The 71498-nt window shown below is 33.7% G+C and overlaps 6 protein-coding genes and 1 long non-coding RNA gene across 9 annotated transcripts; 4 read left to right on the top strand and 3 right to left on the bottom strand.

The window, feature by feature from the left end:
* The first annotated feature begins 2851 nt into the window (after positions 1 to 2851).
* LOC146931018 (ras-related protein Rab7) lies at positions 2852 to 6521 on the top strand. The gene is made up of 7 exons (XM_085702514.1): positions 2852 to 3026; positions 3695 to 3721; positions 4069 to 4168; positions 5150 to 5296; positions 5409 to 5489; positions 5625 to 5770; positions 6182 to 6521. The coding sequence occupies exons 1-7, from the start codon at positions 2974 to 2976 to the stop codon at positions 6246 to 6248; spliced, it is 621 nt and encodes a 206-aa protein (XP_085558640.1). The 5' UTR covers positions 2852 to 2973; the 3' UTR covers positions 6249 to 6521.
* A 3448-nt stretch (positions 6522 to 9969) lies between these two features.
* CHB3 (DNA-binding family protein) lies at positions 9970 to 18668 on the bottom strand. Its single transcript, XM_085702513.1, has 8 exons — positions 18181 to 18668; positions 16749 to 17284; positions 13380 to 14045; positions 13053 to 13219; positions 12203 to 12951; positions 11833 to 12029; positions 11302 to 11743; positions 9970 to 10479 (listed from the first exon to the last, which is right to left on the bottom strand). Exons 1-7 carry the CDS (start codon positions 18614 to 18616, stop codon positions 11369 to 11371), a joined length of 3126 nt encoding a protein of 1041 aa, XP_085558639.1. The 5' UTR covers positions 18617 to 18668; the 3' UTR covers positions 9970 to 10479; positions 11302 to 11368.
* Positions 18669 to 20779: 2111 nt separating this feature from the next.
* LOC146931016 (uncharacterized) lies at positions 20780 to 23378 on the bottom strand. 2 transcript variants are annotated; one of them, XM_085702508.1, is made up of 3 exons: positions 23282 to 23378; positions 21947 to 22156; positions 20780 to 21829 (listed from the first exon to the last, which is right to left on the bottom strand). In XM_085702508.1, the coding sequence occupies exons 1-3, from the start codon at positions 23324 to 23326 to the stop codon at positions 20942 to 20944; spliced, it is 1143 nt and encodes a 380-aa protein (XP_085558634.1). In that variant the 5' UTR covers positions 23327 to 23378; the 3' UTR covers positions 20780 to 20941. The 2 variants fall into 2 exon arrangements, with proteins under 2 accessions (XP_085558634.1, XP_085558633.1); XM_085702507.1 differs by having other exon boundaries at positions 20780 to 22156.
* A 15534-nt stretch (positions 23379 to 38912) lies between these two features.
* On the top strand, positions 38913 to 40246 carry LOC146931015 (BURP domain protein USPL1-like). 2 transcript variants are annotated; one of them, XM_085702509.1, is made up of 2 exons: positions 38913 to 39078; positions 39212 to 40246. In XM_085702509.1, the coding sequence occupies exons 1-2, from the start codon at positions 39007 to 39009 to the stop codon at positions 40043 to 40045; spliced, it is 906 nt and encodes a 301-aa protein (XP_085558635.1). In that variant the 5' UTR covers positions 38913 to 39006; the 3' UTR covers positions 40046 to 40246. The 2 variants fall into 2 exon arrangements, with proteins under 2 accessions (XP_085558635.1, XP_085558637.1); XM_085702511.1 differs by having other exon boundaries at positions 38941 to 39066.
* A 6382-nt stretch (positions 40247 to 46628) lies between these two features.
* On the bottom strand, positions 46629 to 47405 carry LOC146931014 (uncharacterized). Its single transcript, XM_085702512.1, has 2 exons — positions 47309 to 47405; positions 46629 to 47175 (listed from the first exon to the last, which is right to left on the bottom strand). Exons 1-2 carry the CDS (start codon positions 47351 to 47353, stop codon positions 46930 to 46932), a joined length of 291 nt encoding a protein of 96 aa, XP_085558638.1. The 5' UTR covers positions 47354 to 47405; the 3' UTR covers positions 46629 to 46929.
* A 12417-nt stretch (positions 47406 to 59822) lies between these two features.
* Positions 59823 to 64687, top strand: CLPP6 (CLP protease proteolytic subunit 6). The gene is made up of 9 exons (XM_085702506.1): positions 59823 to 59948; positions 60029 to 60087; positions 60479 to 60548; positions 61150 to 61351; positions 61446 to 61511; positions 61671 to 61811; positions 62459 to 62512; positions 63187 to 63279; positions 64333 to 64687. Exons 1-9 carry the CDS (start codon positions 59857 to 59859, stop codon positions 64378 to 64380), a joined length of 825 nt encoding a protein of 274 aa, XP_085558632.1. The 5' UTR covers positions 59823 to 59856; the 3' UTR covers positions 64381 to 64687.
* Positions 64688 to 65232: 545 nt separating this feature from the next.
* Positions 65233 to 69813, top strand: LOC146931012 (uncharacterized). Its single transcript, XR_015006582.1, has 3 exons — positions 65233 to 65532; positions 65638 to 65708; positions 69589 to 69813. It is a non-coding gene; the product is annotated as an uncharacterized LOC146931012 (long non-coding RNA).
* Positions 69814 to 71498: the final 1685 nt, after the last annotated feature.

Genomic DNA, 71498 nt, shown 5'->3' with positions numbered 1-71498 from the left:
GACCAACTTGTGTCTCAAGGCCTTTGATCGACGCGTCAGTGTTTTTCTGGTTAGCCATGGACACTTGCATGAATTGTTTCAAGACCTCCTCGGTGCTTTGGGAATTGTTAGGTTGTTGGGGGTTATTTGGTGGTGGGAATTGGTATTGATTATTGAAGGGTTGTTGGAATTGGGGGAAAGGTTGTTGGTAGAAATTTGATTGAGGATATTGGTAGTTATTGTTGTACGGTGTTCTCCAAGGTCTTTGTTGGTTTTGGTTGGCCGGATACCTTCCTTGGAAGTTGGAAGTACCCGGATTTTGTTGTGAGGTTCCGGCTTGTTGTGGTTGGTTAGGCCTTTGTTGGTTTCCCACATAGTTGACCTCTTCCTCTTCAAAAGAACCGGGTTCGGGACAATAGCCGGTTGGATGATCCCCCGTACAAAGTCCACAAGTATTGACTTGAGCGGTTCCTCCTTCTTGCTTGAGAGATTCAAGAATTTGTTTAGGCATAGCTCTCATCTCCTTTTGCATAGCTTCTATTTGTTGAGTGAGGAGCTTATTTTGAGCTAAGACCGCATCATTTGCTTCTAGTTCCAGAATACCGACTTTCCTTTGATTAGGATTCCGGTTGTGAGAGGATTTTCTTGTGTTGAGAGCCATTTGATTAATGATTTTGACAGCTTCAGCTGGGTTTTTCAAAGCAATAGAACCTCCAGCACTTGCATCTAGCATCGTCTTGGACATGTCTTGTAACCCTTGACGAAAAAGATATAGTTGCATTTGGCTATCAAAACCATGCTTTGGACAATTCCTTAGCAATGATTTATAGCGCTCCCAAGCTTCACAAAGAGTCTCACTTTGGCCTTGAGCAAAAGTTGTAATTGAAGTTTTAGCCTCAAGATGCCTATCCTCCGGAAAGAACCTTTCTTGAAATGCTTTCTCTAGCTCACCCCAATTTTCCATCAAAGAAGTTGGTTGATCAAGATACCACTCCTTAGCCTTCCCGATCAAAGAATGAGGAAACAATTGCACAAACACACCCTCTTCCTCATCTTACAATTTATCTGTATCTATGGGAAAGAACTTTCACCCACAATTTATCTTTATTATGAAGCATGCTCCACACTAACTTACCAAACAGAGCTAAATTAGTAAGTCTAGCTTCATGAATACCTAGGCCGCCAAAGCGTTTGGGGGTTGTAACCATATTCCAATTGACATGATTCCAAGTTCGGGAGTGCCCATCGCCCCCCCCCCCCAAAGGAAACTCCTTGCCATCTTATCTAACTTGTTGCATACATAAGTAGGAAGATAGTGTAGTTGCATGGTATAAACGGGAATTGCTGTTGTGACAGACTTCACTAGGCATGCTCGTCCTGCTTTATTCAAGATATTTCCTTTCCAAGTAGCTAGTCTTTTTGAAACTTTGTCAACAACTTCATTATAAATATTTTGAGAAACTCGACCCTGAACAAGAGGAAAACCAAGGTAATGTCCCAAATCCGCCACAAATTTAATAGTTGAAATATCTTGTATCTCATGCTTTCTTCCCCCTTGAACCATCCTAGAACACATAGCTTTGGACTTTAAGGTATTAATCCTTAATCCCGAAGCTGAACAAAACTCCTCCAAGGTATCCATAACCACTTTGACCTGTTCAGTACTGGCTTCATAAAATAACATAACATCATCAGCGAAAAGAATGAGATAATTGTGGGCCACCCTTAGATACCTGTATAGGTTTCCATATTCCACTCACGACTTTCTGTTGAATACTAAGAGATAGTTTCTCCATACAAAGAACAAACAAGTAAGGGGATAAAGGATCGCCTTGACGTAGACCTCTAGATGGAGTAAAATGATCAGTTTTGGCACCATTCCAAAGAACACTCAAATTGCTAGAACGGACACAGCTCATGATGAGAGATATAGTTGCCGGGGGGAAACCAAAATCATGGAGAGTGAGTTCCAAGAAGTCCCAATTAAGCCTATCTTATGCCTTTTCAAGATCAATTTTGAACGCAATAGAGCCTTTTTTTGCACGAGAATGATGTATGAAATGAACAACCTCCTGGGCCAGGATGGCATTATCAGTAGTACCTCGACCGGGGATGAAGCTGCTTTGAAGAGGGCTTATCAGGTCAACAAGTTTAAGTACATTATCAGCAGTACTTGACACTTTGATATGATTTTACATTATTTGTAATTATTTTCTATTTTAAAAATTTTCCTTACATATTTTTATTGTTTTTAGATCATATTTATGTATCCAAATTTTCCTTTTGTTAATTTTTATATTTTCATGACATTCTAGTTGAGAAAATTCAATACACTTCGTAAAACAAGCTTAAAAAATTCAAATCTAAATTCTGTCCCTGTGAGCATAGCTTTGGTAGGGACATGCATTGTTATATGCAGGTGCCGGGATTCGAGCCCCGGACACCCCACTTATTCTTATTCACTCTTAGCCACTAGACTACTTAACAAAAAATAATAATTCAAATCTAACGTTTTCAAACCTTGACCAAATCGAAAAAAATGTTAAGTTTTTTTTTTTGAAACAGTAAATATTATTAACCACTAGCCGGTGTAAGTAGCACTAAAAAATGTTAAACCAAATCGTTAACTTTTTTAAGGATAACTAAATCATTAAAAATGAAATGAAGTTATTAATTATTAAAAATTAAAATATTTGGTGTTTTTTTAAGAACAAAACTTTTTCCTTTAAAAAAAAAAAAAAGAACAATATTTTTGTTGTTTTTTTTTAAGTATCAAAATTTTTGTTGTTATTACCGACTACTGATGTATTTGGATTACAGCTGTCAGTAGGAATATTCCTTAAGATTTACGATAGAGAGAGAAAGCAGCTGCATAGAAAGTTAGAGAGAGAGAGAGAAACAGAGTTGAAGACGGTGTAAGCGAGAGAGAGTCGCAATTGAAGTCAAATCACAAAACACATACCAAAGCGGTTAACTCTTCCTCCGATCTGAACGATGCCTTCCCGTAGAAGAACGCTCTTGAAAGTCATCATTCTCGGTGACAGCGGGTTCGTCTCTCGAACTCTTCAATTCTAGGGTTTTCCGATAATCATAATTATCATATTCTACAGATCTTATACAATTTTGTTTCCTTCTGCTTATTTTTATTCTTTGATATCTTTGTTTGAACTCAATTATTGATTTGCAAGCTTAAAATTGGATCTTAGTTTGTCATTTTTCTTATTCTTGTTTGGATCACGAGAATTATACTATAAGTAACTTAATTTATAGGTGAATTTCTTATTCTTGTTTAGATCACAAGAATCATATCTAGACATGGCACTAACACTTGAACACCGTTGATAATTTGTGAAAATGACATAATTCAACGTAATTACATGCGTCATGTATGTAATTACAAGCGTCATGTACTGACACGCGTCTGTCAGACATGCGGGACATTGTATCCGACAGTGACACATGTTGGGCACTGGACACACGTCCGTTCAGAAGTGTCAGTGCTACAGAGTATCTCGAGTAGCTTAATGCATAGGTGAATTTTTCTTGTAATTGTTTGGATCACAAGAATCATATCTAAAGTAACTTAATTTATAGAATTGTTTGGATACTTTCAACCATGTTAATGTTAAGTTGATTTATGAGTTGAATTATTTGTTGTATCTACTAGTTTTTTTTTTCTTCTTCTTAACATGGTAGTGTTTTTGATGATTTGCAGGGTGGGGAAGACGTCCTTGATGAATCAGTATCCTTCGATTTTTGTATAGGAAGTCAGTATTACGTACAGTGTTGTTAATTAGCGAATATACCGGAGCTATAGCACTATTGCGTAGCGGGATTTAAACAAATCGCTATTGTTCCACAATACACTATTTAGTACAAAATATCGTGACATAGCGGCTATGGCGGTGCCATAACACTTTTGCATAGCGGAATTTGAACAAATCGCTATTTTCTGCGATCTGTAATTGACAACACCGATTCTATATTTGTTTTCAATTTTCACTGCAATTTTCTAAGGTTTTAGTATTGTATAGGTTTATGCTTTAAAAATATGCGGTCTTTGTGTTTCTCTTAACCTATATATTTTAGATATGTGAATAAGAAGTTTAGTAATCAGTACAAGGCAACCATTGGAGCTGACTTCTTAACCAAAGAAGTGCAATTTGAAGATAGGCTTTTCACCTTACAGGTTTGTGAATGGTGCTTCCTTGTGCTTAATTTGATTTTGAGATGCTTGAAAATGGCTTCATGACCAAGCCTTGTAAATGATAGGCCAGATTTACAAATTACCAAACCCTTTTTGTTTTGAATGTTTATCTTTCTGATATTACTAGATGGTTTATGGCGTAATTTGATCCATGTATCCAACCCCATTTAGTTGGAAAAGGCTTGGCTGTTGTTGCTGTTTTATTGCATAGATGTTTTAGATTGTGCATCATGTTACATACTGATTTTATTGAAGAATTCGTAGGTGAACCTCTTAACTGAAGGTTGAACATGTTTGTTGGTACTGTGTTATCAGCCTGTTGTGTACATTAAACACGCCTAGTAGTTCATTGGATTAAGTTTGTTACTTATTGCTCATTTTGATGCTAGAACCCCTGCATCCTAAAGTGTATTGCATTATTTGAAAACGGGCTTGTGTATGGGTTTTGGGAAGTGAATGACGATGTTTCCTGTCGTTTTTGAGAAATTGTTTACTATATTTTGACGATTGTCTTGGCACATGACTTTGAAATGTAACACACTATAACCAAACCGTTAGTTTGCACATATATGTAATGTGGCTTTTGTTAGTCTTAACATTGAGCATCTCTGATATATAGATTGAATCTAATGGGGAAGAGAACTAAATCTATCTAAATGATAACTATATTTCTTATGATTAATAGCCAAGTTTTTCCGTTGCACTCTGAAGAGCCTTTTTCGGTTTAGGATTGTTAGGCTGCTTAATTTTTTGGACAGTACACTTTGGTGGGGTATAAATTTTAGCATATTACCGTCACGCTCTTTCAGTATTAGACATCCATGTTTTGTTTCTTGTGGAAATCATATTTGTGCTTGTTCTACATCTCGTAATTATCTTCCTGTTTTTATTGATAATTTTAAGTTAAAATGGTAAAAGTTTTCTTTGCTTTTGTTTTAATTTTTAGCATTCTAAATCTTGCAGATTTGGGATACAGCTGGCCAGGAGAGATTCCAAAGCCTAGGAGTTGCTTTCTATCGTGGGGCTGATTGCTGTGTTCTTGTATATGATGTTAATTCAATGAAATCATTTGACAATCTTAACAACTGGAGGGAGGAATTTCTGATTCAAGTATGCTTATGCTTCTCTCTCTCTCTCTCTTCATAATTTTTCAATTTTATTTATCATCTCAAGCAATGTAGAAGAATTTCATAACTTCTGAACTTTGTGATCACTTCATCAGGCAAATCCTTCCGATCCAGAGAATTTTCCTTTTGTTGTTATAGGAAACAAGATCGACATTGATGGTGGGAACAGTAGAGTGGTATGTTTTTCCTCCCCTTTTCTATCTAACATGTTTCTTTTATTTCTTCAAAAGCTTGCATGCACCAGATACATTCATGAAAAACCTAAATATGTACTGCTAAACAGATTAACACACATAAGTTCTTGTGCACAGGTTTCAGAAAAGAAGGCTCGGGCATGGTGTGCAGCAAAAGGAAATATCCCATATTTTGAGACATCTGCCAAAGAAGGTATTAATGTCGAAGAAGCATTCCAAACCATAGCAAAGGATGCCCTGAAAAGTGGGGAAGAGGAAGAATTGTAAGTTCTTAAGCATGTGTATCTCTTACTTAATAGATGTGAACATACTTCATAAAAAATGCATTAAGTTAGGTATATCTGATTGTGAGCATATTTTGGTCCTACTAGTGTTTTAGTTCACTATATCCACGTCTCTTGGAAAAAATGCATATAGGATTGATGTTTAATGATGGAGACATACATGAACCATTTGCCATGTTATGATGAAAAGATTGATATGTTGGTTTGTCTTATATAATAGTGGCGTGCAAAGAAATTTCAGTGTGTATTTCAGTTGCAGTATTATTTGATAGTTACCCATAGATTATGAATCTTTCTGTTATTTGATAATGGGATAATTTAATTACTCCAATGTTATTGATGTTATGTTTTGGGATTTGTTCTCCATGTGGAAATTCGTGCTTGTTGAAGATACCTGCCAGACACAATTGATGTTGGAAACAGCAATCAGCCAAGGTCATCAGGATGTGAGTGCTGAACATATAGATAGATTCTTCTCAATACAAATAAAGTATATTATTTTAAAATCACTTTGGCATGTCTAGCCGTTGCTGTCTATGAGGTTTCATTGTACATTTGTGTTTGATCAAGAAACAAACTGTTTTAGTGCGATTTGTTGGTGCTTGTTTGGTTTGTGTTTATCGATAATTTTCTTAGTTCTCCTTGTATGCTATTCCAACATTGTGAAAAAAAACAGCAAAGGATCATTCTGAAGTTATTTCATTGCTTATTTTTCTTTCCCATACAAAAATTATTTTGTACACTTATTTTGTACACTGATTTTTTTTATCACTCAATAAACTTGAGAGCAAACCATGTTGGTTGTGGTAATGCTGAGTTTCAGTTATGAAAACCAGTGTTGTCAAATATCGGTCATGGGCCATGGTGGATACTGGATATTGGTGGCAGGTTTTTGGCTTTTCGCCATGGCCAATTTTGTGAAAGATGGTGGCGCTGTGGCCCATATTTGGATATGGCTGTTCCATACAAATGGCTTGTATGGCGGGTTTTTGGCTCTCCGTCATCCATAACACTGATAACTATTTAAAACAGTTCAAGATTTGCTAGTCAGTAATATTGTATTGTGTTATAGTTAATTTGATTTGGTTGAAGTAATGTTACAGGGAAGGTTGTGATTCTCGTGGGAAGAAAAGAAAATAAATAAAAGTCGTCAAGACTTCTACGAAGGTTAACTATAAATTGCCATGTAACGGAAAAATGGATTTTCAAGGATTAACCGAGAAATTTCATACTCAAATACGTAGAACTTAATGAATGAACGAACGAATGAGCTCAGGTGTTGAAGGGATGTAAAAAATGTTGAAGTTCCATAGGGAAGAGAAGTTTTGTGAAATACGAGTTGCCTTCATTAAATATAATTGGCCTTGCTATATAGCTAAGGCAATTACAAAGTCAATCATTGGAATGTTCTAGATCCCTTCTTATGAAATACTGCTAGCATATAACCCTTATACGAGTTGCCTTCATTAAATATAATTGGCCTTGCTATATAGCTAAGGCAATTACAAAGTCATTCATTGGAATGTTCTAGATCCCTTCTTATGAAATACTACTAGCATATAACCCTTAATTAAAGAGTGAATAATAGTACAAGGTGTTTTGCAAAGCTTTAGTTCGAGATCATATGACGCATTTTTGAAATCTATAATTTTTTATGCTATAGAGTGGAGGAAATCTTGGAAGCCCTCTGAAGCTGAAACAACCCAGTTCCTCCTTTTCGGTATTATGAGATTTTTTTCCAAAATCACGAGCATATACGCTTCACAAAAGATTTCCTTGTATTTGCCTTTAAGATCCCCTTTGTTGTCATGATTAAACCACTCCTCTTTTATTTCAAATATATCACAATGTTTAGCAATGAGATGTTCAAATCCTAATGGTACCTCGAAAACCATTGTCACTTCCATCACTATAATTTGAGTCCCCTTGTACTTCATTCCACAGTCTTAAGTAAAATGTTCACAACATTACCTCTTGCCATCTTATCTGCCACTTCTGATAAATGCATCTTCATCAACCCTATGCACCTTGAGTGATAACTAGCAGGACAACCATCACAAGTCACAACAAAGCAAGGTCCCACTTACTCCATAGAGGAGACATCAATATCCATATGTCAAAATAATCTCCATAATTTTCAGGGCATTTCACAGCTTTAGATTCTGAAATGATCTGCATAGTTTTCTCATCCGTGCAACCACCGATACTCCCATTTCTGGCTGGAAGAATATCCACACTTGGACCAAAACCCATAGTTTTGCACCACCCGAAAGTAGGAATATGTAGTCATTGTATAAAGCATAAAAAATTCAACTACTACTAAAAGACATAGTGACAAGAGAGTTTACTACAAAATGAGAGCGTCTTCCATGAACGGATAAAGAGTAGCTAGCATTTTTTTCTTGCAATTCGGAATACTCCTGTAGCATGCGTAGCTTCAAAGCTTTGATCTCCATATTTTCAATTTCCACGAGATTGTGTGTCACATCTATCATGAGCGCCGCGTTGAGGCTCGTGATAGCAATGGAACAGAGAAATTTATTTTCAGTGGTTAATCGAGAAATTATGCACTCAAATGTAGGAAACTCAATAAGTGAATGAGCTTTGGAGTTGAAGAGTAACTTTAAAAATGCTAGAGAGAATTTCATGGAAAATAAGATAAGTTTTGTAAAATACAGTATGGGTTGCCTTCCTTCAAGATAATTGACCTAACTATACAGCTAATATAGTTATAAAGTGATCAATATGAATATTTTAGAACTCTTTCCACTCACATATGACACATCACCAAAACAAATAGCATACCAGAGATAAAATGTTACCACATCATAAACAATTTGCATACCAGAGATAAAATGTTACCACATCATAAACAATTGTGACAAATTGTTTATGTTAAACCATGGCGTGGAAATTTGGCTACTGTTATATAACGATTTTTTTTTTAAACGGCAAAATATTATTAACCATCAAGCCCGTGCAAGAAGCATTAATAAGCTCGGGTGGAGAAAAAAATACACACAAGGGGAAATCGGTTGCCATACAAACAACGGCTCGAACAAAAACCCCTTAAAAAAACCACCCCTAAACAATGAAGAACAAACCACAAGAGTAATGATGCAGGCATATACATATGACAAACCACATGCATACCCCTGCGCAACACCAAAGTCTAAAACAACTGCTAAGAAACCAAAAGGAGGCACCCACGCAAAACAAAAACACTCCAAACAAGCAGCCCAGCAAGCATGAATAAACCAAAAGAAACCCACAAGCTGCAGCCAACACCCATAGCAAAGCTATGCCCACCCCCAACAGCCAAAGAAAAGCTTCCCGATCCGTCCAGCAAGAGAGCAGCAGCCGCAGAAGCTCCAACAGCAGCAACCAGGCTGCGCATCAGGCAGACAGCAGCACGCAGCACAAGCACAGCAAACCAACCAAAAACCGGAATAGGCAAGCAGAAAAACAGCAACCAAAATGCAGGAACACCTGCGCAAGAACCTGTCAAAGCACACAGACCACATTAGCAGCAGAAAACAGTCCATAGAACTACTTCCACAACTGACCCCTATATCTCATCAAGCAATTGTAGGGACTCCACTCCCACTCATAAAACAAACAAGCCGAGACGCTGAACCTTCCCAATGTTATTTGAATACTCATTTTGGGACAACTAATCATACAAGACAATGAGAATATTGACATGGAAACAAAAAATAGTTTGAAATGATTAAAAAAACGAAAATGGCTTTGCATAAAAAGTTGTTCGTTAAGTTGTCCCAAAATTATTGTCAATATATCATTTGTCATATAATGCGTCGGTGTAACCATCTCATCTTTCACCCCCGATAGCAATGGATAAATCAAAATTTCATTTATTTTATCCCGTCCACACCAGTCATATAATTGGTCTATTTCTACGCGTAACTTCTTCCTGAAAGTTTCGTAACAACTAGCACTACTTTTTCAAGATTAGGCTTTATCAAGTTTTCACAATTTTTGCTCGCAGTTAGTTTAGGTTGAGATCCTTAAGGTACCTGATTAAGTTAGGCAAATAGGTGTGAAGATCATGCTTCGTAATATCCGACTACGGTGACATCGTACTATGGAAAAAATAAATTTTAGTCCCAACATTATGCTATAAAAAAAAAAGTCTAAATCGACCAGGCCAGGCCATCTTTGAAAAGTAAATAGAAACTAGCTAAAGTATGTGCATTTCATAATATTTGGTCTGCTGGAGTTGATTTTGGTGTACACAAATCAGCAAAAATATATGCTTAAAGCAAAAAAATAATAGATTTAATCTCCATCCTTCATATAGCAATCAAGAACGAAATTGGATGCAGGGCCTCCTAAATATGAAATGACAGACATCAATAAACAGATCTATCTGTTAAAGATCGCTGAAAACTCCAGTAGCGATGGGGATTGGGGCTTGATGAGCATACTTTGGGGACTGCAGGTGTACATTTTGCACAACTATTTACTGGTTTCAAGATAAATAACCTCAAAAATTTAAGAAAACCAATCGCTCTACTACAATCTTAAATATATATCAATAGAATTCCATCCTCTCATCTCCGGCTGCTCGGGAAAAGATTAGCTTCCAGTGCACTAACTGGTCACGATTCCCATTACTTGTCAATTGAAGTTAGTCCTAACCAGCACTTGACCTTTGAAAGAATTGACTGGATCAAACAATAATAATAGGTTAATAATGCAAGTTAACCAGTACATATAACAAGCATTTAAACTGGTGCTAAAATAAAAAATATTTTTTCTGTAGACAGGTCTCTCGTTTTAAAGTTAATATTGAACAAGTTTCAAGCAGGTCCTCTGTCTTTATCACATTTCGTTATCGAAACACCAAATGTTTTGTAGGTAAGAAATTAAAAATAACCAAATAAAGCCTTAGGGGAGTAAATTTAAAATACTGATCAGTATTGTAAAGGGAAACCAAATAATCTTTCGAGATATAAAATAAAGATGGAAGAGGAGTCCATTTTATTGTAACCCATGAAATTCTCCTATTAGCCACGGATAAGTACTGTTTCTACACAAAAGAGAAGGTACTCTATTAGTGTCCATCCACTAATTTCAGTTCTCACACATCATACTTGATAAAAAAAAGTGATTTTTAATTTTTATGTAAGAATGGGGAGTTGAAGGCAATGTCGGGGCCCAAAAGGAAAAGGAGCAGAGCATTTATAAAAAGCCAAAACCAGTTGAAAATAAAGTCAAATCACAAATCACTGACTTCCATCATGCAAAATGGTCAGTCATGTATACTCAAGTTGAAATATGTAATGTTTTCATCCATGAACTTGCTAAACATTCTCAGCATGTATGCAGTATATTTAGTTTTCTTCCTTGGCATGTCCTTGTTATTTTGCTTATTTATTTTATTTTAGCCAGACTACTTTAATTCAAACAATATCTGATATCATATGAAATGTATTATCAGAATTTCTATCAATGAAAGCTACAAAAAAATGAAAATATGTACTCACATTGTCAAAACGATGGCAGGTGATCCATAAATAAGAAGGCATGAACTTTTTCCATATCTACTTTATATTATTCTGTCCCAACAGAAGAAAGGTTTTCCTGGCTGGATGGCCGAACTGAACTTCCTGATGCAGTTGCAGACATTAATGGGTTTGGAAGGGTAGTAGCTGCAGTGCTCCCAGGTCTAGAAATAAGTGGCCCTTGAGGATTCATGTTGAATTGCGGTCTTTGGAGTGAGTTTGCAAAATTCATAGGAATTCTATTGGTTGGTATGGATGGTGGTACACCTCTGGATGAGGAAGCTGGTACACCAAGGCGGGATGAAATTATCATAGCACGTTCATGGTAAAGCTTATGCCGCGACCGATCTAAAAGCTCCTTTACTCTCATCACCAAATGTTCCATATCATTGAAGAAAGCCAATTTTGTTTCCAACTTATGCAACTGCAAGTTGATGGAATTTACAAAGAAAGTCAAAGCAACGTAACATATAAATACAATGCAGTGAGAGCTTTACCAGGCCACAAGATTACCTGCTTTTCTATCAACGCTGAAGTAAGTTCTCGGATTTGATCTTCTTCTTGATTTGCTAGAACTTTTGCCTTCACTGCTGCTGCTGCTAATGTAGAAACAGCTGCACGTTTCACTTTCTCAAAGCTGCTATCCTGTTTAGTCTTTGAACCGTCATTTTTCACTTCCATACCATTTCCTGCACAATCTTCAACTGCCCCTGCAACAAAGGTTTTATTCATTTTTGTGGACTAGAATTGTATTATGACAGACTCCTCAATACCGAGTTAGACATTCTTCTAGTATATTCCTTAATGAATGTCATGAATAACATCACTCCTTTTTTGTGTATGTAAGTGTGTATGAGAGAGAGAGAGAGAGAGAGAGAGAGACCTGCAATTGCACCATTTTCAGCACCCACACTCGATTTAATTGGATGTGAAGATGGCATCATATCTACATCCTTTTGTGTCTCATTATCTTGGGAAGATGTTAGTGGCTGGGAGTCAATCTTTGATGGCAAGGAATTAGAAACTACATCAACATCCATTGCAGAGTCTGTAGTTTTTTGAGACTCAGAGACTGCATTTGTAGGTAGCTGTTTTTGAGGCTTGCTCGTATCTGAGGGCATAGAATCAGACACCATGTCATCAGACTTTGGTGTCTCTGCTGGCTTTGGTAGCTCCACTGGTAAATTGGATTTAATTGATTGTTGAATTTCATTCTTTTCAGATGGATGAGAATCAGACACACTTCCTTCTTTTTGTTCCTTTATAGGATGGCCAGGTTCTTCATTTGAAGTTCCCTCTTGAACCTCCTCAGAACTAGGTGGAATTTCAGCTTTGGTTATTGAACCACCTGAATTATGCAGAGTACCCTGAGCTTGATCATTGGGTGCCTTTGAAATGCTGGGATCATCACAGTTGTCAAGCTCACTCTCATGATTATTCATTGCTTCCCCCTTTGAAGAAATTGGTTTTTCTGAGATTCCACCATCTGTAGAAGCCTGATGTATCTTGCCTTCTGAAGCATCACTTGCAATCTTTGTTTTCTGGTGATCTTTTTCTAAATCTTTATCATCTAACATCGCTGCATCCTGTTGTACATTTTTGTCAGTCTGATCTCCCTCACTTTTAGAATCCCTACGATCCATTTAGACACAACATTGTAAGTCCAAATAAGTCAACAATTGGACTAGTTACAGGACAACCAGAAATGCAAACTCTTCATATAAATCACGTACCTCTCAGAAGTAGCAGTTTCCTTCTTATCATCTGGTGGATCTTCTAGAACAAAGCAACACCTTGAAGCAATCTCAGTGCTAGGAGCATTTCCAGACAAGGATTTTATGTAGTTATGAGCTGAAGCAACAGCCAGATCAGAACCTACCAACTGTGCAAGGAAAGCTGCCTGCAGAATAGCAACAAGAGATTACATCAGCAAGACTACAATATTTAATTCAAAATTATTGTTCTGAAGAAAGAAGTCTTCCAATATATAATTCGGATTACATAACTGTAGCCATACCCCAAAAAAATGCTACTGTTCTTAACCTAACCCTTTAACTTACCAATGCCATGACAGGATTACCCACTTCAGCAAATGAAGATGGGCCTTCAGGTTCAGGAGAATAACCAACAGCTGCAAATGCTTCCTTAAGAGCATTTAAAACACAGTCATCACCTACTTCCTCGCCCAATTTTACTTTATTATCATCTTCTAATTTAGGAGTTCCCTCACTAGTTTTCTCATCACTACCATCTTGTAACTTTGGAGTCTCCTCTTGATTATCTTTCACTTTGACATCTTCAATCTGAGAAGTTTCATCATGGCCTTTGATGCTATCACTAATGTCATTCTCAATAACTTCTGAAGCATCTTTAGCTTTATCTTCATCCATAGACAAATTGTTGTTTGTTGCAGCTGGATCTGCAGTTTCTTTGGAACCAGCATCAACATCATCATCACAGTCAACAAAGGCATCCTCAATTGGCATTTGAACAAAATGTAATATGCACTGAGCTTTTGATTTTGTTCCAACATGTTCTGCAATTTCAGTCCAATTTTCTTTATAGAGTTCTAATGCTTCAAGGAGCAGAAGTGTCTCCTGATCAGTCCACTTTCCACTACTAACCCCTGCAGCTTCAGCTGGTTCCATGAGTATAAAATCCAATGGAGACATGCCGGTGCCAAATTTTCTATTATTGAAGCAGTCCGTACATAGATCAAAATCTGCCTGTCAGATGCATAACAGAATTGAGAACATATACACCATGAAGTAGAGAAACAAATTGAATTGCCGTGAATTTCCAACATTCTTTATGGTTCACTAATATTTGAAAAGCATTCAAAAATTAACTTCAGCTATTTCAATTCTCTAGAAAAAATCCTTTTTGGTTTGCACAAAATATGTATTTTTTGAAAGGTCGTCTATTTTAATTCAGATATGATTCTAAACAGATATTGTACCATAAAGTCACAAATGCAATTAACACAAAATGTTCTTTTGGGGCATGGTAGTTAATAGCGGATAGCGGCGCGTAGCGGCCGACCCCAAAAATGCTATAGCGGGATAGCGCCTAGCGCTATGACCGCTATTTCATATAACTTTTTGGACAAATTATATAAATAATACTATAAACTTCTCTCAAAAAATTTTTTTTTTTTTGAGAGAAGATGCTTTTTAGGGTACAGATCTGATGCTTTTGAGAGAAGATTTAATGAAGAGAGGAAGTTTTTTGAGAGAGCAGATGCGTACAAATCTGAAAGGCGCCGTAAAGAATGAAAGAAGAGAGAAACTGAAGTTATTAATTAGGGTTTGACAAAAATGACAAAAATACCCTTGTTTTTTATTTAAAACCAAGGAGAATCTTGTATTTTCACGTAAAATGAAATAGCGGTGCAAGAGTGCAAAACCGCTATGCAGTGTTGCGGCCGCTATTGCGCCGCTATCTCATAACGCTACGCCTTGGCTTATTGCATAGCGGTCCTGGACCGCACCGCACCGCGCGGCCGCTATTGGCCGCTATAGCGCCGCTATTAACTACTATGTTTTGGGGGACATCATGAATAGAAGTTACCTAATAAGATTCCTAGAATCCAAACAAGCTAATAATTTACTTCCTTGATGGAGGGAATTCCACTAAAAACACAATAATCAATAGTCATAAAATTCAGCATAAGTGTATGTGAGACCTTGATTTTAGAAGAAAAAAATGGACCTGTTGAACAAGCAAATAAGGTGCATGGAGCAAGGGATTGTGTACAGTCTTGGTTTCAAAAGAATGAAAACATACCGACTGAATTATCAAGGTGCATTCCTTGAGTTCCTTTTTAGCTTATTTTCCTTGTCAATTTCATCGACAAGAATACATGAAAGAAAAGCAAAAAATAAAATAATAATGAATCATTGAATCATACAAAGATTCACGTCTGTTCCGCATGCTTTTCCGCCATTTGTGATTCATCACATGATAAGAATTGTTGGATTACCAAAGCGTATCAAATTGTGCAATTCTAATAACTATGGTTAACAACTTTTCTAAGAACAGTTTGGGAAGGCATATCATTTGAGTAGTATACAAGGGATGACATGGCATTTGAGTAGTCTAGAAAGTGTACATCTCAGTTTTACGGTCTGGATTTGAACAATGGGCCTATTTTTAACCTACGGGCCACCTTTTTTTTCCTATACGTTTTTCTGCTAGTGATAGTGTTAAAATCCATAATGGGCCAATCTATGAAGCCCCAATACCCGACATGATATGGATACGATATGATACTGATACCAGAAATTTTTCAAAATTCCCAATACGATATGGCCTCGATACGTTATTAAAAAAATAAATTTAAAAATAAACAGTATAAGTGCACAATGTATAAACATAACTTAAAATGATAATAAACAAACATTCACATAAATGAAAATGATCAAAACAAGTGACAACTAGATATTTTTTCCGCACAAGTTAGAATATAGCTAAACATGATCAGTACCATCCAAAGAGAACATCATTAGTACTATCAAAAAAGAACATCATTGTCTAATGTTGACTACTTAATAGTTAACAGTTAACATTAATTGAGATTGAAAACAAACAATTTTTTCCCAATTAGAGAGAAGAGAACAAGATATTAAGGGGAGAAGAACAGAAGAAACATAGCATTAGAGAGGAGAAACGGAGTAGAACACACCGGAGGTGTTGATAAAGGCAATCGACGCTGCAGGTGTTGAGATTGAGGCAATTGGTGGTAATGGTTAGAAGAGGGAATAGCTATCGCTCGGTGTCGGTGGTGACGAGAAACTCTATTTTTTTGGGGTTAGAAGAGACAATCTTTTTTTGATAGTGTTACCCATCTTTATGTATCTGTATTTATTATTCTTTTATTATTCTTTTTTAAAAGGAAATATGTAAGACAAAAGTGTCAGTGCCGGAGTATAAGTTAGCTGTATCAGACACGTATCGGTCATTTTTTTCAAAAAAGTAAATATTAATTGCCCGATACTTTTCCGATACGTGTATCGGTGTCAGACATGCTTCGGACACGATTTTTCACCATTTTTGGAGTATCGGGGCATCACAGGGGCCAATTAATTGGACAGATGTGAGTTGCCCACCTAAACAAATCGTAAAAAACAAAATTCAAATTTAACTGAATTAAAAATACTCTAACATGTTCTAATAAACAAAAAATCAAATTATTTAAATACATATATAATATAAATTCCATAAAATGAATCTTTTAATGCAACTTATTTAATGTATTTTATAGTATTAATTATTAAAAAATTAATTTTATAATAGCGGCTTTCCCGCTCGGCGCCGCTGCGGCACTGCCTGAGAACATAGAAGTTAAATAAGCATATTTAAGGTCATATCAAGTCTTTAACACATCACTAGTTATGCACTTCAATGACTTATTCAGTTCAGATAACAACCTGCTTCTGGCAGTGGTAACGTTTGCGAGAACAATCACCAGAACAAGAGTTGCAATGGTACTCAAGCATCTCAACTGCCGGGCCCTCTTGTTTCACCAACTCTTCAGCAATCGCTGGCTCTGGAAACAAGCCCGAGGTCATTGCAGGAGTTATTAGGCCAGTCTTCTGAACAACAGGCGGGCATGATTGAAGAGTTTCAAAGTGATATAGTTTTTCAAGCAAGGAATTCTTTTCTGCTTCCCCATCGTCGCCGGTGCTTGCCACAGCAGAATCCGTTGAAGGGAACGGGTGGAAGTTAATTAAACCCCAATAGTCAAGAAACTCCATTATCTCTTGCCTAGCATCCGAATCCCCAATATCAAGCTCTGATAAATCTTTCAACTCAATTTGTATGTTTGGATTTGAATGAAACTTCTTCATTATCCAATTCCGTATCTCCATGTATTTATCAGGAGTCCGATTTTCAGATATTCCATTAAAGAAAGAAGGCATCATACGTTTCTCAATTGAATGTATATCTGACCACGAAAACCAACCTGAAATTCAATTCCAAATATAAGATTGAATCATTCAAGAATGAAGCTTTTGACATCCGCTTCAAAACTTAATATATACTTATTACAGTTAAATATCAAAAAATAAAAAAATCAACCACTAACATATTGTTGGACAACATAAGCATGACACTTAAAACTATATGATAAAACATAACAATCATCTTCAGCATACTCTGCTCCTAGTAGTAAAGATGATAGTATTGTAATGTTTCTTCTTTTATGGACTTGAGGAAGTTTAAAAAACTAAACACAAATACAAGAACAATAATCGTGTGAGTAAAGCTCTATTACTAAGGTGGCAAAAACAAAGAAAGGGAATTCACAAGGAAACATAAAGCATGAAGTCACATTGTCATCAACTATGTTGCAAAGTAAAATTAGGTCAGCCAGGTCTAATACATTCTAGAATTCAGAACAACAGCGTACAATTCCTGGCATCGACCCTTCTCTTTTTCAAATACTACACAATTGTAAATTAATATACAACCTAAAGTTTTCAAGCAAGTAAATATACTTGGTGTAACCTGGTTTAAGCCTTTTCAGCGGTTACATCGCGTCCAACAGAAGCTAGGATTTCTGGCTTATCAAAACAAGGTGAATCCGACAATGGGGCGCGAAATTCGCGCGAAACCAAACAGACTATAAATTTTGAACAATTGTATAATTGGAAAGAAAAGCAAATTGCAAAAATGCAAAAACCACAGAATCCATCATATACAAAAATTCAGCTTAAACACTATAACCCAGAGCTAACAACAATCACATAAACTATTCATTCACATCAACAACAAAAAGAAAAACACTGAATTTAAGTCCAAAAACAAAACGCAATCAAATTAGGGTTCTGAAATAAGGAAGATCAGATCCTAACTAACCACAATGAGTAGGAACAACATGAGCATTCGCATCACGAGATCTAATAGCTTTGAATTCCGCTTCAATTTCAGCTTCCATACTCTCCCACTCACTCTCCTTCTTCTTAAGCTGCTCCGCCGCCACAACCAACGCCTGCGTCTGTGGAGCATGTTTCACCGCGGCGGGAGCAGAAGCAGAACCACCAGCGGTCGAAGAATTCGCGGCGGCGGAGGAATTGTTAGGGATTTGACGAGCCCTAGTTAAGGGACCGTTATGCGGAGGAGGATGATGAAGAGGTGACGCTTTCTCGCGAGTAATGCGTTTGGAAGAGGTTGAAGAGGAATTGGAGGCGTTGAGGGAACCGGATTTTCGTTTGTTTCCTCCGGCACGGCGGCGAGATGGTGTTGGTTCTGGCGCCGGAGTGTCGACCGTGGATGGAGGACGTTTTTCCTCCATCGTGAGAGATTTTAGAGAAACAAATGAAATGAAAATGAAATTGTTGAAATTTAAGTGCTTTTTGTTTTCCAACTCTACTTAACTCAACTCAACTATTGTGCCTTTGCTTACAAACATGTTCCTCACTTCCATAATCACTTTGGGTAAGGTATATAGAGACACATCTCGATTCAGTTGGTAATAAGTTGATTTGTTTATACACGGAAATAGATTCAACTCTTACCACTAACGTAAAAACTTTGGTAAATAATGTGTAAGTACTTTGTCGCTGCATTACGAGTTTTAAAGTCTGTCATGATCGTAATGGATCTTTGAGATCGACTCACTTTGCTTTTTATCATCGAGATAAAATCCGAGATCGACTCGCTTAACTTTTTATTATCGAGATAAAATCACTTCCGATAAGGTTGAAGTCGTACAGAATGCAACGAAGTAAAATGTAATAGGTTTTTCTTAGCTATGGCGTTTCAGATTATACTATACTATATAATTTTTATCATTCGGCTGATATCACATATATTGAAATAGAATAAAATAGTTGATTTTTAAAAATTGAATGTTATTTCATTTCATTCTACCATACACTCTTTTCACCGAACCGAAACGACATGTATCAAATATGTTGTCGTTCGCTCCATTTTACTTCGGTTTAAGAGTAAAGATCTGTTGTGATACTCATATAAAATGTTTGATCTAGGTTGCATGGGTGTTTGTAGTTTAGTTTTGATCGATTTTGAAACAAAAAGTGATCCAATTCAAAAATTTAAATAAGATGTAGTTCAGTTTGGATTGTTTCTACACAATAATCTCATTCAATTCAATATGATAAAATGTGATAATATTGAGAATTAAAGTTAGTATTAATAGAGTTATCCAAAAAAAAAGTTAGTATTAATAGCTAATTTTTGTGTGATTGTGGAACACAAAATGTCTTAATTGTCGAGTTATGGAGTATATTCTTTGTTTGTCAAATGGCTATAGAAATGCAGCTGACTCGTGTTTAACCTAGAATCTGGCTTAGTTCAAGTCGTCAATATGACTCTCAGCCTAGTAGCTTCACCACTGAAACAACATTATCAAAATGTATCATGCAAATGGAAAGACTACAAAAAGTACTACATTCTTGATCGTGAAATATTGATTGCATGTTAAACCCTGTTAATTGCGTGAAAGTGCCATACTCCAAATTCGGAAGACTAAGTGTTTTATCAAACTCTCTTGGTGAAAAAAAAATGTGAATAAAAGATATCACCAAATTGAATTGAGTCTACAAATCTAAGAAAAAGGGAGAGTTCTTACTCTCTCTAAATATCTCAATTCTGAAATCCATAATTTGAACCGATGTTCCTTCATCTTAACACTCCTATAAAATAAAATATTTAATTGATTTATCCAAAAGGTTTTACTTCAATTGATTTTGATTATTCATTAGGTAATAGGATTCCCACGAAGCATCCGTGGTTGAATGGTTAAAGCGCTCAACTCATAATTGGTGAAGTCGTAGGTTCAATTCCTACGGGATGCACGCCAATAGAGTCATACCTCCCATAAAGTCGATTTTTGTTCAAGAATGAATTAATCGAAACTGCAAAGCTCATTTTCAAAAATTCATTAAATTAATGAATTACTCCTTGTTCTGTTTTAGGATTTGACAACTAATTTCACTTCGCTTGCTGCTTATGCAACTAATTTTTCTTGTTTGTTGAATAAATTACCCACGATTCTTCAGAGATAACACATAAAAAACCTTGCATCCCTCACGATTCTTACATTGCTTAATAATTGTTTTGTTCTGTTTTACTTGTTTCCAAATTTTAAATCATAATTTCAATTGTTTAATGAATAAACAAGCCCAATCAGTCTAATAATTATTGTTTTAATTCTTTAGATTTGAGATTTCTGTCCTAAATTTTATTACTACTACCAAGTAGAATTGCCCTTACGTACGCTTTAGTCCAAACAAATACTCACACCATCTCCGTCAAGTTGAAATTTGGTTTTGAACAAATAAATACAAATAACAAAGAAAAGACCACACCTCTTTTTTATCCGTAGATAGAATAATAAATACCACGTGAAACTCACACAAATGAGAGATCACAGATTTAAACTCAAAACACCAAATACATCTAACCTAACAATTTTAGGATTTGACAATTGATATAGAACTTACCGATGGACCACACATTATTATTAAGATGATTCTAAATCACTGAATATTTTACATTTTTTATTCAAAGACCACAATACATCACACCAAAGTTATTATTGGACACACTTATAGCACATTATATCCTTTAAAGGCAATTACATTCTTAATTTTATTTAGTCATTATACTTGGTGGCACTTGGCCTAGGTTCAAACTCGTCGTTCACGGGTAGCTTCTTGCTTTTGTTATTATCACCATCATACTTTGTAACACTTGGTCTGGGTTCAAACCTGTCGTTCATCGGTAGTTTCATTTTTCTATAATCATCACCGTCATACCTTGTCGCACTTGGTCTGGGTTCAAACTCGTCATTAATCGGTAGTTTCATACTCTTATAGCCATCGTTGCCATAACTTGTAACACTTGGTATGGGTTCAAACTCACTATTCACCGATAGTTTTGTACTCTGATAACCATCACCATCATACTTTGTAGCACTTGGTCTGGGTTCAAACTCGTCATTAACCGGTAGTTTAATACTCTTATAGCCATCACTTCCATAACTTGTAACACTTGGTATGGGTTCAAACTCACCATTCACCGATAGTTTTGTACTCTTATAACCATCACTGCCATACTTTGTAACACTTGGTATGGGTTCAAAATCATTATTCACCGATAGTTTTGTACTCTGATAATCGTCACCGTCATACCTTGTAACACTTGGTCTGGGTTCAAACTCATCATTCCCCCGTAGTTTTATACTCTTATAACCATCATCGTCATACCTTGTAACACTTGGTCTGGGTTCAAACTCGTCATTCCTTGGTAGTTTAATAGTCATATAACCTTCACCATCGCCGTCATACTTTGTAGCACTTGGCCTAGGTTCAAACTCAGAGGACACCCATAACTTCTCGCTTTTGTAACCATCACCATCATACCTTGTGACACTTGGCCTTGGCTCAAAATCTTTTATATGTTTCTCAGTTACCTTTATATTAATCTTGTCATCACCATAAGCTGAAATTGTGGGTCTTGGTTGAAATTCTTCTGTGACCACCTTTTTTTCTATGATATTTAGTGTGTTTGTTGCGGGATGCTCAGTTACCTTTATATTAATCTTGTCATCACCATAAGCTGAAATTGTGGGTCTTGGTTGAAATTCTTCTGTGACCACCTTTTTTTCTATGATATTTAGTGTGTTTGTTGCGGAATGCTCATCGCACTTACCTTTGGCAAGTTGTTCTTGTGCCTTGGAGTTCTTCAAAGGTTCGATTTCAGATTTCAGTTGAAGAAGCCCTTGAATTCCTTCTGGCATCTCTTCATCTTTCATGATAGTTTTCCAATATTCCTTTAGATCATTTCTTGATTCTATAGTAGCAACAAACTTCTCCGGATTATAATGAGAAGACAAGAAAAAGGAAAATGGTGGTTAGTAGTACATCGTAATTTGTAAACTCTAAATTTATTGACAAAAAAGACTAATGTTTTTTCTAGGGTACATCAGTAATGTTTTTGTTTTGAGCAAAAGAACGTCAATAAAATTAGAGTTTTACTAACAAGTGTTCTAAAAACACTTTTTAAAGATTCTTAATTAACAAAATGTTTATTGAAAAAGTCATTTTCAATGCATTAAATTCATCACTTTCTATAATGACTTACTATTTAAGGTTGTTAAAGAGTGTTCTTAGAACACTCTTAGTACTCCCTCCGTCCCAAAATATAAGCAAAAATTGGTCAACAAAAGTTAATGTATTTGATACAAATTTTTAACCAAATACATTAACTTTTGCTGACCAATTTTTGCTTATATTTTGGGATGGAGGGAGTATTTCTCATAAAATTAACATGTAATTATACAAAAATTTTGTTTGACATTATTAATCAAAGAAGGATTTGACCAAGAAATGTAAATTTTACTTTTTTTTATATTTCATTTTAAATAACCAATAATACTACTAAAAAATATGAGAATAATTTTCATACATTGAATGTGTACACCTTTTTTACACTGTCATTCAATCAAATTACACTAAAATAACATTTTTTGAATTTAGTTTATAAAATATCTTTACAAATATCTATTTTGTATTATTTGATTGAAAACACATCAAAAAAAGTTTTACATTATCGATATATGTAAATTACACCATTCGTCTCAATTATAAGCAAAAATTCACTTCTCACAGACCAAATACATTAATTATTGAATGAATTTAAAAAGTAAACTCTACTTATAATTGAGACCAGAGGGAGTATAACCACAAGTAATTATAAATATTTTCATTGAAATAAAAAATGTACTCCCTCTAGTTATATTTATAAACAACTATTCCTTTTTCAGAATCATTAAATGACTGATGTATCAAGACAATATTATAGTTCAGATACATCAGTTATTCAATGAATCTAAAAAACAAAATTTGTTTAAAAATATGACCGGAGGGGAGTATAAATTTTAAATGCACAAGAAATAAAAACTGTAAAAACAACTGGTAAAAGGAAATCAAACCAAGAAAAGGAAGAGGAGAGTAAGCACAGCAAGAGCAGGTCTCATTTTCAATGTAAAAGCTCGTTCAGTTTCTTTTGTCTGTATGGATATATTGGATGAATGTTTCAAATTTCAATGCCTCTATATATAGTGCGTGTAATCAATAGTTTACTATTTTTTTTCCCTAAAAAAAAAAATAGTAAACCAAACAAATGTGTATGTCATATTTTTCTTCCTTAAAAGTATTTAAAATTTGATTTTAATCCTTAAAAATAAAAATGAAATGTTTCAATTCTCTTTAAAAAAATTGTTTCACTTTTTGTTCTTAATGATAAGTTTATGTTCATATGTATGTCAAGATTATGATACTTTTATATTTAAGACGTGTTTAAAGTATGTCTTTCTATTATGTCAAACTCATGTATATCCATATTATTATGTTTAAGAAAATGGTAAAATTATGTTCAATAGTGACAAAAGTCGAAACAACTTCAATACATCACCGTGTTTATTTTTATGAATTAAAATAAAAAATTCATTATATTTTTAGGATCGAAAAACTTATTTAATCCTATTTATAAAGGGCAATGCTACTTATCATGAAAAGTATACTTTACCCATCTCAAATTAAGTGTCACATTTGAGTAGTACATGATTCTTAAGAAAATGATTAGTTGAGATGATTTCAATGATAAAATTAGTATCATTTACTAAAACATATTTATTAACAGCAATCAATTGAATAGTTAAATGAAGTGAAATTTAATAAATAAAGGTACTATATAAGTGGGAAAATACAATAATAAATATTACACTGATATTTTAAAATGATCATTATTTTAAGTCAGATAAAAAAATGCAAAAATAACACTTATTCTGAAATGGAGGGAGTATCATGAAAGTATCACAACCATGTATCATCCGTGTAAAGCGTAACTATGGTTGACTGCAATTTCTTTTAATCCAAACTATATCAATGCTCACAACCAAACAAAAAGGAACGGTGTGGTGTTTTGTCTAAACAAAAAGGTCGTTAATGTTAAAACACACTTTACAAAATAGTAAGTAATCTGGTGCTAGAAATTCACCTTAATGGGAATAAGTGGGTTGTTTGGAGTTTGAACCCTAACTCTGCATATATTATGTTAAGCTAATGAAATAATTTTACATTTTATGTAAGTAATAAAACCTATCATATAAGTGTCTTGGTGTTAATCCTAAAAAAAGTTTCTTTGACGTTGTTTTAAATTACATTTTGTATAATAGTAAAATTATTGCGAATCTTTTTGTCTACGAATAAAATTTAGGGTAATGTTAACCGGTGCCCCCGGGGTACTGGTTAAGAAAGCAAATGTAGTAAGTATTGCATTTGAACATGTGTTGTCAACTCCTCAAAAACATAAAAAATGTTATTTTCATTTTAAAATTTTTATTTTTAGGTCCCTTAACCAGTGCCCCGGGGGCACCGGTTAACATGACCCATTAATTTAATATATTAGTTTTAAAATAATTTTATTTTTGATCACCTTGGTACGAAATTGGCCAGCTCCTGTGCGCACATTCTAAACATGCAATGCAAAGCAGACAAAACAATGAATCATTATTACCAATCAAACTTACACGATCAATGCACTTTCACTGTCACGGCACTCACAGGCCCTTTCTCTCCAAAAGAGCATCACGGGCAACAATTTAACATGTTGATGTTAGGACAAATAATTGAATGTGTTTATCGGTTGATTGAGTAGACTTGTCTAGTCTTTTAAGGTCGCTCTATAGACCCTTGGTTTTATTCAAAATCCTTTAAATTTATCAAAACGTAATTTCTGATGATACAAATCTATTAGAATGTATCTTTCGATCCACCTTTTCTTTGTCCAGAATCTATCGAAAGCTATTTTTCGATCAACTTTCTTTTAGGATTAAACAACTTGAAAGTTTATAAAACAATCTCCGTAATCTTTTATGGCATATATATTATCATTGATTAGTTCATAAAAAACACATGAGATTTTCTTTCATCATCAGTATAGATTTGCTTTTTGTTTTTTATTGTCAATTTGAAAACGAAAAAGCTTAAGCAGCCAAGGGGACATCAAATACTATGTCCAACGACTATAAAAAGAAATCATTTGAATTCAGCTGCTACTATGGCTTTTTCTTACACAACGATAATCGTGTGCTTAACCTAATACTACTTTTTGGTTATTTAATTAAAGTGCAGCAACTACTATAAAAAGAAATGAGTTTGACATAAAGTTTTTCTCAACGTGTTTGTCAGGTGAAATTAGAAAATTGATAGGGGAAGATTGAAAAGTTTAAGTAAAAGATTTATTGTGTTTGGTTCAACAACACATTGCTTTTGAATGAATTGATTTTGTAAAATTGATTTTCAAGTTGAAGTAAAATGATTTATAGTTGATTACCTTATGAATGAAAAAACTTCTTCAAGAATGAAACTAAATAGACCCTTAAACACAATCACGTTACTAAGAGATGGGTAACAATTTCTACTTATGATGCTGGGTGGTAATTAAGTTTTAATAATATTTATCGACGAAAACAAACACAAACACATTTATACAATAATTGACGGTGAAATTAAACCCTCGAATAAATCATTCTTTGAGTCGAATACTGAATTTTTTATCAAACAAAAAACATCAGTTGAAGATATTTCCTCAACCACTACCGATTCAGTTGTGCGCAATATCGGAATTATTGCCCCCAATTGCAAGTATATTATTGTACCGCATCCCCTAAAAAAAATAATTATTGGACCGCATCCTCTAAAAAAATATATTATTGTACCGCATGTATTTTCAAAATTATTGCTTGGTTATTTGTCCATTCTTTGATCGATTCAATTATTTTTTTGGTCCTGTCGTTTAGACTTTGTAATAGTATTTGGATCTTGTTAACGAGTGTTTCTGGATACTCTTTAAAGATTTTAAATTTTAAAATTATTCTTTTAAAAAGTCAATTATTACAAATTCTAATGTATTAAATACACTAATTTTTATAAAAACTCATAATTAAAGATCGTTAAAGAGTGTCTTGAAGCACTCATTGGTAGTGTCTTTCTTATGATGAATTATTCCGTTTTGCTTTTGTTCATAAGTTCTTTTATATGAAGCTACTCAAAATGGCTTCTTAATTTGTGTATTCTTTTGAAATTTTATTATTATAAAAAAGTAGCAAAATGATAGAATATTCAAAATAACTTTTTATGGGAAACTATTTAAAATAATTATTCATTTGAAACTTTGTTTAAAAAACTCGCTTTTAAAAAATTATGGTAAAATCATTTTTGTGTTTTCTTAACTTAATTCCCAGATAATAATTTTAGACTTTTTTCAAGTGAGTCTTAAATTTGAAACTTCAAAATTCATATGAAAAATGACAAAAAGGACAGGGGAAGAAGATAATAAATTAAACTCGTTGTTTGAAATTAAGTTAAGGGATTACATAAATAATTTTGCAAAAAATATAACAAAAATCTGAAACACTTTAAAAACTATTTTGAAAATGGGTTAAATATGTTTTTTTTTTGAAGGGGGTTAAATATGTTTTTAGCCGCTACCAAATCATGAGTTTTCGTGTTTAATCCTTATAAAATTTTAATGGTAATTTTAGCCTTCCAAAATATTGCAATTTGTAATAATTGTCATTATTTTGAAAACTTTTTACAAAAAATGGATACTTTTAGTCTTCCAAAATAGTCCCTATAAAATGTAAATATGATTAAAAGTGAATAAATTTTTTGTAGGAACTAAGACCATCCACAATGCAGCATCTCGTTTGGGTGCTTAAACGGGTCCCAACTATACGTGTCATTCATTTCATAATTAATACATAATAAGCACCTAATCTCTCCAACCCAGCATCGAAATAAATTATTAAATGGGTCTTAGTAATAACTATATATCATTAAATTTTAATAATAATTTATCTATTCATTCATAATTATATTAACTTTGAAATATTGAATTAATTTCATTATAAATTATAAAAAAGTGAACAATTTTTTAATTTTATTAATAATTTAAACAAAAATTATAACTTGAGAAAAGAACAAATTATAATAAATTACATGCTCTTGATTTCTTTTTTAACTTTAAGATGAATAAATTATTTGATGTAGTAAAAAATAGTCTTTTATTGAAAATTCAAAGTTGATCGATTAAATATAACACTTGTAAGTATTATTTAATTTATTTTTTTATTACTATTAAAATAATATAATAATTGATTAGAGAAAAAAATTACAATTAATTGTGTATGTGGGATCCACATGTAATAGGAGAGAGAGGGTGCCTATAAAAGCCCTCATCTCTATAGGCACCCAGCTAATTGACATTACAATGGAGATGCTTATTTAGCTTGGTGCTAAATAGGAGAAGAACGCTCCATTGTAGATGGTCTAAGCTTGAAAACTTGTAATTTTATATGGATTAAAAACTTATTTAACACATTAAAAAAAACCATAACGAACGCGCCCTTTTTTAAGACTAAAATCATTTAATCTCTCACAATTTGAGTGCGGGTCAATTTAATCTTGAAAACTTGTCATTTTATATGGATTAAAAACTTATTTAACACATTAAAAAAAACCATAACGAACGCGCCCTTTTTTAAGACTAAAATCATTTAATCTCTCACAATTTGAGTGCGGGTCAATTTAATTACCGACAAAAATTACTATTCAAATTAGTCATGTCAACTTTATAGGAAAGGAGAAACTAATCCCTTCGTAAAATTTGACCAAAGTTTGTCTATTTAGTTTTTTTTTTTTTTTTTTAGGGAATTGTCTATTTAGTTACTGACGTGCATAAATTAATAATTTTGGGTCAAATTAATCTCTTACAAGTTTTTTATGAATTTCAAATTTTCAACGAAAAAAATTCAACATTCACTAATTTGGACCAAATAAGTTTATTTAATTATTTCTACTATCATTCATTTTTAATTTTTTTTATTCAAAAAAAATTTATTTTTAATTTTTTATCCAAAATATGGCCGGTGTGAATCATATGTTTGGTGGCTTATCCTCCAATTTGTGCCTGCTTCAGCCTGTCCTAGGTGGCATTGATGTAGGTGGTGCGGCTATGTTATCAGATTGTAAAGTGTATCCAAAGGGTGGTTTTTATTTGGTTGAATTTGTAAGAAGTGGTTAGCAATGAGGTGTGTTAAATTTTGCTCAACCCTTTATTTGAAGGTTAGTTTGTCCACCTACTAGCACATGTGATGGTGTGCTAGTGTATGTCCTTTCGCAACATTTTATGGAAGGTAAATGATATTCTTGGACACTTATTGATGAAATGATAATTTTATCTACACGATAAAATACAAAAAATAACCCATACCAGTTCCTCACCTTTTTCAGTCCTAATAAATTTCTCATGTGGCGTTTTTTTGAAATGAAAATCTCTAATGTGTTATCATTCATTTTTTTGGTAACAAAAGAGATTGTGTTATTATCTCAAAGAGAAATTATATTTGTACAACCACTTTTTGACAACTTTTGTGACAACTTTCTCTCTCATACTCACATTATGTTTTTACTTTCTCTCTCTATTACTTAGGTTTTTGTGCCAATACCACTTTTTCTTTATAAAATTATGGTTGTCCCAAAAGTTGTCTATCAAATGGTTGTTCAAATTATGTCTTGTGCATCGACGACCACTCCCCTTCCTCGTCAGTCTTAGGCATTACAAATGTGTTGTTTTACAGTTAGAAAATAGTGTATATCCCGAGCCATGAGTTCGGCTTTAGACTAGGAGTATCGGGGTTTTAGGACCCTGAAGTCCTAATTATACAACTATCATAAAGGATAATTGTAATTAGATCATGATGTGATTTTGATATGAAAGTCATAATTCGAACAATGGTCCTATTTGAGTATGCCTCTAGAGCGCATCCATATTGTGTTGGAGTATTACTTTTCCCACCCTATGTCTTTCCTCGCACACTCTATTTTTTTCTTCCAATTTTACCTCTGGTCCGGATTACGTTTTCCGGAATAAATTGTTAGAATTTTGCAGATGTTTCCGGATTATACAATCCGGAATAGTGTTTTACCAGAACTTTTGCAGTTTTAAGCTTTATAATTCATAAAATAAAATGCGAATAAAATAAAAAAACAGAAATAAAAAGACACAAACATAAAAACAACTCATTTTATTAATATATGAACAATACATTACAATAATTTTCAAGCTTTTTAAGCTTATTACATCCTAAAACTATTTCTAATCTTATCTTATTACATAAGCTATACCAGTGGCTCCAGCTCCAGCCACTGGTGGAGAGGAAAGAGGGTTGGAGGAAAGAAGATGGTGGAAAATAAGAAATGCTGTTGGTGGGGAGATAGAGGGGGCACAGGGGCCTCTAGGGAACAAGAGACCATGATGGTCAACATGACACTCAGGCAAACCAACCTCACACCCAGACTGACCCCTTCTCTATTGACTGATCATATGACCCCTAATGGAATTCCAAAGAGGCCTCTTTCTATGAAAGGCCAACGATGGAAACACATCGTTGTAGAAGAGGAGAAAGAAGAAGGTATGACTTGCATTGAGAAAATGAAGCATATTTATAGGGGAGTGATGGTTAAAAAACGTGTGGGAGGCCATAATTACAGTCAAAAAACGTGTAAAAACACGTTTTTCAACTTGACCACCGCCCAAAACGTTTGAAAAATGTTTTCTTTGTGGTGCAGATCACCGGCCAAAAGCTTCTAGTGCAATCCGGAATATATAATTCGGAATACCCATATATTTCGGATTATATATTCCGAAAAGATACGATCATGGCGTGAACCAAAGGAGAACTTGGGACTATGTATGGTGATGCTTGGTTCGGATTTTAAAATCCGGATTGCTTCAGCATTGGATTCTTTTGTGTGTTCCACATTGCACCGACAATTTTCGTGGTCCACAATGCCCATATACCTCTATAAATATGGGTCCCTGTTTTCATTACAAGTAAACTACAACACCCAAATACCTCTGTAACGTGGAATTCCCTGGCTTTGATCCGAACACCAAGCTAGCGGCAGTCTACTACAACGGTGGAACACCACCCCATCTGTTTAGGATTCGCGACGATGTCACCCTCTCCGGGCTGAAGGATGAGCTGGATCAAATCAACCGTCAACTCAACCACAAAGACACGAGGAGGGTGATCGGTGTTGAATATCGATGTCCATTGTCCGACTCATCCGGATCTCTTCGCTTCAGCCGGATGAAACTCACAAACGATGGCGACGTGAGAACCATGTTCTTTGTCTTTGGTCAGCACAGCGCTAGAGGACCGATCGAGTTGGACCCTTCGTTGGTTAGATCTGCTGAACAAATTCTGAAAAGTTTGCACCGGCCCAGGAACTACGAAGAGATCAAGGCTCTGCTGGAGGGACCAGAGGAGGAAGAAGTTAGTTTAGATGATCCGTTATAATGTGTTATGTTTTAATTAATCGCGTGTTTTATGTTGTTTTAATTGCGTGTTAGTTATGTGTTGTTGAATTAAGTTGTTGCACCATGTTTTGAATAATATATATATATATATATATATATATATATATATATATATATATTATTTAAACTTTCATTATGTTTTAATTTACGGTAAAGATGTTCATTTAATCGATAAAATAACCAAAGATATGCTTTTCGGATTACGAAATCCGGAATAACATAGGGCGTAAGTGCATTCCGGAAAACGAAATCTGGAATGCCTCAGCATAGAATTCTTTTGTATGGACCACATTGTACCAAGAGTTTATGTGGTCCAGAACATCCAAGGACCTCTATAAATACATCCTCTCTGGTTTTCACCTTCAATACCATCAAAACACACAAACACACCAAAGAAAACCATGCAAATTTTTGTCATTAAGCTGAGGATCTTTCTCATGCTGTCGCAAATGGATGAGTTAGCTCTCTATTTGACGAGATGATGAAGATCTTCAGCATGCTGTCAAAAATATATAGATACTCCTTCATGCCTCCTTGATACATGCTTAAGTCAAAAATATCAAGAGGTTGCTATGAGTTAGATCTTGCTGCCTGCCAGATGAATATGTCATTTGGCAAGGCAGCATGATCTAACTCAAAGAAACCCTCTTGAAACACCTTGCCCTTCTTCATTATGTTGCAGATCTAACTCCAAAAGAATAGGTTCTTATGAACTCGATAATGTCGACCTGCCGATCGTAACATGTCAGTTGGCAGGCCAGCAGGATCGAGTTCAAAAGCTCCTCTTCGAATCACCTTCCCAAAAGATTCATCATTTATGTTATTATGGTTTTTTTAAGTGTTTATTTGTCTTATGTTGGTTCTATTTATGTTATGTATCTTTGACCTATTTTTTTCCAAGGCATTCGCAACGAAAACGATCCAAATAAAGTGTCTGGTGCAGTTCGGAATATATAATCCGGAAATACTTCATGCATTCCGGATTATAGAATCCGGAAACACACAGTAACAATTTGGCTAGTGTTCACCAAAGGTTTGGCCGGTTAGTGGAGTTTTAACACGTTTTTTGGACGGTTTAGAATGAAAAACACGTTTTCTTTGACTTCCAAATGACCTAGGACTTGTTTTAGGCTATAAAAAGGCTTGGATCTTCAACATTTTTCTTCATTCTTCTTCACCTCCTTTCTTACATTTTCTTCAAAAAATTTAAGTTTTTTAGGTAGCTTTTAGGAGTGTTTGTGGTGTCATGGTCATTGTTGACAGCTCATATGACCCCTGCAATTGCATTGCAGCTTATGCAGGAGTCGTATAACGGTCAACATAGACCCTTGACATCAAAGAAAGACACAAATATTCATAGCGTATGCGTCCGGATTTTATTTTTCGGAAACACTAACAATCTAGTTCGGAAAACATAATCCGGATCAGAGGTATTTTTGGAATTTTTGCAGGGCGCGTGAGAAGGCAGAAAGGTGGGAAAAGTAAATCTCATTGTGTTGTGTTTAGGAGCTAATGGTTTAGGATGACCCAATATGTTGATGGATTAGGCCTTGTCCAATTCTAGAACACTAGGTGAAGCAAAAAAGAGTGCAACAACAAACAGTCATCAATAAACAAAAGAATGAATCTTGCTCTTTACCCAAATGGTTTTGCTCATTCCCAAAGTAAAATACCAAACTGCCCCTACACAACTTAAGTTACGTAGCGTGAGTTAACATGCGCTACGTGACTTAAGTCACGTAGCGTAAGTTAACTCACGTCAAGTACTATGTTTCGTTCAAAACCCAGTAGGCAAGCACAAAAAACCATTTTTTCTTTCCCTCCACCTCCCAAAACCCAAAAAGTGCGAATTTTTGGGTCAAAATCTTCATTCCAAATCATTGCAAATCGTCAGGAAGCAAGTTTATATGCTCATCAAGCATCAAAGAACAGGTAATGTATCCCAAAAACTCATCCTATTTTACTGGTTTTTTTGGCTGTCACGTCATTTTGTCAGTAGGTGCTAGGTCTGTGCGTGAGTTAACTCACGCTAGTTGTGAGTGATGCGCAAGTTAACATGCGCAGGGGGATAACACTAGCGTGAGTTAACTCACGCTAGTGTGTTGCCCAGATTTTGAATTTTGTGACTTTTTTTCTTCCTTTGCTTGCCGCACAAGTTATTTATTTATTTTTTCTTTGTTTTTTTTTTATTGAGTAGGCATTGAGTGGCATGGTTGAAAATGTGGGGGAGGATGGCGTTGAGCCAAAACTGGGCAAAAACAAAGGTTCCGGTGGTGAAGCTTCCGGCGTAGGCAAACCAACCAATGAAGTGAAGTTCAAAGTGAAAATTCCTTTTCAAGTTGAAGCTCACATACTTCACAATCAAGCAAAACCGGTACCTACCGGTAACTTTGAAGAGAAGCCTAAACCGGTACCTACCGATATTATTCGTGTTATTGAAGAAAACACCGGTTCATTTTTTACAACAAACGAGAGATGGAAAGATCGAGAAGAATTGCTTGGTTGGGTTCGTCGACAAGCGGCTAGGGCGGGATTTACTATTTCTATTGATAAATCTAGTACAATAGCGCCATACATGACGATGCAATGTGAGAGGAGTGGTGAATACAAGCCACCTAAGACGAGGAAGAAACCGAAGCTTGAAGGCACGGGTTCAAGGAAGTGCAATTGTCCGTTTAGGTTGAAATGCTTATTTGAAAAAAAAACACAAGAATGGTGGATTGCAATGCTTTGTGGAGTTCACAACCATGAGTTGGCGCCAAAGTTATCCGGCCACCTTCTTGCGGGTCGACTAAAAGAGGATGAGAAGCAAAGAGTTATCGACATGACAAAGAGCTTGGCAAAGCCTAGGAATATTCTCACGGGTTTGAAGGAAAAAAACAAAAGAAAGTTTGACAGTCATCAAGCAAGTGTATAATGCACGAACTAGATGGCGCAAGGGGCAAAGAGAGGACAAGACCGAGTTGCAATACTTGATTACAAAGTTGGAGAAGCATCGGTATGTCTATTTCACAAGAGCAAATAGCGAGGAAACCACTCTTGAAGATTTATTCTTTGCTCATCCGGATTCAATTGATATGCTCAACACTTTTCCCACCGTTTTGGTCATGGACTCCACCTACAAAACCAATACATACCGAATGCCATTATTTGAGATTGTTGGTGTCACCTCTACCAAATTGACCTATTCGGTTGCATTTGCCTTTCTTTCCTTTGAAAGAGAGAATAACTTCATATGGACACTTGAGATGTTGGTTGGTCTTTTGACCTCAAAACACAACATGCCTAAGGTGATTGTCACGGATAGGGACCCCGCTTTGATGAAAGCCGTTGCCGAAGTTCTCCCTAAAACGGACCATGTACTTTGCTATTTTCATATTGAAAAGAATGTAAGATCTAGGTGCATCACGGATTGTAAAGTCAATGCCAACCCTTTGAAAGGAAAAGGAAAAGTTGTTGCCAAAGAAGCAAAGGAAGCAGATGATGACAAGCAATGTGAGCTTGTTAAGAAAATAGTGAGTGCTTGGAGAGATGTGGTTAACTTTCCTACGGATGATTCATTTGCAATTGCATGGTTGACATTCAAAGATGAGGTATGCAGACCGTTTCCATTGTATGTTAAATATGTTGAGGAAATCGTTTTTCCCCTTAAGAAGCATTTTGTGAGGGCATGGACGAATACATACTTGCATCTAGGGTATAGGAGCACCAACATTGTTGAATCGGCTCATGCACAATTGAAAAGATACTTGAGGAGTAGTGTGGGAGATTTGGCAACATGTTGGGATGAAATAGACAAAATGTTGAAAAACCAATTTGGTGAGATACATGGGAGTTTTGGGAGGAGCAAAACCGTCATGGTGCACAAATACAAAAAAAACAAGTTATTCTCCGAGTTGGAGGGGTATGTCTCTAAGGCCGCTTTGGGTTTCATCGATGAAGAATATGAACGCTTTAGGAGATTCGGCTTTGCTAAAGAAGATTGTGGTTGTGTGCAAATGGCAACGTTCGGGTTGCCTTGTGCTTGTATTCTTGCCGAGAAGAGAAAGCAAAAATTACCTATTCTTTTGGAAGAAATACACCCTCATTGGCGAAGGTTAAGTGTAATTGGAGAAGAGGTTGATGCCAATTTTTCCGTTACGGAGGAATGGGATGCCATTCAAGAATGTATCAAGAGGTCCCTTTACAAGATGAAACTCTTCATCAAATACAAGTTGCGTGAACTAGGATTTCCGGAGGAAACAATGTTGAAGCCACCTCCGAGAAAAGTGGCCACCAAGGGGGCACCTAAAAGGGTGAAGTCTACACCGAAAACGAGGTCCACCGGTCGAATCCCCTCTAGGTGGGAGACTATTGATGCTCAAAATCCCGATAGTCAATGCACACATGGCAAGAGTAAGTCTCATAAGACTAAAGGTTCTCGTCTTGGTGCTTGCTCCCGCTCACAAACTTCAACTTCTACTTCAAAAAAACAACCTTATTTGCAAATACCATACATGTCACAAGTTCCAAATATCATGAAACCATACGTTGAAGACATTGTGAATGTTAGAGGGGATGGTAATTGTGGTTTCCGGGTTGTAGCTAGGCACATGGGATTTCATGAGGATGATCATGTTTTGGTTCGTCATGCACTTATTAATGAGTTGAAAACTCACAAGAGTGACTACTTGCTAATATATGCTACCGAGAGCCGTTACAAACTTATCTTGGATGGTTTACACCCTCCAACAAGTAGAAGTGGTATTGCGCCTCCAGAGAAGTGGTTGACCACTCCGGATATGGGTCACATTATTGCTAGTTGCTACAATAGAGCGGTTGTTCTATTGACTTTGCCCGAATTGGGTGGTTCATGTGAGACATATTTTCCAATCCGGAGTGCTCCACCACTTAATCCACATTCCAACATAATGTGCTTTGCTTGATTCCGGACCACTTTCTTCATGTGAAGTTGAAAGAAAATTGTCCTCTACCACCTCCTCCTAAGGAGTGGATGACTCACAAGATTGGTGAAGCGGAACAATGGCTTTTTCAGTTTTTGGATAGAAACGCCGCCTTCGATGAGCTCATGTCTAAGGAGCCGAAGCCGCCAAAGAAACCAATAAATGAGCACAATCCTATTACTTTGGACACTCCGGAAAAGCCAAAGCAAGAGAACGAAGTCATGGATGAAGATGAAGATTATGCACTATCACTAGTCTAGTTAGATAGGTTATGACACTTTTGGGTCGGTGGGTGTTCGTCCTATTTTTTGGTGGTATTACACCCCGACATATTTTTTGGTGGCCTATTGTGTAATTTTGATATTTATGGCTAATATGTAACTAATATTATATAAATATATGAAAAGAATTATTTTGGATCGTTTACGTGTCATTAAGTGTGTTTAAATTATTACGGGTCATTACCGGCGAATTTATGAAATTTGGACCGTTTGGATCGTTTATATGAAATTAAACTACTTAAACTGGCGTAATTTGGTTAAGTTATGACTGTGGTATGATTACGGGTCTTTCTAGACTTTTCAAAAGTCTGTTCTGTAACTGCATGCATTTAATGCAGTTTCTGTTTCTGTTATGAACGTGAGTTAACTCACGCCAGTGCAAATGCCAACGTGAGTTAACTCACGCACCGCATTACACTAATACATGTTAACATGCGTAATTTTTTTTGCAAATAACACTAACGCATGTTAACCTACGTAACGTGAGTTAATATATGTTAATTTTTGCACTAGCGTGACTTAACATGCGTAGGGGCATTAAGGTCTTTTACTTTGGGCATGAGCAATATCATTTGGGTAAAAAGCAGAATTCCAAAAGAATTAACAAAAATGATAATTTTGAAGACTTGGTCTATTACGAGCAAAATGTTCCTCAATAAAAGAAGAAATAGTATTCCACTAAACAAAACCATGAGGATGAAAATCCAAGGACACAATCTTGTGAGTAGATATGTTCTCTTCCCTACAGGTATTAGTTAAATCAAAGTTCATCCTCTTAACAATCTATATACAATTCAACTACCTATTTCTTAGCTCTCAAGGAACGATGCCAAAATACTTGTAAACAAGATCAACCAATTGTGAATCAGATTCTAAACAAAGGGAAAACCAACACCTTTTAAAATCTATCTTTAATAGCTATTACATCACCATGAAATTTAGCATGAAAAGAATTAGTGATGTCCAAATTGAAAACAAAACAGCCCAAAGTTGTTTCATTACTGTCTTTACAAGCATCAGGCGTAGGTCACAAGTTAGTATTGCATTTAATCCAGGAAACAAAGGGGAGGCCTCCACGGCCGTTCCTACAAATCCAGAGGCTCGATTCTGTAAGTGAAAAGAGGCCCGTAATAAAATAAAAATGTATTTTTTTTAAAGAACAATGTTCTATTTAAAATTTTTAAAAGATAAATACAAGGTGTCGTATATATGCGGTACATCCAAAGGTGAAAATCACTACCGTATACATGAGGAACCTCAACCCATCCTAAAAAAAAACACCCACCTAACACTTAATAGTACTATTGCGTATAAATTTTTTTTTGAGGCTCATACCTTGGGGAGACCCAGCTCCATTGAGCTGTTTGCACACCCCAAGGTCTAGCCCGGGAGGCCTCCTAACCACCTCAGTGATTCTAGGAGCATGATTTAGATGAATATTGACCAAGTTAAATGGAATTGTTCTAGCTGGCTTCGGAACATTTTCCTAGTTTCAATTTTCACATTTTGATTCCTTTTGCGATTCTCTTTATTAACTATCACCAGAAGACTGGCTGTAATATTGAATCCCAAAAGCTAATGGATAACTACTACACCCACAACCATGATTCAAAAATCATGATTCTCGATGACTTGAAACAGAAAAAATATTAAAAATTGTACAAACGAGAACTACCATATATAAAAGTCACAAAGGTTCTATGCATCTTGAAGCATATAGTTACCATAAAAGAAGAGAATTACACATAAAGGGTTATAGACACACACTAAAAAAAATATTATCCACCTTAAAATTTGATCGATGTACGGTCCATCTAATTGTTATAGGTGAGCTTGTTTCAAAACTCATGAAGGTTAAGGTAGACTTCAAGGCTAAAAAACATTTATAAATGTATTTACCGATCATCTGCCAAAGAGGTCCTCGCATTGACAACAAAAATTAAATCTATAATATTACAGGTGAGTCAACTTTTTACCAACTAAATCAACATTCAATGATTTCATGTGCAGTCCATCTATGAATTAAGGGAAAGAAGCATTAAAACCGTGAAAAATAAAAAATTACAAAAAGACAAAGTAGTTGACAGTGATTCAACTGGTTGCAAATGTCAAAATCATATGTGTTGAAATGATAATAAGCAAATATCATGTGTATTGTATGCTAATTTAAAAATAATATTAGCATATATTAAAAATGAACATTTAAAGTTATAAAGGAGTTGGTAGAAGTTATAAAACTATTTCACTACCTGTATATGTATATTAAAATTTTTTTGTTGACAGGATGTATATTAAAACTTAAATAATTATATTGTATTTATGTTTACGGTCATGAAATATTTGAATTAGAGACAAAATAATTTATAATACAGTACTATTTATGTATCTTACTTTTTTAATAAGCAATTACTCTGTCTCTATTTAAGCCTTTTTTTTTTTAATTTTGTTCCAACATTTCGATTATTTTTCTAAAAAAATTAATATTTAGTTAAACATGTCTTATCCATCCAAGTTTGGTCTAGTTGTTAGCAAGGATTTGTTTGTTTGGAAAATTAGGACCCTAAAACCGTGGATTTAAAAGTAAGTGAACCAACCAATAATAGGATGGTTCAAGTGGTAAGGGATTCGGATCCTATAACTATGATGTCACAGGTTCGATTTCTGCTCTAAAATCCGGTTGAAAACTTTGTGCTCCTTCAGTTCCATTTTAATTGACCTATATTAAAAATATGGATTATTCATATAACATATTTTAACCATATTTTCCTACTAATATATAAATAGAAATTATAACACATAAGATGTTGTTGGATTCGTCTCAATGAATATATTCAAAATGTCAGATTTTCATAATAGATTATTAATGACATTTAAGATCAAAATTGTACATTGACATGCATGACAAGGTCAAATATCTCGCATAATATGGAACAGAGGGAGTACCAATATTATATGCTAAAAGAAAAAAGAAGAGCACCTGATATGATCATGTAGATTTAGGCATCTCTGTCTTTCTACACAAAGGTGCACAAAATCAATCAAACATGCTAAGCAGAAACATGAGTCCAAAGTTTATATCTGAGATCCTCTTTCTTCATCTACTAGTACTAATCACGGTATCTTATGTTATATGCATTTTTTTCTTTCCTTTTCTTGGAATTCTATTTCTATATTCAAATATGGATATAACAATATTTTTTTTTTAACATATCCTTACTCTAAATTGCAAAGCTCATTAAATTTTTGCAGATTTTTTATGGAAGCAGAGCAAGAGAATTAGCTGGAACAGAAAGCAAACTCTTGGATATTGCACTGAACAAAACTGCTACTAATGAACATCAAACAGAACACAAACATCATGCACATAATCACAATCACATGGACCCTTCTGTTATGGTGTTCTTCACCTTGAAAGACTTAAAAGTTGGGAAAAGAATGCAAATTAATTTCCCCAAAAGAGACCCTTCAACTTCCCCTAAATTTTGGCCAAGAGACAAAGCTGATTCACTTCCTTTTTCTTTGAACAAACTTCCATCTCTTCTCAAAATCTTCTCTTTATCTCAACACTCTCCACAAGCCAAAGCCATGGTAGATACCCTTACAGAATGTGAGAGCAAACCCATCAAAGGAGAAGTGAAATTGTGTGCCACTTCTTTAGAATCTATGCTTGATTTCACTCAAACCATTCTTGGTTTTTCAAATGATCTTCAAGTTTATGCAACTTCACATTTAACCAAATCAAGTGTCACTTTTCAGAACTATACTATATTAGACAAGATTATGAGGATTTCAGCTCCAAAGATGGTGGCATGTCACACTATGCCTTACCCTTATGCTGTTTTCTATTGCCATAGTCAAGAAAGTGAGAATAGGATATATAGAGTTTCACTTGTTGGTGATAATGGGGATTTGGTGGAAGCTATGGTTGTTTGTCATATGGATACTTCTCATTGGGGACATGGTCATGTTTCATTTCAGGTTCTTGGTGTTGTGCCAGGAAGTTCTAATGTGTGTCACTTTTTTCCAGCTGATAATTTCATTTGGGTTCCAAAATTGGAAGTTCAGGGTGTTTCAGACATGTGATTTTAATTTCAGTATTGTGCTAATTACATAGTACTATATGTTTGATGTTTGAGTTTCTCTGTGATTGTTCAAATAAGTACTCTTCTGGGTACATGTAATGATGCTAGTGTGTTTGCTTTTTATTTTCAATGTGTATTATATTTATTGAGAATAATGTATTGGTAAGAAATAAAAATAAGCAACAATAACATCCTTAACCAATACTCTTGGCAAAACCTTATATGTAATATACGGATTTAGATTCTCATATGTAAAAAAAGAACATGGAAGAATTATGTTAATGATCACACATTAAAATACATTGGAATCCACTTATAATTTTATAAACTTGTAGAACCCAATACATTTTAATGGTGAAATCACTAACATAACTTTTTCATATTTTTTTCACACATGATCCAAATCCATACACAGTACCACCAATTGCTCATCATAAAGGTGGGGAAAGTGATATAGACTTTATAGTTTATTCAGCACAATTATTTTTTTCACTCTCCTTGCCTAAAGCCTATGTAGAAACCTGATACTCAATCATATTAATGAAAGCAAGAAGAGAGAGAAAGTTGCAGAGAAAGACTTTTGAATATAAGATGATGAATATATTTGGAAGAGTAAAGCCCCTTCGAAAGTGGTTGTCTTTTCGAGGAAACTTCTTTTAGATAGAATCCCTACACAGAGAAATCTAGCAAGGCAGAATTGTCTTCCTTCACAAGCTCCAACGGTTTGTGTTTTGTGTGGTAGAGCGGATGAATCGTCAAAGCACATTTTCTTACATTGTAATGTTACGAACTATGTTTGGAGAAAGGTGATGAGGTGGCTTGATTTCTCCTTTATCACTCCTCCTAATTTGTTTGTGCATTGGGAGTGTTGGAGTATGAAAGGTAGGAATAAGAGGATTCGAAAAGGCTTATGGCTAATTGGCACGCAACAATTTGGGTCATTTGGCGTTATATAGGAATCATACGATTTTTCAAAATGAGGCAAAAGAGATTGATGATTTGGTGGCGGAAATTATGGTGCTCTCTTGGCGTTGGAGCTTGAGTAGGCTAAATATTTCAACGTGTTTGTATTATGAATGGAGTTGGAATCCGCAAGAATGTCTTACGAGGTAGGGATTTAGACAGAGGAGGTGCAATTTGCAGTGCTGGGGCTGTTCTTAGTATCCTGCTGTTCTGGGCTTTCTGGTTTGGTTGTTAGCCCAGTTTTTGTGTCATCAGGATGCTGGTTTTTGCTGTTTGGGCTGGTATGTTGCTGTTGTCTGCAGTTCAGTTTCTGCTTTTTGCACACGGCAGCTGCTGGATGAGTTTTTGGCTGGTGTTCTTTTGGGTAGTTTGTTGGTAGTAGTGCTGGTGTTGAGGCTTGTGTATGCATGGTATGGTTTTGTAGTTGTTGCAGCCTCAAGGTTTGGTTGGTTGTTGTAATTGCTTTCCCTCTTGTATACTTAAGCCTCGCAATTAGCTGCGGTGGCGTGTGGATTTTGCTTTGGGTTTTTAAGGTGTTTTGCCTTTTTTAGGCGCATTTCGTACTTTTACCTTTATTGTTCTTTCTTCGAGTTGTTGCGTTTCTTATACAAAATCGACGAGAATAAATTTAGTTGATTAAATAAAAAATAGTAATGAAATAATTACATGTAGGGACCTTATATAAGAGGTAACCTCGTTCAACACTGCATAAAGGCCGAATTCTCAATTCTAACGGCCAATTACTTCATCGGTTTAAAATGAATATTTTTTAAGGTTTTTATACATATATTAAGAAATGCAATAAGAATTAAATATGTTTTTTGTCTATACAATATTATAAGTTTAGCCCTTAAATAAAATTTATTTACTTTTAGTCTCTTTTTGCATTTATAGGGACTATTTTAAAGGACTAAAAGTATTTATTTTTTGTAATTTTTTTTTCCAAATAAAGATTATTCTTACACACTACGATATTATGGAAGACTAAATTACCTTTAAAATTTTGTAGGGACTAAACTTGAAAACTCGTGATTTTATAGGGACTAAAAACATATTTAACTCATGCAATAATGTTTTCTAAGGACATAATATTTTTACTAAAATAGCTTTGTTAACCATTGATGCATTTTCCATCATTATAAATTAAAGTAGAATATAATATTTTGGAAGTAGTGTGCATAGTAATAGTTAAGACTATTGAAAAAAAAAAATCAATGCTACATTGAAAAGTGAGAATTACATTCATTTTGAATCAATGTTTTTTTTTTTCTTTTTCTAAAGCGATATTCATTTTGAAATAGAGGGAGTAACTAGTAAGGTCTAAGTAAAATGATCCCTTCCATCAAGAACACCTTTTTAACCACAAAAAAAAAGTATTTACAAATTCATTTATAAATAGAGAGACTAACTAGTAAGGTCTAAGTAAAATGATCCCTTCCATCAAGAACACCTTTTTGACCAAAAAAAAAAAGTATTTACAACGGCCAAAAGCCTCCACAAAAGCACAAAAAGCCTCTGAAATGGAACATTAACAGCTACCCTTGCTTCCCCCACAAGAAATATCGTCGCAAACATTTGCAACGGATTTTAACCACCGTAACTGCTCATTTGCGTGAGTCTTAAGCCGCCGCAAATGCAATGCTTTAAAAAATTGCTAACATTTCTGTGGGCTAAAAGCCGCGCAAAATGTATATTTTATTTTAAAAAACTAGCGTGGCCCGAGAGCTGTCGTAAAATTGCATGGGCTTGTTGCCTTCGCAAAATGCATTTTTTTTTGTTCAAAAATATGTGTGTGGCTTATTTTTGCCGCAAATTAATCTGAGGGAAAATGGTCGTCGTAAATATTGTTGAAAAACTCAGATTTCACACCTAACATGTGCACCACAAATTTGTGGTTGCGTGAGCTTTAAATCTGCCGCTATTGTTTACTGATAATTCAAGATATTCTTGTAGTGTGAAACCGAATAATATGATCATCAAATGCAATGGTGATTTTGCATCCTTTAATTCTCAAAAGAAATTAATGAGTTTCATCTCTTGCTTTAGAGATCTTTCAAGCACTTTCATATTTACTCAAACATCGTGGACTTAAGCTCATCTCTCTAGAAGGAGAAGCTCATGATATTCTCATCTCCTTCCAGTTAGCACATAACTTGAGTTTCAATAAGTTTTGTTTGAATATGATTGTAAAATTGTGGTAGATACCTTCTTAAATCTTAAATCCTAGACATTTAGCCTTTGAACTAGGATCGGTTCTAAATAAGTGCTTTGATGTTTAGCATTCTCACCCAAACTACAAGATAGTCTTCGCTAGAAGGCAAGTTAATAGGATTGATCATAGTCTTTGCAAGAACATCCATCATAATTTTTATGAGACTCCTTATATTGCTTCTTTGATTGATAATGGATTGCAACGAGTCTCTTTATTCAAAAAAAGAAAAAGAGTAAAACATAGCATACTATCTATAATATTATATAAAATAAAGCAAAAACACATGATAACGATAAATTTCAAATGATTCCCGACTTAATAAAAATAGAATACAAAACCTCAAGAAGAACTCAAAATAAAAACTAAAACCAAAAGTTAAAACTTCTTTGGCGGTCGAAACCTTTGTAACGAATATTTCAGTTTTTTTTTAAATCGGATATCCTCCTTGCACAACTGCGGATACTAATTCCTCGAACATTGTGGAACCTAAATGGACGACAAACTCTTTCTAAGAGGGATATTTCTCATGTGGTAATACTAATAACCATAAATTTAAATAATTTAAGTACACGTGGATCATATAGATAATTTAACTATTTTAATAATAATGGTAAATTATCCTTTCATTTTCTACCTTTTTCTATTTGTCTATGTGCCTAAATAATCTAGATTGTGATTGTGAGCACACAAGCATCGTTCACTTAGTTCCCTTAGTAACAATTTGAATATTTGGTTTGAATATATATTTCAGTTAACCGTTAAGAGTCTAACATTGAATGAGGGATGACTTGAAAATATGTAAGTAATTGAAGGCAATCGTCAAGATGGTTTTGTGACGTTGTGTTAGCTCAACCACAAATTTTAAGATGCTATCAAAGTCAACAAGATCCATTGTATCACCGGTTATATGGTTTGCGCTATCGGACCACCAACCATTTATATCAACGCCCAAGTTCAATAGTATTTGAAGTGAATGAGTGTGCTAAGAGTTCCACATTGGATGAGAGATGACATCTATGGTTATGCTGTTTTTTGCTGCATCTATTTTTGGTTTTGTCGAGTTGTGTTACGTCCAACCCTAATTCTTAAGATTAACGTCTAGAAGAGCTAAAAATTAAGCATAAATACCATCCAAAGAATTGTTTTCTTAAATTATCTAGGGTTATAGCCAGTTTGAGAACTTCAGTAACGGGCCTGGGTTCATGCACCGAAGCCCAAACTGTCCTTTTCTTCGTTGTTAAGTAAAAGTGATAATTATGCTATGCTGCAAATTTCTTTTTTGACTAAATAAAAAACAATTATGCTATTCTGCAATTGTTAATATTAGGCTTTGTTTGGATGACAAAAGAAAGTGAAAAGAAAGAATGAGAAAGGAAAGATTGTTTAAGGAAAGAAAAAGAGTAGAAAATGAGAGGAATATTTGGGTTGTTTGATACAAGAGAAAATGGAATAGAAAGTTGGAGGAAAGAAAGACCTACATTTAATAATTGACATAAATACCCTTAAGCAAATATAATAGTAGTATTATTTTATTATATAAACAATAAACAATATTTTTTGAAGAATAAACAATAATCAATTGTTTACAGTTCGGCGTAAAATTAAAATGTGACAGATGAATCGCATAACAAAAAAGTTAAGAGGTGAAATATTTATAAAAAAAAACGTTAGGTAGTGAATTGAAGAAAAAAGAAACATAAAAGTGGGGCCATTTTGGACATTGTAACAAAACACTTGTGTGTTCTCAAGTTTTCCGTCCATAAGTGGTTGGAAAGGTTTCCAACATGGGTTCCACGCATATCTTTATTTATTAATTTTATTAGGTCTGCAGCAACTTAACTTAATAATTTTCCTCTAAAATGCTGCATTAGGTTAGCAGCAATTTAACCTAACAAATTCAATCTAAAATGCAGCGCACCGATTTAACCTAATAAGTTCCCTCTAAAATGCGGCAATCCCTAATATTTCTCCTCAGTGATGAACTTTTCATTCATATCCTGTTGTGTCATTGTTTGTATATATCTATTGTTTTTGTAGACTTTTTTTTTTGACAAGTTGTTGCACACTTAGCTTATTTAATACGTTTACAAAGATAATACCCTAATTTCCATGCAAACTCGGCTACCCTAATTTCCATGCAAACTCGGCTATATATAGCAAATCCTAAACCGTGTTTCTCTCAACAAAAAAACCCTAAACTGTGGTAAATTACACAGACAGCAGAAAAATCATATATTTTGATATTTTGATTTTTGCAAATGGAAAGACGTGACCTTACAACCTTCCTCTCATACCACTGCTTAACTGGTATTCTAATTTAACATGCATTTTATCGATATGCACATTTTTTTGAGAATTGGAATATCCTTTTTGCGTTTTTTGTTTTTAGTTTGAGATGTTTACACCAATTTTGGTGGTCTTCCTATTTAGTTTTGTCGCAATTTCTTGGTCTATTATCTAAGGATTCAGACTGTGTCATGTAATGTCATGTTTATTAAACTTAATCTGAATTTTGTTTCGTTCAAAACCTTATTATGCTGTTAGCCTTTATTTCCTATGCATACTTTTATCATTTCTTTCTTTGCAAGCAAAGTTCATATTTCTTTTACCGAATTATTGATAGGATGACCGAATTTTCTTTTATAATATTTTCAGATTTTATACATTTTATGAAGTGTTTTATTTTGTCTAAAAAAGTTTTACATACATTGTTACACCAATTTAGTTTGAGATGTTTAGTTTGAGATGTTTACACCAATTTTATTGTAATGTCATGCAATTGTTAAGTTATCACCTGTTATTTTCTTCACCGTTACCAATTATATATTGCATTTTATTATTCGTATGTCAATCCCTTAACAATAAACCCGTGCGACGCACGGGTCAACAATCTAGTACTTTCTATCCTTAACCATTTTGTAGAGTTCCAAACAACTTAAACTCTTTCTTTCCCTCACCTTTCTCTCCTTATCCCAATCTTTCCTTTGAAACAAACATAGCCTAAAGAATTATTACTTCTTGTTTCATGCAGCAAGCAGACAAATCGTACCGATTCAGTTGGGCCCTAAAAGATAAAATTGATATTTTTTTTTAAAATTACCTACTATTTGGTACAAAAATATTTGATTTGGAGTATTAGTTTTCTATCACTAAAAAAACAGACTCATTCTATAGGGAAATTAGCACTATGTAAATAAAAATATCATCTTCCTTCATCCACAAGGAATGTAAATTGTTTAAAGTTATGATTTTAATTTTTTTTACAGGAAAAGTTATGATTTTAATGGACACTGAACATTCATCCTTTCCTTTGAAACTCCGAGGAAAAGGAAATTAAATACATAAAATAAAGCTAAAAATGTTATTATCAAATTCATCAAATACCATCCAAGTTTCACTGTCTTTTGACTTTTATTGAATACCAAACACAATACATCTGGGGAGAAAATATTGTGCTAAGAATTTATTAAGAGCAATCCACACTAGATACATCAATCAAATCTATTGGTTAAAAATTATGCAAGACCCAAAAATAGATGCAGCAAAAAACAGCATAACCATAAAAATACATCTATAGATAAAAAGGTCAAAACCATCAACAAAAATACAACTTTAGAAACATCAATAACTCCCTACAAAATAAACCTTAAATACTAATCTTTTTTCCATATAACATATAAGATATTAAATACACATGTCCAACCATGTTTTTATGTTCCATGAAGCTCTTGTTCAGAGTTTTTCACAAAGACATGTTGTTTCTTCTTCTGCTTCTTGGATTCAGCATGTGTGTGATATAATATGACATTAGGCTTTACATCAAAGTCTCTAATAAAGTCATCTGAAACCTCTTGATTTTGAACAAGTTCTTTGATTGCTTCAGGCATAGGTTGGTCATTCATCATATTCTTCCAATAATCTCCCAAGTCTTTTCTTGCATAAGAGAGGTCAGCAACCTATTTTAGTACAAAGAAAATTGAAAGGTCATCAACAATATAGTATAAATTGATTGGTTTTTTTTTTTTTAAGACAAGTAAATTATGTGAATGATATAAAGAAATTTCATAGAGATGAATCATGAAAGCTTACCAGAAGAAGAGAAAAGAGTATGAGAGAAGCAAAGATGGACTTCATTTTTTCCTTGCTAAGATGTGGACTTTTAATTAGATTTGTTAGTTTGATGGCTAGGATCTTCAGCCTCTGACTATTTCTTTTTATAGGCCAAAAAGGGGCCCACTTTATACACGGTTGTACCAATTTCAACTGGTGCCAACAAAGTCATACATTGTTGTACCTCTGATAAAAAGATCATATGTTGTTAAATATTGATACAGAGAATGGTGCCGACCATTCACCAAAAAAAAAAATTTGATAAAAAAAAAAAATACATTGCTGCATCACAAATGTTAGGGATTATAAAAAGAATTAAATATGTTTTTTTTTCCAAGTAGCTCAATGAGTAGAAATTCATTTTAAAAAGCGAATAAGTATGGTGTTTGGCGTTGAACGTTGGCGCTTACATATATTATACAATGTTTCTATCAACAAAGTTAAGTTCACAGAGACAAATTAAATATGTTTGTAGTGTCTCTAAATATACAAACTTTAAGTTTTAATTTCTTTAAATTTTCTCCTTCAGAGAAAAAAAATCCATTTAAATTTTTCAATTATTTTTGGCACACATAAATTTTATGTTATCAATTTTAGTTTTTTTTTTTTTAGGTAAATGTTAACCAGTGCCCCCGGGGCACTGGTTAAGGACTTTAAACAGTAACTTTTAATGAAAGTTTGTGTAATAAATTACATTAGAAATTGAAAACTTTGACATTTTTAAAGAATAGTTACTTAATTTATAATGCTTAAAGAGTGCCCCGGGGGCACTCGTTAATAAGACCCTTATTTTTATAGTCATGCTTTGTGTTTCAAATTAATTTTCTTATGACATATATTTGATAAAACCTTAAAATATCGTTAATTTAATAATTTTACTATTTGATCTTTTTTTTTGAAGGAATTACTATTTGATCTTTATTAATGCATCTATAACTTCAAATTAAAGAATAAATTGTTAAATTTAAGATTAAATAGTTAAATAATTAAACTAATGAAATTTTATAATCTAATCGATTATATCAAAAAATTCGTTTGGAACACGAAACACAAACTTTTATAAAATAATCAGGGATTTAAAACAAAAACAAAAAATCTATATGGACCAAAAATCAAATGAAATTTTTAGAAGAACTAAAACTGAAAGTTGATATATTATAGGAACTAAAAACATATTTAATTTTTATAAAAGTTATGCAATTGTATACCTAAAAAAGATTAAAGAAGCATTAATATATATATATATATATATATATATATATATATGAATTATCCTCTCAAAAAAACATATGAATTCTAATCGCTCTATATATTTCAATATTTGTGTTGTAGGATTTGTTCAATTAAGCCTGAAGCACACTTAAAATGTGGACTGTTTGATATTTCATCGGATCGTAAGAAAATTGGTTAGAGTAAATAAAAATAGTAGTTACCACTCAACGTATCTATTTATACCGATTAAACATATGAGAGATCTTGTGCTGTCGATTAAGCATTGGTCGCAATTCCCTTGCCGATTCACAATTGAGAAGACAATTTTTTTATTTTTTTTGCAATAAGACACAAAAAGTGTTATTTACTATGTTCTGCCATGCAAAGCAAACAGTCTCACAACCATTATACATTAAATTCTGGCATGTGCAGTCATGATAAACTACCAAAAAAAATGAAGCCAAATTTGTGTTTCAAATATTTGGGTGGACTTCAGAACAGTAACTGATGTTGACCCATAAAAAATAATTGAAAGATTTGTAATTTAACACGTTTTATATGATTCAGTACGGTGAGAATGATATATGAACAGTAAATTTTGCAATGTAAGGTTCATATCATATGGCTTCATCATAGCAAAAGGATTACAATAGGACATGTGGTGTAGCCTGTAGGTATCTCATGCTTTGTTCATTATTAGGTAGAAGCACAATATATTTAAACTTAATTAAGTTATCTTTCTCTTGAAGACTAAGGTGTTTTTTCTAAAAAAGAAATATCTTTTCCTAATTATAAATTATATACACCAAGCCTTATTGTAATAGTATTATCACATTTTAATGTTTTAGGGCACTATCTTTTTTTTGACAAGATTTAGGACACTATCTTATGAGCCAACTTGTGAGAATCAGATCAGTATATTTCATATAGTATGGAGTCGGGTTGAGAATGACAATGTAAAAATTAGACTTAAAATTCACACTAAACGAGAGTGTAAATATAAGAGTTGTATTGGAGCCTCACATTGCCATTTTTTTATATATCCCTTTGTCATGCTAACATAATAGCACAATTACTTTGAATAATAATTGAATGACACTATGTCACCCCAAGCATCATGCATGTATATTCTACAACAAAAAAATGTATAGACGACTAATCATGACTACAACATAACAAATTAATTAAATAAGGGAAATGTTAACGAGTGCCCTGCCCTGGTTAAAGAGTTAAATATAGTAGTATCTTGCATTGAAAGTTGTGCTGTCATTGCATTAAAAGCTTAAAAAGTGTTCTTTTTGACTTAAAATTTCCATTTTTGGCTTCCTTAACAGTGCCCCGGGCACTGGTTAACATGACCCATTAAATAAATAACAAAGAAACTTATAGTTTAAAAGTTAAAATCAACCTTGCCCATTTTATATATTTGTTATTGAGGAGATTTATATGTATATTAAGCTAGTAAATAAATGTCATACATCATAAATAAAAAAGGTCATATTCAAATGTGTTAGAATTCAAGAGATCAAAATGTTTGAATTCAAAGATTTGATCAAGATAGCCCAAGGAAATGTTGAATTCAGTGGGAGTATATGTGGTAATGGGTTGATACATTTGGTGGCCATGAATAAAGTTCACAAAAAGATAAACCCGTTTGGATATTCGCCAACAAAATGTTCTTATGGCTTTTTCCCCCAAAGTCAACTTAAATGTGCATCACTAAAAAATTGATTATGATGAGTATAAAGAAATGGAAATAAGACTTTTGGTTGGGTTGCACTTTATTTTGTTTCCTATAGGTTCATGCATAGCATGTAATCCCATTTTTAGTAAAAGAGAGTGTTCTTGTTTTTTTGTGACCGGTGGAGATGCGTTGTGATCTATCTGGATATGCCAAATGTCAACTTAGCTTCTATAGTACATTAGAGTGCCTACTTGTCTTGTCTTCATAATCTATAATTTTTCATAAGGAGTTTCAATCAGCTTAAATTATTTATTGATTGTGTTATCTTTTAGAAGACAAAATGCCCTCTTTTTTTTAATTCTTTCTTAACTTTTGCTGCCAATAACAACATGATGCTATTTGATCACCATAATTAAATGGGACTTGACAATCCATATTTAAATTTATAAATAAAAGTAGTAACAACCAATGTTATTGACAATTCAGCTCTTTGCCCTTTCCCAAACTCTAACCAGCACAACTTTTCTTCCTTTTTATCTATTAAATAAGAGTGATTTAGGGTTAATTTTAATCCGAAATCACTTCTCTAAATTGTTTTTCTTTGTCTTTTAGCCAAATAAGTGATTTTCACATATTTTCAGTTTTCTTTTTTTATTTTTGTTTTTGTGATTTCGTCGTCCGACACGACTTTGTTTATTTTGATTTCCCGCATTTGTACGGTGTGTTTTTTTATTTTCGGTCTTGATGTGGTGTTTATTTGATTCAGGTTAAAAGATTAGTTTTGATTAAGTGCAGATTCAATAAATGACTTTTATGTCGTCAATGTTGCAGATTTGAAAACATGAGTATTTTGGTGACTTGAATATAGTCATATTTGTAGGCATATATGTACTATGTTGTTTTATGCTATTAACATAAATGATGTGAGTTTGTTCATATATTCATCCTTTTTGTTTTTAGTGACTTTGAATTTGTATTATATCGTTGTACTATATCAATTTGAATGAATAACTATCGTTTATATTTGTAAAAAAAAAAAAAAAACTTCAAAGACATGGTATAGTGGTTATGCGACATGTCTTGATCCTGAAAATTTCTGGCTCGAATTCTTGAAAATTTCCATAGTTTTTCTCTATCTTAGACTAAACCATCATCTACTCACCTTAAATTTTGATGATAAAATAAAATCTTCATCAGTTTATATTTTAGATGTGACTTTGGTTCATATTTGAATTCATTCGTTGATAGATTATGATACATAAATTGTATGTATCATAATTTATCAACGAATGAATTCAAACATGATACATAAATTGCTAAACAAAGAAAGAAAGATTGTTCACCAAAAAAAAAAAAAGAAAGAAAGATTATGATACATCAATTCTATCATAAACTCTATGAAATTGATGTTCATATATGATCTCAATTGCTAAAAAGGCATAGGATTGTGAAGAAAAAAAACTATTGGAGAACTATCACCAAACATCTAGAATTCAATGATCTGACAAAGAGATAAAATTTGATTATATAACTCGAGTTAGATCGTCTCCATTTATAACTTTATCCATTTATTTTATTTGAAGAGATAAAGACACATAAAAAGTAAAAAAAATAATTAATGATAGTAGAACCTATTTAGTGATATGATTTATCTACCACCTATTTTTCGTGTCTATCTGAATCTCTTTCCAAATTGTATCTTCCATTAATGGAGAGGATCTTTACCCATATAACTCACCCCATATACTACAACGATGATGTGTTTTCCGTAATTTCAATTTATAAAAAAGATTAAACGTTCCAAGTTAGCGGCACCAAAAGTTGCGTAAGAGTAATTTAAAAATGTCCAACTCAATAAAACATTATGTGAGGGTAGGGAGGAACCATTGACTAGGATTGTGTTTTAATGGATTTCTCACTTACACGTGCGCGCCTTCATAGGTTTTTATTTATTTAATTTTTGTCCGTAAACGAGATGATAAGTACCACTTAAATACAATTGTAAAATTTTGAGTTTAAACTATGATGAAAATGTTCAACTTAATAATAATATTTGCATTCCTTGAAAAAAATTTGATATATGTATTGTGAGTTGAGTGGGAGTTTACATTACATAGAAAATATAGGAGAGTGGCCTTAAAAAACAATTTTAATTTAAAACTATTTCATCTTTATATAGTTTTATACATTTTTATTCCTCTTAATCTTGTGTATGAGTAAGCACACCTTATTTGGGTAGGTATTAGAGCACATTTGATTATGGTCTAGTGGTGGTCTAGACCAAATATTGAGTTTTTAAAACTATTTCATCTTTATAGTTTTATACATTTTTATTCCTCTTAATCTTGTGTATGAGTAAGCACACCTTATTTGGGTAGGTATTAGAGCACATTTGATTATGGTCTAGTGGTGGTCTAGACCAAATATTGGGTTATTGTTGACGCTGCCAAATGAGCTGGTATATTTTTAAATAAAAGTAATAAATTGTAAACCTTGATCTTTTACCGATAGTAAAAGATACTTGTAGCTTTTATAAAGTCGGAGATATAAGCACCTAAGAACATGGAAGGGTCTCAGACATTATTTCTATTGGAGAGAAATTTTTTTAGAGTCTTATAAGATTCGGGGTCTTACTTAAGACCTCAATCTTAAGCAGGATCCACACTCTTTTAATATTAAAAAATTGAAATGTAATGACATAAAATTATTGGTAGTTGATTAGTGAGTAAATAGACAATTACCCCCATGAAATTGTAAGTTTCGTCAATTACCCTCTAAAATTAACAAAAATTCAATTACCCTTCTGAAATTGCACAACGTTAATCAATTTACCCCCTCCGTCAAATTCATCTGTTAGTCAACATAACGTTTTGCAAATACCCCCGAACTTAAAAATCTATATATTTTTTCTTATCCTTGGAAAATGTGGAAGAGGAGATGAAGAAATATCAATACTACTATAATCCATCCATGTATTTATATGCATACCCAGAAATCAATAAAAATAGTTCTGTTTTTTTTTTCTTCTTTATGAATAAATTCAAAGTTTAGTCAATGCTAGTTGTAAGTTCTCTCTTCAAGTCCTCTCTTTACATATTCTTCTTTGCATGACAAGCACTTATATATCCTTGTGCATGTTATCTCAAACTACAAAGTGGCTCATTCTTTGTTTTATATTAGGGTTAAATATATTTTTAATCCTTATAAAATAATTTTTTAAAATTTGGTCCCTACATACATTTCAATTTAAGTCCTTGTTTTGAAACCATTATTTACAAAATATGTGTGTTTTTTGTCCCTCAAACTAAATAGTCTCTTTAAAAGTAAAAAGACACTAAAATTGAATAAAATTTATTCATAAAGAAAAAAAATAGAACTATTTTTATTGATTTTTTGGACATATTTTATCCATTCTTTTTAATAATATATCTTATCAAAAAAGTAATTGATCATATCAAACTTTGAATTCATTTGTTGATGTTATTTAGTTTCAAATAAAATAATTTTTTGTTTTGAAATTAATTGTTCATAACTCAATTATTTTGAAATAAAAAACAAAATAGCAATTCCCACTTCAACAGAAAGTATACAAATCTTACAAAACTGAAAATTCTAAGGTCCATCTGTAGAGAATACTCTAAGTTAACTGTTAATTGTTTACCTCTAATATCTTTTGAGTCAAGGATAAGGAAAAAAATATATAAATTTTTAAGTTCTAGGGGCATTTTGCACATAAGTGCAAAACTTCAGGGGGTATTTGCAAAACATCATGTTGACTAACAGAAGAATTTGACGGAGGGGGTAGATTGATTAACGTTGTGCAATTTTAGGGGGGTAATTGAAGTTTTGTTAATTTCAGGGGGGTAATTGACGAAACTTATAATTTCAGGGGGGTAATTGCCTATTTACTCGTTGATTAGTGGATCATATTTAAGAATTTTGTGTGAGATTTGGGTTGGAGGGATCGAGTGCTTATTATGTATTACTATTAAGAAATTATAAATGAGTGATGTGTACACGTGTGACCCATTTAAGTACCAAAAAATGGATGCCTCCATTGTGGTTGTTCTAAGCTCTGTTAACAAACATGTCGTGTTATTATTTGCAATTGTCGTACTAAGTTATTATTCTAACAATTTCCGAGCTCTGTTAACAAACCTGTATATGTGCCAAAAACTTGTATATATGCCAAAAATAAATGGAATGTGATCGACATCAAACCTAAGATATACAATCTAAGTGAGGTGGTGACGGCGTGGAAAGGTGTTTTGGGTCGGTTGTTCATGCAAACACTCAAACAGTTAAGCAACAATGTGTTAAATATGCGAGGTGTTTTGGGTCGAAAGGTGTGCATGTGAAGAGGCTACAAGTTACCTTCTATAGTGAAGAACTAGGATTTTTAGTGCTAAAGCGCTAAAATCCTTACTCAGACAATTGTCATAAGTGGACAACTATGACCATATGATGACAATTTAGCATTGGATTCAGTTTGAACGGTCAAGATTAGCATTGGATTCGCTCAAACGTTAGCGAGGAAGGGTCACCCTGTTTGCCAAGGTAATAAGTCTTGGCCCAATCTAGAACAAAGCGTAAGTTGTAAAAAAAAAGGTTTTTTTTAACAAAAAATCAATTTTCATGGTGCAACGATGTTCTATTGTCGCCTCCTCCTCCACCCCCCTTAAGACGTCTTGCTCTTTTTGTCGACTACTTTATACTATACACCAACACAATGTTGTGCTTAGCACCTCTAATATAAAAGAAAAACATTTCATAGACAATATAACATGTGTGTACTTCTTGAGAGAGATATCGATAAGAGAGTGATGTGTTATATGTGATAAGTCGACGATGTGATAAAAGGAGAGAGAAGAGATAACGAAGTTTTAAATGGATATAAAAAAATTCGGAGTGTCCAGTCTGAACACTCCAAATTTTTATATCAAACATTTATCTTGATTTTGTGAAATATACTCGATTTCCTTTGATCGATCAATGTCCCAATTGGCACCATAGTTCAGTCTTTGAGGCAAGTTAAATACATATTATCCCTTTCCATATTAGTATTATCCTTTTATGTTATTTCAAAAAAAAAAATGATTTATTTTAAAAGTCGCAATATCTGCCATTGTCAAAATTTTGAACAATTTTCAAACATCCACCTATCCTATATTACATAGAACACTTGGTCACCCTAAATAATTGCAATCATGCATATTGTCCTTTTTCTTTATCTGTAGTTGACTTGATCTACAGATCGATGTGACTAAAATTAAATAGCATATATATGATGTGTGAAAGACCAAGTGGGAGAACCATGGTTTTCACTTTCATTGGTTTCTAACGGTTATCAGTCCCATTTAGGATTATCACTCAAGCACAGCCTTTAATCAAAGTGGTTTGTTTTGGAAAGCTTGTGGGTGGATATGCGGTCCAGAACACTATGACACACGTTGTAGATTGAACAGATTTGCCAACACGCTCAGTTTGCCACCACATGAGACGCACAAAGAGTCAAAGGAATTGTGTGGGAGGATATAGTCATATGACATATAGTATAGTGAGGGAGGTACCATTAATCCTCTAAATTCTATCAAAAGGCCGTAGCCTGTTCTTTTGTTTTCTCCTTTCCCTTTTTTTATCTCAAAACGATAGAATTCTATCAAATTCTAATGTCATACTCCATCCGATCACATTTATAAATAAAAATCAACTTTTTAAGTTCATTGAATAATCAATCTATTTAGTCACATTTATAGACCAAATACATTAATAACCTTAATGATGATGATGATGATGATGATGATTGTGTGCACTTATTTAAAGTTTGGTAAGAAAATGGGCCGACACAAAATAGCCCAAAAAGACATGTACACCTTATGGGCTTTATTTATTTATTTATTTGTCTATTTTTTCCTACCCGACCTTCTTCTAACGCAACCTATTTAATTCCGAAAATAGCTCTATTCGGTTTATACAATCTGAAATGTGATTTTTCTTTTCCATTTTAGACCTTTTCTCTGGAGTGGGAGTCTAGATATTGGAAAATTTCCCAGTTTCGGTTATATAATCCGAAGGCGGGAAACTTCTCGAATTATGAAATCTGAAACCTCCCTATATATAGGTTTTCCTAGAACCTTACAGAAACTCATCACCTTTTTCACCATACACTCTATACATCTCCAAACCACCCCAATTTTGGCAAAAATGTGATGTGGAGGCGCAATATGGTCGTCAAGGGACGCCATACACACTATTTTCATTTCAATGCAAATGCACCGTGACTATAAAACCTTCCTTATTCAATTTTTCTGTATGTTTTTCCTTTTATTCACGTCAAAAAATATGTACTTACGTCTTTCAGATTATATAATCCAAAATATTAACAACCTAGTTCAGATTATACAATCCAAACTATGCTAATACCGAAATTGTCAAGTTTTCCTCACTACGATTTTGTATTGTTTCAATTATGGATGCTCCCATTGATGCCCCCCACTTTTGGCACTTAACATTGCACCTGTCAGTGTTGCCATCTGTTTCACCTCAAGTTTGGATGATCCCGACAATGCCAAAGTCGAGGTCATCCATCTCTAGTTGAGAATCATTTTGGCAATGTGAAAGTGGAGGTTGCACCTCCAGTTGTTGCACCACCAGTTGAAAATCCTTCTGACAATGTTAAATATGAGGTTCCTCCACCTCTAGTTGATATTTTTTTTTTTTGATGATGCCAAAGTGGATGCTTCACCTCAAGTTGATATTCCTTCTTTCAATGCCAACATTGAGGTGCCTGATGCCATGTTGTCATATGATGTTTTTTATCATTTTATTTTATATTTTAGTTGAGTCTGTAGCATTTTTAGATAGTTTGGAGTTGAAGAAAGCAAGAAAACTAATGATTTTGGTTTTACAAAATCGTGGCAAGATTTCTGGCTCCAGAATGGATAGTTAATTTGCTACTGATTTGCAAATCGTGGCACGATCTGCAACATCATGACACCATTTCAAGAGCGACAAACCTGGAGATTTTAAATTAATGCAGCATCGTGACACAATCGTGACATGATTTTAGGCGCCCAAAACCCTGTCTATAAAAGTCAAACACGTTTTCAATGCAATGGCTTGAATTTCTAGTTCTAGAAGGCATTTTATGAAGCAAGGAACTCGGGATCTCATGGTGGCTTGCCATCTAACTAATAGTTGATTCTATTTCATGCAATGATTCCTTCTTTTAATCTTGTTATATATGATTTAGCCATGAGTAGCTAAGTTTCCATTGATTAGGTAATGAAATGAATCTATTGTAAGATATTTGAAACATGTGATTATATAAACTCTATTCAATACAATTATTATCCTAGTTTTTATCCAGACTTACTCTTGTGTAATACTTTTTACATCCTGATCAAATATGAAATGAATTTGAAAATCGAATAACTACTAGCTATAACTTTTGAATTGGACATAGTAATCCTGTTTAACTTAACAGGCCAATCTAGAGATATATGATTGTTATGTTATGATATAGGAATTAATGTTCTGATAAAACCTTCAATGATTACGGTCATCTAAGAGATTATGAGATTGTAACCTTAGAACAGGGTTCCGAGTCAGGAGATTGATCAGAACTATTTTGTTAATTCATCTTTAAACTAGGAGAATAATTATAGAGGATAGATTTAATTTACCGAATATGATGCAATAAATGATTCGAAGGACCTGCTTACTTTCACAAATTCGAATGGCTGAATAGCAAGCAGTGCAAAAGGATAAACATATTATACGGTCAACAAAGCGACCACTTTCACTTTTGGGAGCATGTTGACTCTTGCAATCCAGAAACAAAGGCTTCACACTCCAAGTCAACATGCTCAAGTAGGAAAAGTGCGCGTAAAAGTAATATGGCTCCTGATCTTAACCCACATTCGGATAAAGTCGACATCGCACACAAAGACAAAATCTTGTCGTTCATGCATGAATTTCTCGAAAAGGTGACATATATAGCTGGTGATGGTCATTATGGATTCTGAGCAATTGCAGGCCTACGTTATGTGTGGTGGTTCTACTGTCCATCAATAAAGGGCAATCATAAATCCTTTTTCCTTTACCGGGTGCACCTTCGCATAGAAACTGAATGGTGTATCTAGCACATGCGAATGACAACCATTTTACGATGTTATATTTGAATGATGGCTGCCCACTTCCTCCCACTTCCGTGCTATGGAGACGATATTGTCGAAATGACACAAAGTCATGGGATGATAGATATGTCCATAAGATGATTACTTATAATGAATTAAGTTAGGTGACAATTAATGAGATAATAAGAGATGATAATTTGTTCATTGTTGAAAACCTTGAGCCTCAAGAAAAGGTTGTTGATGATAAGAAGGTTAGAGATTGTGTCAAGATTGAAGATGAAAATATCTTGGACTTAATGATTGTAGCATGGACCATGGGGAAGACTAGTTGAAATGTATATCATAACGATTTTTGATATAATTATATAGAATAAATTACACTCCCCTCCCCTCAAAGATGCTTGAATTACACTCTCCTCCTCTCTTATGTTAAAATATACACTCCCCTCCCCTCTTATTCAAAACATATTAGAAATTTTTTCACTCCCCTCCCCTAAGAGAAGCTTGAATTACATTCCCCTCTTATGTTAAAATCTACACTTTACTCCCTCAATATTTTTTTTTATTTCTAATAATCTTTTAAAAAAAAATAATCTAACACTCTTGCAAAAAAAATAGTGCCGCGGGTCTATTTTAATATAATAAAAAATTGAATACAATTTTTTTGCTATTTTTTATTCACAATTTCATTAACATGTAGTTTTAAACTATATTATAAAATATGAAACAACCCAAAATAAAATTAAATAATGTGAAAAATTACTAAAGACAATAAAGCACGGTTATTTAAAAGTTAATTTTATACTCTAAATTATAAAATCAATAGCAAAATATTTAAATTTAATTATCATTGACATTCAAATTATAAAGAAATGAATAATTTTTCTTAAATGGTGGTTCAAAATTAATATATATCATAAAAATATTTATTTATGTTAAAATAGATTAAAGTGTATTGCATATTTAATTATTAAGGGATGAGATTGTAATTCAAGAATCTTAAGGAATAGGAGTATAAATTTTATTTTTCAAGGGAGGGGAGTGTATATTTTAACATAAGAGGGGAGGAGAGTGTAATTCAAATATCTTTGAGAAAGTGGGTGTAATTTACTCAATGATATAAGTTTGTGTTAGTATAAACTCATTGTCTTTGATATAATTTTATATAACGATGCTTTGTTAAATCTAGAGAGACAAATAATCATTTTTTTGCTATTTGTTGAGCTCGGAGAGTTTTCGGATAATATAATCAGAAAAAACGTTCAAAATATATTATAATTCAAACACTAGATTTTTTTTTTTTTTGGTAGAAACACTAGAATTTTTTAAATTTCGTAGAATGCGTGGAAAAAGAGTAAGATCTGAAAATAATATATATATATTTTTTTTAACAAGAGGTTTAGTAGAATTTGAGATTAGATAGATGGAATAAAAGGTAATGTTTGTGTAATAACGCCTTGTTTTGGAGCTTCACGCGAGTTTCAAACAAAACAATGGTATCTCAAGCGCTATCAGTTCCTGCAACTCCCACCTTCACCATCGCTTCTCACAGAAGAATCCCTTCTCAACTTACGTTTTCTCACAGGTTCATTTTCATTTCAATTACCCATTTCAACTTTCGCTTTCACTTTTATTTTTGTTCAAATCTTTATAATTGAATTGCAGAAACCCTTGCACGATATCTTCTTCCTTGCAAAGCCCCTATGGTAGTTCTTCTCAAATCGGTAATTTCCAATTTTATCCAATTTTCTTTGTCTACTATTTGTAATTTCATAGTTTAATTTTAACCCCAAATGAATGAGTTTTTGTTTTGAAATGACAAATTTTAGTATTTGTTAGTGATTGGAGTTGAAAGAAATATATCATTAGTATAAAAAATATATTAATTTAGGGACTGAATTGATGGATTTTCATATACTTTATGAACGAAGTTGATAAATTTATATACTTTAGGGACTAGCTATTACACATTTATGCAGTTTAGGGATTAAATTGGAAAGAAAGTGATAGTTTGAGGACTAAATTGATAGTTAATTCAGTTTTAATACGAATTACAAACTACTTTTATTTGAACAATAAAGCATGTTATGACATGTAGGTTTTTGTTTTACGCAGGCTTATCAAGTAAAACCCATGGTTTTCGCTTAAAACTTGATGAGAAAAGTACACATGATGTTGGTACAAGGTACAAGTTTTTTTTTACCCTTGTTACTCTTTCAAGTGCTTCATGTTTAAGTATAATGTGTTTGTTTAGTAGGAGACTTGTGAACACCTAGTATTGTCCATTTTTTCATGGTTCAACCGAAGCCTGACTTTCTGTGATTGTACTGGGAAAATAAGTGTAAGGGTATATAAGTAATTAGGTTGTAAAGTAGTGGATTGTGAAACACTACCAAAACATTCAGCTTATAGACCGTGGCATGGCGTATTTAGAATCAGCATTATGACCTATCTATGTAGTCTATGGAAATATCATTGTAACTATAATGTAAAGAGTTTAATTTGTATGTACTGTCAGTGTAATTTTTTTACACATGCATCCAATTACATCTCATAAATTGACGTAACAATGTGATATGTAGGGCGTATATGTAAAACTTTTTTACACAAATACGAATTGAATTATTTTGTAAATGGGTCTATTTAGCTAATTTTCTGTATACTTTTTTATTCTTGAACTTTGATACTTTAAGGAACCTCTGAAATGAGTTAAAACCCCAGTCTCTGCACTCTTTTAAGTATTAATGAATGAAGGACAACTTATTGATATTTCAGTTTGCTTGTAGTTACGGTGTAATTGAAGCCAAGACGGGGAACCCGCCAATAACACCAGCTATCATGACTCCTGGAGGAGCTCTTGATCTCTCATCTGTTTTGTTCAGGAATCGTATAATATTCATAGGACAGCCAGTTAACTCACAAGTGGCTCAGAGAGTTATATCGCAGCTTGTGACTCTGGCTACTATTGATCCAGATGCAGATATAATGGTTTGTTATGTTTTGATTTTTGACCCTATTATTTGACTTTTGACTAATCTTACAATGGATTATGTGATTCATATTGAGCTGTTTCTATTTGCAGATGTATATAAATTGCCCTGGTGGAAGCACTTATTCGGTGCTTGCAATTTATGATTGCATGTCTTGGGTAAGATAAATGTTTTGTCATCCCCATCCTACCTTACACACACACACAAAAAAAATAAAAATTAATTTACTTTTTCATTCCTTTGTTAGCTACTTTAATTCCTTAATAGTTGTCAATGTTTTTACCTTGAAAGCATTTGGTGGCCACATTTGTTTTCAGATAAAGCCAAAGGTTGGTACAGTATGTTTCGGAGTAGCTGCAAGCCAAGGAACACTTCTCCTTGCCGGTGGGGAGAAGGGAATGCGCTATTCAATGCCAAATGCTCGCATTATGATGAATCAACCACAATGTGGATATGGGGTAAGAATCAAGCTTTTGAAATTTTGTTATGGAAAATGCACTTTAGATTTTATGATGGAGCTGACAGATTATATAAAGAAAAAGACGATACTGATTTGGTGTAGGAAGAGGATAATAACAATGACAATATGGTCCCAGTCCCACTTTTTATCAATTATCATAATAAGTAGTTAAATACGGACTGTGCCATCTAGCATATGAGTAAAATAATCAAATGCACACTGTGTTCTCATTCCTCCCTACAGTTTACAAACTTCTATAAAACTAGAGGACATGAATTTTCAGCATTGAGATTGAGGCTGATGTGCCAAGTTGCATTGGACATAACCTTTTAATTTTTGGGACTAGTTGCAATGGAATATCTATAAGTTTTATTGGAATCATGATTTCTTCAAATGTAAATGTTTTATTCAAAGTTAAATTTTTAAAGTTAATCATAGAATGCACTATGTAGTTTGGCATTTGATGTATAGATATACTAAATAACGAAGGTATATTGTTTTTCATTTTTACATAAAAAAGAGCTATGGACTATGGTGTATTTTTGGTTGCAGCAGCAGTTTTATTTTGTGCATTATGTGATGTGAAGTGTTTCGGTCAATACTCAATAGGCATGATGATTGAGTTTGTTATTAATCTGACTGCAGGGTCATGTTGAGGATGTGAGACGTCTAGTGAATGAAGCTGTTCAATCCCGCCATGTTAGTCTTTCTTCCTCTGAAGTTGCATGATTTTTATAATTTACAGACAGCTGTAAAATGCTCCTGTGAACTTAGTTTTGCTGAAAGTAGGATTTTCATTCAGTCTTGACTGTGACATTTATATTTGTGAATTGTGACAACCCTTGAATGTATAGTGTTGGGACTTTTCAATGCATTATCATGCACTGCCTCGTTGAATTCTTTACCTGGAACAATAGATACATGACTTTGGTTTTTGAGACAATAGATACATGACTTATTGTCAAAAACCGATTGTTCAATAGTTTGAGTTGCCGGTCCCCAATCTTGTTAATAGAAGTTGAATTTTAGCGCGGGCAGGATAGTTTTGTGCACTCCATCTTGCTAAAAGCCCAAATGACTTTGTGTGAGGAGTTGTCCTGGTTTTAAACCATTGATGAGCCATCCAACAGAATGGACTATTGGAAATTTGGTTCATTGCAGAAGAATATTAAATTTTAATTTTCAATATATGTGAAACTGGAAACTTCATTCAACATGATTTCTTCATGCTCAAGTTACCATGGCAGCTGCTACTTAGTTATTATTTTTTTTTTTTTTTGAAGAATAGTTATTTTGTTTGTTATAGTTTATCTGACAGTTCTTGGAAAGCTAAGCCTATTTTCCTCTTCTTCCCCCTTCTTTTTGGAGTACAGAAAATGGAGAAGATGTTCAGTGCTTTCACTGGACAGACATTAGAGAAGGTGCAAGAGTACACAGAGAGGGACAGTTTTCTTTCTGTTTCTGAGGTAATATGAACTGTTTTTCTTCTGTAACTGAAATAATAAGTTAATGCGACTGAGAATGGTTTCTCGAAGAAACCAGAATATTCTCTTTCTAACAAGAAATGAATTTTATGACTGTTGAAGAACAGAAGCAAATGTTTCTGTTATAACTTCTGAAAAGAATCTCAACACATCATTATTCTATCAAAAATGCGTTAAAGAGTATCAAAGTTTTTATATATATTGGAGAGTTGGGGGGTCGATGGGGGTAAGCCAGAATTGAGAGGAATATTGGGTTGGGTAAGTCGGGGCAAGGCCCTCTAGGTTCCTTCCCATCAGGTTTATCATTTTCTGTGTCAGTTTTCTCCATTTCTACAACCCTTTTGTAAAGAGTTCTTATGTTGTTTGGGAAATACATATTATTATGTGAGTGGAGAGTTTATCATCTATATCTATATGTTGTTTTACCTATTGTTAGTTCTTATCATATCATGATTTGTTTTGTTATTTACTTTGGATTAGAAGTTTAGTACATTAGTATAGGTATATTTTGAGTATTCCCTTTAGCCATTTGTCCATTTGTCTGTTTTCTATTGAGTATTATTATGGTGACTAGTCTCAGTGAACACTGTTACTATGTTTAGTTTATGATCTTAATAGTTGTCTGGCTTAAATGCACTTCTGGTCCGTCTCTTTTAACTAAAACTTGATTTTAATCCTCTCATTTCTAAATATAGGATTTTCGTCCCAAGTTTCAGGATTTTTCCTCTCAACCCAGTTTGGGACTTATTTTTCCCAACAACCCACTTCTGGTGCAAATTAGGAATGCAAATCATCAAATGCAATTCTACATAATTAATAAATACGCCACGTCATGAAAAATAAGTCTCAAATTTGATTGTGGGGGAAAATCTTGTAACTTGTGAAACATGAGGACTAAATATCTGGATTTAGAAATGAGGGGAATAAAATCCGGCTCTAGTTAAAAATAGGGAGATCAAAAGTACATTTAAGCCTTGTTTTACTGCTAAAAATTTTCTTACCCGGTATTTTTGTATCTGCCTCTTCTCATTTCAGGCTTTGGAGTTTGGTCTTATTGATGGTGTCCTGGAAACAGAGTATTGAATCTAGATTACATGCTGTATATTTGTATTTCTAAGAAGTTGATAACTGTACCTCATGAGTCATGAATGAATATGCAATTATTTGTAAGTTGACTTTCATAGAACGGTCAATCTAGTTTTGTCTGCTATTATGGAGTTCATAGCAGTCCCTTGTTTCCGTTTTGATTTAAGAGTCCCTTGTTTCCGTTTTGATTTAAGAATCCAGTTATACCCCAAACTACTTCACATTGTCAATTTTGAAGTAGGACAAGAAAGAGCCTGCTAAAGTGGCGCAGTTAATGTCAATTTGATAATGGATTATACGTATACATTTGTTCTCTTTTGAAATTTATAAAGATATAATATAATACAACGAGAAAGGAAGGCATTTTAGTGCATTTGTTAGGGACATGATAATGCATTTGTTGCTCGGAGCAGCTACTTCTATTAAAATTAGAGTTATCAATGACATTTTAAAATGAAACTTTTGTCATTAAAAATTTGGAAATATCTATAATCCTTATGAATATCATAGTCAAATAAAGTTATTTAAGTGTTAAATTAAGGCTTAAAGTTGGATATTAGTCATGTGAAAATTTTAAAGTCTCGCTTAAGAAATTCTCTCTCAACTTCACCAATAGACTACATTGAAAAAACTACTCTTCAATTTGCACTTCAGAGTGTACCACCAAATACCATAGACATCACGAGCAATGTGTCATTTCATGATCCCATAAAATGAATCTATGGATTATCTTTCATAGACCACCAAATACCTGTAGTTTTTTTGAATTATTGTCTTTGTTCACATGATTCGAGCAATACAAGCTGTTCAAGAGTTTCAACAGTGTTGAGCAAACAAGGTGTTCATAGACCTGACTTGTTATTTATTTGTTAAACTTTGATTTCTTCTGCCAACTTTCGAACTCAGTTTTGGAGGTAGCTTGATTTAAAGTTTTTTTGTTTCAATTTGAGGAGAATCAATATACCTAATCTTAGGGGATTTTGTAATGAGAAATTGGACCCTAAAGTTTTCAGTATCTCTGATCAGCAAGCTTTTTGTTTTTTCAATGATGATTGACCACAAGATTTACCACTTATCAATTGTTTATGGCAGCACATTTCAAGTTGGTAGAAGAAAAATTAGGATGGAGCTAAATTCCCTTCCACAAAGGTACATTAGTCCTTGCTGCTTCACTGGTGACTTCAATGCTATTTTGGGAGCTCATGAAAAGGCTAATAAACATTTTCCTAATAAAACTTCTTGGAATTTGTTTAGAGGGTGGAGTGATTTGAACAGTTTGATCTATTTGGATACTGATAATTTCACTTGGCCTAATGGAAAGAAAGGTAATGTTAACACTTCTCAAAGACTTGATAGGTCGATTTGCAATACTCATTTGGTTGATAAAAGCCGATTGATTTTTTGTTTTGTTGAGATAATAGTGTGTCCATTACCTCGGCTAACCATACGGTTAGAACCTTTGCCAATAATTTGTACAAGCTTCCCAACAAAGAAATAGGGCTGAATTCATTCAACACTTGCGGACTAAGCACCTTTGAAATTAGAGCAACAAAGTAGGAAAGAAGATATTTAGGAAGTTTTTTATTAGCATGAAATTCGTCAAACATAACCTTGACCTCCACCCTTATGACACCCCAAAAGGATTTGAAAAAAGCAAAGTTAAACCCATCTAGACCCGGGCTATTGTTACCATCTGCTAAGAAAATCAAATCTTTATTTTCCTCCTCCGTGAAAGGCCTAGAAATAATGGAATTTTCAGTAAAAGAGAGAATCGAAAACTCCATCCCGTATAGATGAGGCCTCTTCCCGCCAACATCTTCAAAGTGATTTGCAAAATAGCTAAATATCTCCTTCCGCACCCCCACCGGACCCTCCAACCACTTCTCACCTTTTTTAAGTCACACGGTTGCATTTGCTCTCTTTCTATTATTAACACAAGCGTGGAAAAATTTCGTGTTAACGTCATCTTCCTTGAGCCCTTTCGATCTCGACCTTTGGAACATCACACTATCTTGGCTTTAAGGGAGAGTCCAAACATGAGAGGACTTGGTTCTTTTCTCCTCCAACTTTTCCGCCGATAACTCCATACATTTTCTCTCCAAGTCCAGAGTCGCCACACAATCAACAAGCAAATTAATTTCCCTCTCCAACTCCCCACACACCTCTTTATTCCACTTCTTGAGCTCCTTATTTAGGTCTCTCAACTTTTGTCCCAAAGTACGATCCATCCAACCATGAGCGGAACTTGAAGACCAAGCCCCCTCTACCACGAAGATCTTTATTGGCCAACCAATGATTATTAAAGCGGAACGACTTTGGACCCCAATCAACCGCCCCGTACAAGAGTATCAACAACGTATGATCCAAAACATCCGACGACAAATCCCAAAGGTTAGCTTCACCCCAAACCGTAAATCATTTGGGTGAGAGTAAGATCCAATCCAAACAGCCCAAGCATCTACCATTCGATTGAACAACGTAAATTTACGACCCAAAAGAGGGAGATCAATTAGGCCTAACATTTGAATGAAAAGGTTAAAAATTATATGATATTCCTTCCCTACAAACTTACCCTCAAACACTCCTCCACCTTTCCACTCATCTCTTCCTCTTATGGAATTAAAGTTGTCCAAGCAACACCATGTAAAAGCCCGTTTTTCGCTATGATTTTTTTATTATTATATGTGTTTATATGTGCTTATTCGCTTATGTGTGTATTTAATTTGGGGATTAGTGGATTTTTAGCCTAGAAGGGTATTTTAGTCATTTTAAGATTAAGGGTATTTTGGTCATTTGGTGAGTAAGAGTAAATTAGTAATTTTATTGGGAAGGTTATTTTTGGTGCTTTAGTGAGAATAATTATTTTTACTAAGTTACTAGCAAGTTGAGGTAATTACTTCGAGATGGTAATTATTCGATATTTTAGTGAGTTAGTGAGTAATAACTTTTTTAGAATTTGTTAGTAAGATTTTTAGGCCTATTGTGAATCTTAGAAACCTAGCCCATTGGAGAGTAGTATATATACTTAACTCATGAAGGAAAATTAGGGTTAGAAACATTTCATTCTCATAACAAAAGATAGAGTGTCTAGAGAGAGAAAGTCGGAAGATGGAGAGAAGAATAGAAGATGAAGAATTTGGAGAAGAGGAAAGCTAGAGTGAAGGAGCTAGAAGGGAGAGTGAAGTCTAAACTAGTGAATTTGAAGGTTTAAGGTAAGGGGGATAGTTAAATTTCATCAAATAAGCTATAATTTTTTTTACTTATGTGTCATAAGTGCTTTTGTATGAATTATGATTTTTATGATTTTAAATGTTAATTTTCGTGCTCCTATTTGATGTGTAATTATGGGTATGTTGAATTTTATGAAATTGGAGTGTTTATATGTTCAAGTTCATAGTTGATGAATGAAATAAGTTGTTTTGGTGATTTTTTCTCAATTAAGTGTAAACCATGAATTTGTAAGTGATTATTGTTCAAACATGTTTCAAATCACTTGATATATGAGTATATATGTTTGTATGTTGTTGGGGTTTGAATTGTTGGTGTTGTTTGAGAGGTTTGGTTGAAATTGTGAAAATATGAGTTTTTGGTGAAAAATGAGTTTGATGTTGAATTTATGAAGAAACGATGTTATGAATTCGTGTTTGTAAGTGTTTTGATTGCCTTTTGATGTATGCTAACTAATAACAAAGTTTGTGTAACGATTTTGGGTCAATGGGGATCAAAATCGAGGTTATTGGGAAGATTTTGTGTGAGTTCCTGAGAGGAACCCAAAAATCTGGTTCCCTGTACTGGTGTAACTCGCTTGGCGAGCAAGCTTTCACCATGGCGAGTTGCTCAGAACAGAACCCATGATTTTGGGTGTCCCTGGCAGTTGGGAGTCGTTTTCGGACACCCTTAAGTATTCCTTATGATGTGTATGACTTCAATTTAACTTGAAAACCTACTGAAACATAAATTGGATTTGATTAAAATGAATTTTGTTTTTTGTTTTTATGAAATTGGAATAAAACCTGGTTGAAAATGGTCAAGAACTTAGAATTTTCCGAAACTTGTTTTTCTCAAATAAAAAGATGGAGTTATGATTTGAATTCTGTAGCAATGAGTTTAGAATGATCATGTAAGGTATATGTGAACTTTAAACTTAGCCTTACTTTGAAAATGATTTTTTTTTTTGAAAAATGAAAAAAAGAGACGAACTTAGTGAATTTTTTGGAAATAACCGAAATTATGAAATAATGATAACATGAATGCACTACTATGATGTTATGTGATACGTGAATATGATATGTTGATGCATTTGAACATGAATGGCTTCTTTTGGTGAAATAAATTGGAAATAGACAATTTTTGTAAAATAGACGAACTTTACTAACATTGAGTGTTATGATCTTATAACTTGAATATGACTTTGTATTCATGATAATATGGTGATATAAGGATGAATCAATGTTCAATTGGTGAATTAAATGTTTGTTATCATGATGTGGTGAAATATTGGCCTTTATGCGATTTGGTGATTTGTGAAACAGTGTGTTTCTTTATGGTGATAATTGTTGATTGGTGAAATATGATGATGACTCGTTGTTGATTATGACTTGTTGAATTGTGTGGATGTAAATACTTGATAATGCAAATGGTGGTGAATTGGTGTATGTATATTATATGATGGTGAAAATTGTATAATATAGTTTGGTGATATGTGCATTGTCGAGTCTTTGCTTGAAATCCATGCATTTCATAGTCATGTAGAGTCTTATGAAGAATGTAAATGGAGGTGTACTTTTACATTGCTTTGGTGAAATAACGTATTGGAGGTGTACTTTACGTTAGGTGTGGATTCAATACGGTAAAATTATCTCCGGAATCCAGTTGGTACCACATGCATGTAAAAGTGTCTAGAACATTGCATGCACTTGAAAATTGGTGAAACATGTCATAAATGACTATGTGAATTGGTGATTATGTGTATTGGTGAACTTTGTTGTATGTCGTCAGTATCTAAAAAGGTGAATATGTATATGCTGTCTTGTTGTGCTTGTATTCTTGATAATTAATGTTGATGTGGAAATTCATTGTTGAAGATTTAATTATATGTATATTGATCATTTGAAAATGAATATGTTACTTTACTTTCATTTGATTATATATTATTTGTAGAATATTATCTAACCCCCAGTGGTCGTTTGGTTGACCGACGTGCAGGAGTGATCTTCTTATTGCTTGTGAGTTTCTTGAGGACTAGCTTGGGAGCTACCTCATTTCTTTTCTTTGGAGTCTTAGTTAGGGCTCTGATTAGGGTGTCAGACTCATGTTATTTACTTATGTCTTTTGAGACTTGTTGCTCATTTATATTTTGAGATTTTATTTGGTGATGAATTATGAGACCTATGGTATGGTTATGGAGAACTGTTTATGTTGTTGAGATAATTTTGTATGATTGTCTTCCGTTGCGAATTTTTTTATGAAAACCAATTATGCATATTTTAATAAATGAAGGCGTAACATCTAAACTCTTTTGAAATAATTTCTTATTTGCATGATTTATTGCTTAAGGGGTTTAGGGTGTTACACACCACAATTCCGTCGACACCCCATGCTTAGCTGCCAAGATATCCACCGACAACCTCCTTTTCGCCAATGAAACATGTCATCATAAAACATGTACTAAAACATGATATAATAAAATAATAATATCATTTGCGTATCAATAACATGATATAATAGGATGAATACCGATGATTTTGTTGATTTACCATATTTAGCCACATTGCCATCCCACTTCATAGCACCCGTCTTAAATTATGGACCTTGGTATGCTCCTAACAAATCTTGTTTGGAAGGAAAAAAATCTTGAAGCGGTGAATATCTAAAAAGTTTGGAATATCATTGAAGATTACAAAGAACTTGTGAACCTTGGTATGCTCGTAAGAAATCTTATTTTGAAGGAAGAAATCTTGAAGCGGTGAATATTGTCTAAAAAGTTTGGAATATCATTGAAGATTACAAAGGAATTGTGAATACTCATGTTGATGTGGTGCCAACTATCTCTATATCTTCCCCCTCAAATTGGAGTCCTCCTCCCACATCTTCTTTCAAATTGAACATGATGCATCCAAATTTGTTGATGATAAATGGGGTGTAGTAGCTATATGTCAAGGGGATATCATTCACACCTCTACTATACGGGAAGAAGTCTACAAACATCGACAAGGGGATATCATTTTAGAAATTAGGGTTCATGTTCCCCCAATTTGATACATTTTCTCTATATAATTTCATTTAATTTTTGTTTTTATTAATCAATTAGTTTTTATTATATATAATTACTTATTTTTATTAATGACATATAAAATGAATAATCCAATACACACATGCCACGTCATTGCCATGTCATTAATGAGAGTGACAAATCACCAAAATTGATGGGGGACTAACAAAACTAAAGAAATGTAAAACATGGGGACCAAAATAGTGGTTTTAAAAATAGGAGGACTAACATTTTGATTAAGTGAAAATAGGGGGACCAAAAATAAATATCATATGAAGTTGATCATATTAGTTTAATATATGATTTTGCATCTAAAATGTGTGAAAAAATATAGTTAAAATTAAAATAAATTAATTTTATTGAAGTACTATTATGAAATTTAAAAGGGTCTTATCTTAAAATTTTCCTTAGGCCTAAATGTGTGTTGTGTCGTCCCTGACAAATGCTATTTAGATAAATCATATACAATTGATTTTCTCTCATGCTCATGAATTAAACATGACATTAGAGTAATGTATTTCAATCACAAACTACATGCATGAACCACCAATATATCTTGCAAAGAATATAATATGTCACATTCTTTGTGTATTAAATATGACTTTCATAGCATGTATTTAAATCACAAACAACAATAGCAACTACATACATGACCCACTTATATATCTTTCAAAAATACATTTTTTTCTTCGTCATGTATTCAATGAGTCTCTTTGAGTCATGTTTGTAATGTGAGAATAAATAATATATATGTTACAAATACAAATAGATTCTAACTTTAAACCCTTATTACATTTTTGCTTGCCTATAACACTCCCTCTAAGGGTGAACTCAAGGGTGGTTG

Source organism: Medicago sativa, chromosome 4 (assembly GCF_051527215.1).
Source record: "Medicago sativa cultivar Bolivia chromosome 4, Bolivia_mono, whole genome shotgun sequence".
Taxonomy (NCBI): Eukaryota; Viridiplantae; Streptophyta; class Magnoliopsida; order Fabales; family Fabaceae; genus Medicago; species Medicago sativa.
The sequence above is the reverse complement of the archived record's forward strand: the minus strand, read 5'-3'. Positions and strand labels throughout refer to the sequence as shown.

What these genes read in the sequence shown, in the direction of transcription:
- LOC146931018 (XM_085702514.1), top strand. Translation starts at nt 2,974, where the DNA reads ATGCCTTCCCGTAGAAGAACGCTCTTGAAAGTCATCATTCTCGGTGAC. An exon ending in ATCATTCTCGGTGACAGCGG is followed by an intron (nt 3,027 to 3,694) that starts GTTCGTCTCTCG and finishes GATGATTTGCAG; the next exon opens with GGTGGGGAAGACGTCCTTGA. An exon ending in ATGGTGGGAACAGTAGAGTG is followed by an intron (nt 5,490 to 5,624) that starts GTATGTTTTTCC and finishes TCTTGTGCACAG; the next exon opens with GTTTCAGAAAAGAAGGCTCG.
- CHB3 (XM_085702513.1), bottom strand. Translation starts at nt 18,616, where the DNA reads ATGGAGGAAAAACGTCCTCCATCCACGGTCGACACTCCGGCGCCAGAA. An exon ending in TGTTGTTCCTACTCATTGTG is followed by an intron (nt 17,285 to 18,180) that starts GTTAGTTAGGAT and finishes ATTGAATTTCAG; the next exon opens with GTTGGTTTTCGTGGTCAGAT. An exon ending in TGAAAATGGTGCAATTGCAG is followed by an intron (nt 12,030 to 12,202) that starts GTCTCTCTCTCT and finishes CCTTTGTTGCAG; the next exon opens with GGGCAGTTGAAGATTGTGCA.
- LOC146931016 (XM_085702507.1), bottom strand. Translation starts at nt 23,326, where the DNA reads ATGAGACCTGCTCTTGCTGTGCTTACTCTCCTCTTCCTTTTCTTG. An exon ending in CTCTCCTCTTCCTTTTCTTG is followed by an intron (nt 22,157 to 23,281) that starts GTTTGATTTCCT and finishes AATCCGGAGAAG; the next exon opens with TTTGTTGCTACTATAGAATC.
- LOC146931015 (XM_085702509.1), top strand. Translation starts at nt 39,007, where the DNA reads ATGCTAAGCAGAAACATGAGTCCAAAGTTTATATCTGAGATCCTCTTT. An exon ending in ATCTACTAGTACTAATCACG is followed by an intron (nt 39,079 to 39,211) that starts GTATCTTATGTT and finishes AAATTTTTGCAG; the next exon opens with ATTTTTTATGGAAGCAGAGC.
- LOC146931014 (XM_085702512.1), bottom strand. Translation starts at nt 47,353, where the DNA reads ATGAAGTCCATCTTTGCTTCTCTCATACTCTTTTCTCTTCTTCTG. An exon ending in TACTCTTTTCTCTTCTTCTG is followed by an intron (nt 47,176 to 47,308) that starts GTAAGCTTTCAT and finishes GTACTAAAATAG; the next exon opens with GTTGCTGACCTCTCTTATGC.
- CLPP6 (XM_085702506.1), top strand. Translation starts at nt 59,857, where the DNA reads ATGGTATCTCAAGCGCTATCAGTTCCTGCAACTCCCACCTTCACCATC. An exon ending in TTTATGATTGCATGTCTTGG is followed by an intron (nt 61,512 to 61,670) that starts GTAAGATAAATG and finishes ATTTGTTTTCAG; the next exon opens with ATAAAGCCAAAGGTTGGTAC. An exon ending in AAGCTGTTCAATCCCGCCAT is followed by an intron (nt 62,513 to 63,186) that starts GTTAGTCTTTCT and finishes TTTGGAGTACAG; the next exon opens with AAAATGGAGAAGATGTTCAG.